A 72,089-nucleotide genomic window follows, 5' to 3' on the forward strand; every position below is an offset into this window, starting at 1 on the left:
TTACAGGTAAAAGGCATTTCTCCTTCTCCTTTGACATTTGTAATCTCAAGTAGTACATGGACTCACCATGTCATTCCATCTTTACTATTTCTCCTATTCATTCTTTTCTTCAAATTTCAAATATATCTATTTCAAGAGTTCATTTTCATAAATTTCTCAACTCTGTTACAATCACAGGGCCGATGGAAATAAGTTGAGATGTTGGAAAAGGGAGGAAAAGTCAGACTGCTAGAAAAGAGTATTATACTGCAGGTCAGCCCAGCAAAGAGATAATTAAAAAAATGACAGCTGATAAGAGGTAAGAATATTTTCCTAAACTGAGTTGAGAAATTAGTTTAAGTTAATCAGTAGAGCAAGACAGGACTTATAAGACAGTGACTCTAACCAAGAACATCAATTTTAGATGTCAGTGGGACTCAAAGCTCTGGTTAAGAACTGAACTTTTGTAGCAGCTGGTGTACCACCTCCTTAATAATCTGAGAGAATGAAAGAATAGATTGAGGCAGGCAAATGGAAATAAGCCTTCTGTGGAAAGAAATCTAGAGATATCTTGGGTAATGACTTCTACTTTTCCTTGTAACATATTAAGTATATCTGCAACCATTAAAGAAGTGAGAAGACAGACATATGGGAAAAAAGTTAGAGTTTGAGTAGAGTAAAGCTAGTTGATTTTAAAGAACAAAAACATTGCCAGTTAAAAATATTAGTAGGATTGTAGATTTTTTGTTTGTTTTTGTGATCCAACTGCATTTGACAATCATAGCATGTGGTGGTACTGATCTGCAATAATGTGTGATTTCACCAGGAGCCTGTCTGGAAATGTGAACAATAATAGATCTTGTTGTTCAATAGAGATGATGTTCTTCCATGAACATGTAAAACAAAATAGCATAAAGCAGTGATTTATGTTATTTTTTTACAAATATGATTTTAATTAGAGGAATGGATTCTAAGATTATAGAATAAGAAGAAAGTAAGAAATAACATGGATAAAGAACAGTGATCAGTCAACTCAGTAAAGATTTTCAAAGGATCAGTCATGGGTTAATGAGAAAAGATCTGCAAGGAAGTTTGAAGTGAAAACGCTTATTTTCAGGGAGTAGGAAAACTGATCTCAGAAGTAAAAGTTTCTGGGTTATGATAAAGAGTGCATATTTTTGAGTAAGAAGACTAAAATAATAGAGAGGTTTTTGAAGATAGGAAGATATGCAACTGAGAGGACAACTGTTTAATCAGATTATAACTGGGGTACTCAAGTTATATAGGTGGGAAACAACCGAGGTGGGAAGTCAGTGAGCCACATGCTCAGTTCTTCCTGAGGAAGGGGTCAGTCCACCAGTCAGATGGAGGACAAGAGAACACGTCAAGAGTCATGTAAATATGCTTCGAAGAAGCAACAGGAGTTTGCATAATATAGCAAAGTATTTGGTAAATTCTAGATGATATTAGGACAGAAGAGAAAATGTAGATGTATTCTAACACATACAAAATCCTTGGCTATAAGTGAAAGAGATGATCATATATTCTTTCACAGATGTGCTGGAAATTGACTAGAAGGCTCACCCAAGGATTAATAGACTCTCTAGGAGTACTGACCTTATTTGACTTGCTATTGCTTATTGATTTGGATATTTTATAGATCTACAAGAATTTATTAGCTTTTAGAAAAATAGAAATGATATTTTAGGATGACTGTTCAGAACAGGTGAAAATTATTTCTGATAATAATCAATATTGTATATAATTTAGCAATCCTATTTTAGTATTCTTTCAGCAATATAAATATATCTTTGTCCAATTCATTTTAAACCAGTCTTAATATTTTATAGTAAATTAATTACATGTTGAAACGGGTGTAATTGAACTTTGTTTAAAGTCAAAAGGTTTTCACTTCTTGAAATTAATACTCAATAGAATAATCTTGTGGTTGAGAAATCTAAACAGGATATGAAATCCACATCTGAAAACCTGGAAAACTGAACAGTCACAGCAGAATCTCTCTAGTCATTGTTTATATCAATAACTTCTTTCATTTTTTCTCACATAAGAGTAAGACTTGCAATATTCTAATTATATTTTAGGATGAGCATAATTATGGATACTTGTAATGATAGCATAAAAATGTCAAATGCTAAGTCTCTTAGAAAATGCCTTCATATTAAAATTGATACAAATAGCAGATATATTCCTTTATGAAAAGAAATTGCAAATAGTGATTCTATAAATCACTACTGGCTTTCCTTTCCTCTCATTTATCTGCTTCCAATAATGAAGTTTAAATATGCATAACAGTTAAAACTGTATTTACTCATTCAGTCATTAAACAAACATGCACGTGGTCTCTGATATTATTGTAGACAGGTAAGTTAATTAGATATCTTGTAGGCAGTTAGACAGGGCTCCCTCATGGCCCCAGCCTTCGAGATGCCACCCCTCCAGGAGCCAACACAGCAAGGAGCCAACATGGAGAACAATTAAGGAAGGCACATTCACTGGTTAGCATTATAGAAAAGGAAAAGTGGTACTAACTACTTCCCCTAGAGACAGATAGTAGTGATTGATATTCTAAATGGGAAACTCCTTGTATGTGACTTGTTTTCCCCTTCGATCCCCATTTAATCAATATTACCTGGGTGACTGTACTTGTAATCTTATTGGTTGGTCATGGTTTTGTCCCACCTCATGCCTGCCTTGTAAATTTCCATTGGGTCTTATTGTTTTACCCCACTTTGTACCCATCTTACCACATGGCTTTACTAGATAAAATGAGTGTGGTGGACAGGCAATCCACTTGCCAGTCCCCCTGCTTTCTTTCTTAGACAGAAGCTTTCTTTCTCTCAATAAATTTTTCCTACTCTTAACCTCTGTTGTTCCTAGAATTCATTCTTCGATTTTAGAGAGCATGAACTCAAGTTTCGGATATCTAGTAGGTTTGGGAGTTACATATCTTCCTCCTATATCAATATAAGAGGGAGTAATGAGTGCTTTGTCAATATTGGCTACTTAATTTGCAAGAGCAATTTGTTGTGATTATGTATAGAGCAGAGATATGGAAATTTTAAAGAATGAGGAAAAGAGGATAGCAATGGAAATACAGTGGTACTCTGACGTTTATTGTTAATTGGCTCTGGGAGACAAGATATGCATCAAAAATAATAAGTCCCAGATTGTTTTGGCGAGAAAGGGTAGCAAGGCATGAGACAATCAACATCAAGATGTTCTAGCTTGGTTGTGAAGTGCCAAAGATGAATACTGGTATAAAACTTCTGTCAAGATGTGTCAGTATCACGTTTGATAAGTTTAAAGCCATCAAGCACCAAGATATGACTGCGGAGGAGGTAAATAATATCAATTTTGCTGTGTTTTTCATTGGTTGTGTTTACAAAGACCCATATAGAAATAGAGTTTAAATCCACAGTATTAAGAAATACTCAAGAAAATAAAAACTATGGAATTTTTATGTTATTCTACTTGAAAGTTTTGAAAGACAAAGTATACATATACTTTCCCTGTTTTCCATTTTATAACATCTATGGTTTTCATCACAGCTAGGCCTGATATTTAGTTTTCATAAAATTCATATCAAAGATGCACTGAAATTGTCAGAAACTATTTTAATGACATGAGAAGTTAGAAAATTGCATACCAAATAGACTGAAGCAACCAAATGTTGAGTTGGTGATGTTAATTATCATGAATGGAAAAATATGACCCTGATGGTATAGCATAAATTTAAAACACAGTTCTGTGGTTCTATGAAAACCTTAGCTATCCACTACTATACTGAATTTGGTATTTCATTTGGTCTGTGGGAATAACAGTCATTCAATTGAACAAATTTTATTTGAGTTCACCTTTTCTGTCCTCCAACCTCCACTTTGCCCAATTCCTCATCTATGCATTTGTCAAAATTACCAAAAGATGCAGACCTAATTATTTAAAAACACACACACCCCTATAATTGGTTACATCATAATTTTCTAACACACCAACTAGGATGTGCTGAATGTGAAATTTAGTGATGATGATTTGTTCATTCACCAGTCATGAAGCCCCTGACATGCAGAGACTTTCGGTGCTGCTCATATATTGCCAGACAACACTGCCCAAATCCCTTCTCTAACGAAACTTCTGTTATACTAAGGGGAGAAGGAGAATAACAAAAAGTAACAAAAATAAACCAAGCAAAAATAAATCAAGGTTAACATACAGTTATAAAACATGTATATTCAGCCTTACAGGCCATAAAATATAATCTACTTGGTCTCTCAGAATCACATCTGTCCCATAAGGTTTGAAAAATGGGGCAAATAAAGTAAATTTTAAAATGACTGTCAGGCAGAACAGGGGCTGCCTTTTGTATTTCCATACACAACACTGTGCAAAATACCCACGGTATGAAAAATACAGTGAAAAATCTTTTTATTCCCCCCTTAAATTCTTTTACTGGTACATTTTAGGTATATAATACACTTACATTTATCATTGGGTGCTTGTATCTGTACATGATGTATCATAGTTCTTATTTTTCTCCCCATTACCTGTGTGGCCTTCACCCCCTCCACTCTTCCCTATTTACATAGACTTCATTTCCATTTTTTTTATTTTCTCATAACTTTTCCTTTCCTTTCTTTCCTTTCCCCTTCCCCTCCCACCACCTCTACCCCTTTGGACCTTTTCCTATTTCAAATTATCAATTATTCATTTTAATCATCTTAATCCTTATTTACACTTTCAATTTCTCACACTAGAGAAACTATTCGGTATAGACACGTGTGTCCTATTTATTTCACTTAAGAGTATGGCCTCAATATGCAATAAATGTCTCTAGTTTCTCATTCTTTATGGCTGAGTAGCACTTCATTTTGTAAAAAAACCCCAAAAAACAAACCACATCTTCTTTATCTGGAAAGTTAATGGGCACTTGGACTGTTTCCAAGCTTTAGCTATTACAAACTGTCAACCAATAACAAATGCTGGTGGGGATGTGGGGAGAAAGGAACCCTTCTCCATTGTTGGTGGGAGTGCAGACTGGTACAACTACTGTGGAAATCAGTATGGAGATACCTCAGAGAACTAGGACTAGAAGTCTCATTTGACCCAGCTATTCCCCTGCTGGGGATCTTCCCCAAAGAATTAAAAGTAACATACCACAGTGACATATGCACACCCATATTTATAGCAGTACAGTTTGCAAAACTTAACCACATAAAAATCACACAGCAATGAGTTCATGACTCAGATTTCCAATTTAAGAGTAATGAGCTACTAATTCTATCTGTACTTGATGAATCTCTTCAAGCATTATCATCTTTATAATAGAATAAGGTCATCATTAGATTTATTCCAAATGAAGAAAATCCTGAGACTCTCTTCTATTGTCCTTCCCTAACTATACCAACTGTTATGATACTTAGCAGGAACTATATTAGGATATCAAGGAATGGATTGGCAACAAAAGGATATCCTCAAAGGGCAGATAATGAACAACTACTAAAAAGTCTTTCAAAGATTAAAGCAACAGGTCCATATTCTCTTAGTGATCAAATATCCCATGATTTCAGTGGTCATTGTAAGTCACCAATATTTTCCTTTCTTATCCAGTCACTTACTATCCTCCTTGGGCCACCACTTCTCACAGAGAATGTACAAGCAGAAGACGAGAGCTTCTTTGTGCCATGAATGACTCTCAAGCACTTGCAATGTGGTTTGTCCATGTTTGTAAAACATTAGATTCTGTGGATTCAGTACAGATAAAAGAATTAAAATAAATCACAAATAATTTTATGTAGACTCTCAAAATTATAATATTTAGGATATATTGATTAAATGAATACATATTTAATTATTTTTTACAGTTATTTACTTGTTAGTGTAGCTACCAGAAAATATGTAAGTGCATATATGGCTCATATTTCTGGCTTGCATTTCTCTTGGATGGTCCTGGGTCAGAAGGTAGCAATCTGAATCTTCATAAATCTTCATCCACCTTCACTGTAATGTTATAATTATGCCTTTTGCTACCATCATTATTATATGAGCTTTGTTCACCTAAAATATTAGCTTCAGTCTACCTACTTATCACTTATGAAAGCATTCAATGCATAAAAAATCAATATACAGCTGTTAAATGAAAAAAATCATAGATCATAGAAACAAAAAGCAAAATCTTACCTATGATGTTTAGTAACAATTTTATGAAAAAAGAAAAGTGAATAGATTGGAGACAGGAAATTTTGGGGAACAATTTAATTTATCTTTATTTCTTTCTCCTTAAATGGTCTTTGACTGATTTGTGTGTTGGTAGAGACACAATTTATTTTAGGACAAAAACAGTACCCATTTTCAGCAATCCAATATTGTTTTATATTTTAGATTACATGACATATCAAAATGATGAATCAAAAATTTTAAAAGTTTGACCTTGCTTTGTCAAAATAAGTAAATTTCTTTTTCAGTTTTAGGAAATGATACTACTAAAATAGAATGACTAGGATTTTTAGCATGTAGATTCTAAGATTAAAAACCAAAAGCCAAAAACAAGTATATAGAAAAATGGATTGTATTTTACTGTTTAAGAGATATACAGTGTTGAGAGGAAAGCTTGTTTGGACCACACTAGATTTCTGGTAAAGTATGATTAGTATAGTATTATGTGCTGCTTATTTTTCTTGTTCAGTACTGTTACACACCCAAAGCAACAGGAAACAATTAATGCAGTCTAGAATAGTAGAATAAAATCTGAGCTGACAGAAGAGCAGGATTTTAGTTCTATTTTTAAAAGTATTTCTGTGAGACATGATTCTTGATCCTTAAAAATGGACATTAGGCTAAAGGATATTTCAAACACCTTCCAACACAAAAATTCCAAGAGATAGAAAAGTCTGTCTTGTCTTTGTACTGATTTAGTTTTAGATCTATAAAAGAAAGCTTATTTAACTTGAAGTCCTTTAATAAAATTGAATAAAGGGCTGGGGTTTTAGCTCAGTGGTTCTGCTGCCTGCCTCGCAAGTGCAAGGTCCTGAGTTCGATACCCGCTACCAAAAAAAAAAAATTGAGTGAAAAAAGGTACACAGTTAATTTCCAGTAGAAGGATAGGAAAAAATCTAGTAACATACAATTATCATGAAGTAGCATGAAAGTCAAATTCAGTTAATTCTATGAAATCTAGGTCGAGTCCCATATTTGAAATTTTCCTTGCTTAGGATTAAGTGCTTTAAGGACATTAAGTCCCTATATAAAGTTATAACATATTTATTTGAAATATATTATTGAAATAATATATTTATAATTATAAGTAATTCAATTTAATAAGAAACTTGTGTTGGGCTATCATCTGGGATTAATTTTTATGTTTTTCGATACTTTTTCTTAAATTTCCACAAAGCTTGAAATTGATACAAAAATAATCTAATTTTAGTATTCTCATTTTACAGGAAGTTAAATGTTCTCAATTTTGGAAGAGTCAGAGAGATTTAAGGCACAACATAGAACTAAGATGGAAAAAAACCTTCATTTAAGTTCACTGTCTACCTGACACTCATCAATTCTTTTAAAAACAAATTCTGAGAAGGATGACATTTCTCTATGGAATAAGAAATCATTCAGTTAGATATATTTAGTAGAATAAAATTCATTTTTGTAAAAAATCCAACACTAACAAATATTTTCTTCTTATTTATTTGCAAAGACAGATGTCATATATTTCATTTCTTTATTTGTTTATCATATGTCTGCCACTACAATAATTGGTAGCTCATGAGGATGAAGGTTTTTATTATCCTGTTCATTTTGGCTTATCTCTGTATCTTCAGGACTGACAATATTTTCTCGCAGAAACTAAGCACTTGATATATATTTATTGAATAAATGAATACATAACTGAATGAAACTATTTGATCCAAGTTTTGTAATAAAGAGTCATAATTGGTAACATCAAATCATGAAGATGCATGCAAGATTTTTTTTACAGAACTGAAAGCTTCATAACATTTTTATGAACTTGTTATTCAACAGATATTCACTCACCATCTTTTATGTGCAAGGCAAGAAAGATAAGAATTATGGCAAGTCATTCATCTCTTTAAATGTAACATGAGGAGATCAAACTACTTTACATATAAAGCATCTTCCCAAAATAACACTTCATCCTATTCTCCTCTCTAGTATACACAAACATTTGTGACAATAAATCTGCAAGCTATTATGATAACCTACAAGTTGATCCAGCATTTGATCTCCTTGGCAATTATAATTTAAAACTGTATTGTGGAAACTATGTCTTCTCCTTAATTTGAGAATTAGATAGCAGAGATAAATATAAAATAGCAATTCTACAATTCTGATTGATGAACACATCAGTAGAGATTGCATATAGAACACATCCCCGATCTTAACAAATTAAGGTAACATGTATGGGTAAAGCAAGGAAAGTTCTTGGTTGTTACATGATTCACCATTATGAATTGACATATATACTATCAAACTGTTTTACTATCTGATTTTGTTGTGCCTTATTATACCAAGAATCTCACAAAGTTTGCAAGAATTTTCTTTAAGAAAAAAATCACATAACAGGCATACAATTTTGGTCATAGATTGTACAGGTCCAAGGTACAAATAAGATTTTTGAAAACATAGTACACCAGAGTTAAACAGGTAAAAATTAATCAAGACTATTGCAATAGAGGCTAATAATATTTCCATGGGGTGAAAAATTGCTTTCAATTTCAATTTTTTTTCTTTAAAGCATTGGGTCAAGCATGGAGAATGTGAAGAGGGAAATTGAGTGACATGATTGGGCCATTTGTGTTTATGAATTGGCAATTACTGAAGTTAGGTTCCTCTACTTCCAAAAAGACAGAGGGACTTAGGGGAATATCTTACTTGATGATTATATTTCAGTGAGCTGGCTATCAAATCCTTAGAAAAGCATTTCTTGGATATAAATCTTGCAACTTTCTGGAAGAAGACTTGTATCTTAAATTTAGAGCAAAGAAAGAATTTGTAATTGAATTTTTTATACAGTAAGTGCTATAAGTAAAAGGTTAGGAGCCCATATATTGTAGTCAGAGTTTGCAAGGGAAATAGATTTAATACAGGACAGATAATATATAGGATTATTTTATAATAACCAAAAAGTCAAATGCAGTGGTGTGCAATAAATTTGTCCACGCATCAAAGATCCAAAGGATCTAGCTGAAAGCCTGGATCCCACAGCAATGTATACATATATATATATATATATATATATATATATATATATATATATATAATTTATATGAAAATATCTTCATCATTTAAATTTCAGCAAATTATGTATGTCAATTTTTATTATTCTACTCTCATCACTTACATTTCTATAGTTATTGATGATATCCCATATCTTGGCTTATGTCTATGGTATATTTGTTTCCTTTGTGTTAAGTATTTATGTCTCTTACCCGTTTCTCTATGAGTTACATGGACTTTTCTAATTGTAGAATTTATGAATAACTTACTGATAAAAGTCTTTTGTCAGTTATGAATACTATCAATAACATTTCTGATATTTGTTATTATTTTTCAACTTCTTCTTACCATTTCCTTAGATGAAACACTTAATTTCTGTCTTTTATTTTAATCATGAGCTTTGTATCATATTTAATAATTCTTTATGCATTCCAAGTTTTATAAGATATTAAGGTGTATTTTCTAATGAGAATTTTTTGTGTTTAGCTTGGAAAAATAAATTGATTACTGAATATGAGATCCAATTTCCAGAGATGCAAATGAAAATAACTCTGAGATTCCACCTCACCCCAGAAAGAATGGCTGCTATCAAGAAATCAACCAATAACAAATGCTGGTGGGGCTGTGGAGAAAGAGGAACCCTGCTCCACTGCTGGTGTAATTTTCGACTGGTGCAACCACTGTGGAAATCAGTATGGAGATACCTCAGAGAACTAGGACTGGAAGTCCCATTTGACCCAGCTATTCCCCTGCTGGGTATCTTCCCCAAAGAATTAAAAGGATCATACCACAGTGATATATATGCACCCATGTTCATAGCAGCACAGTTTGTAATAGTTAAAACTTGGAAACAGCCCAAATGCCCATCAACTGGAGACTAGATAAAGAAAATGTGGTTTTTTAATAAAATGGAGTACTACTCAGCCATCAAAAATGAGAAATTAGAGACATTTATTACTAAATGGATGCACATTGAGGAGGTACTCTTGAGTGTAATAAATAGGACACACATGTGTAAATACCGAATAGTTTCTCTAGTGTGAGAAACTGAAAGTATAAATTAGGACTAAAAAGTATAATAGGAAGAAAAGGGGCAAAAAGGGAAGGGGAAGTGGGAGGGGTAGGGGAAAGGAAAGAAAGGAATGGAATTAATAAGAGAAAATGAAAAAAAGGAAACAAAGTCTTCGTAAACAGGGAGGGATGGAGGGGTTGAAGGGAGGGCAGGGGGAAAAGAAAAAAGAAGAAGCAAGAGAGATTATGCAAAGGTGCAAATCTCCAATAATGAATGTCATTATACTGTATACCTAAAATGTACCAATAAAAGGAAAAAAAAGAATTTCTAATTATGTAAATGTAAAGAACCACTTTTTGGTATTTCCTTTTTCCTGAGAAAAGCATGTTGGTCTGCTGCCTTTATATACCCTCTTTGTCCATCATACCAACATTCTACCCATTTAGGTCTTGTCTGTGAACTTACCCTACTTCACTCATAACGCTGTTGATAAATACAATAATGCCACATTATCTTAGTAAATATAACTCATAATATATCTGGTATCATAAGTTTTCTTCTCTTATTCAGAATATTTGGATTTTCTTTTGCATATACATTTTAGAATCATCTTATCACATTCCAGGAAATAATTTTGGGGGTTTTATTGCAGTTATATTGAAGCTTTTTATTAATTGAGATTAAGTGTGAACTTTATAATCTGATCTTCCTATTGGCATTGTATATCTGTTTTCTAAGTATTCAATTTTGCTTACTAAATTTCTATGTTTTCTACACAGGCGTTTTGAATAACGTTATAGTCATAGATAGATTCCTAGATAACATTGAAATATACATATATATTTTTATACTAGATTTTAAGTTGACACTGAATTTTCCTGTTTAATTTTGTTTTATATATTTACATATACAACCATTTTTCTTTGGACTCTCTGCCAATTGCTTAATGTTTTTGAAATATAAAAACTCAAGTATGTGATGTTATTTAAAAGCTACAGAAAATCTAGTATCAGGTATTAAAAATTATTATATAGCACATTGCAAAGACTTTGGGCTTGATGATGAGAAAAGTTGGACAAAGACTGATTAATGATTTAATTTGCTTCTGTATGTGCTTGGCTCAAATATGCTTTCTTTCACTCAAAAATACAAAAGTGAATTATGAACATCCTTATACATTTCTTCCTCTCTTCCTATATCCTTCCTTTTCTTCCTGTTTCTTTCTTTCCTTTTTCCTTCTTTTCTTACTAATTTTTAAGAACTAAAAAAGAGCCAGAACAATTCCCGTTCAATCACTGCATAGCCTGAGAACCCAAGCTGCTTCTACCTGTCCTCATCTTCTTTTTAGTTTTCTTCTCTTCCTTCTTTTTGTTTTCTTGGGAATAATAGTATAAATAAGCAAAAAGTTCAAAGATTTCAAAAAGAGTAATATCAATTTTTATAAAATAATTTTAAAAATTAAAATATTTAATACAAGTAAATGATACATTAGTTATGTAGTCTGTATGATAAAGATAGGAGCGGACTATGTTAATTAATATACAGTGCAATAAAGGTACAACCATCTTCTTGGTATTTAGTTTTAAAGATACGTTATGAGAGCTTTTTGGAAGCAGCATTTCACTGAGAATATATGATAATGACTTTGGGAACTATCTCTAGAATCTAAATTTGAGTTCTTAAATGAATGCAACTTAGAATAAATGGTTTTTTCTTTTCCATCTTCTCCTGACAGTTGAAGGGCACAGTGTTGGCCCTACCAGGGATGATTAATACAGTTAGTGTCCTACCTGATGTCAGACCTCAGCAAATATATCTTAAAATGGAAGCAGGAAACGAGAAACTAGAGTCATTTATAGCTAAATGGATGCATATTGAGGCCATACTCTTAAGTGAAATAAATAGGACACACGTGTAAATACCGAATAGTTTCTCTAGTGTGAGAAACTGAAAGTGTAAATAAGGATGAAAATGATTAAAATGAGTAACTGATAATTTGAAATAGGAAAACGTCCAAAGGTGTAGGGGTGACGGGAGGGGAAAGGGAAAGGGAAGAAGGGAAAGGAAAAATTATGAGAAAGAAAATAAAATGGAAACAAAGTCTATGTAAATAGGGAAGGGTGGTGGGGGTGAAGGACGCACAGGTAATGGGGGGAAAAACAAGGACTAAAATACATCATGTTTAGGTACAAACACCCAAAGATAAATGTAAATGTATTGTATACCTAAAATGTACCAATAAATATGTAAGACCATGGGCCTTACCAAATGCTCCGAGGAGCTGACTACAGCGAAGATCACCCGGGAGGGAAAACACCGGACAAGTTGTAAAGCAGACCTTTATTAGTCTGGCCAGACGGCACTCTCCAAGCTCCAAGCTTAGAGAGGCACCCGGTTCAGAGCCTGAGGTCCTTTTATAGGAGATGCTAGAGGGGAGTTGGCAAGCAGAAATACAGAAGTGAAATGCAGAAGGAACTTTTACAGATTGTTCTTAAGATAATATGTTCAGATATGGAGTTGGGCAAGCATGACGGAACACTGCGCACACAACAGACCTTCCTGCCACAACAACAAGCACATCCTTGGAACTCGATGTCTACCTGGTGATCCGTAACAGAAGCAGACAAGTTGGGGCCCTATTACAAAATGGAGTAACTGTTGTTCAGTCTCACAAATATATTAAAAAAATGGAAGCGGGAAAATTTTGCTTGTTATTACAAATTGCTGGAAAAGATTAACAGTGTTCTTAGAAGTGGAAATGCCACCTCACTGGTATTCTTTTGTGTCAAGACCAGAAGTGCCCATCAAACCTGTCCAAGTTGCGTACATGCAGTGAACACAGATCTGACTGGTGAATAGAAAAATGTGAAATGACCCCTAAAGAGCACGTGTGTAATACCACAATAGCTTCCTCGCTGCAAAGGTAATTAATTTTATTGGTTTATTGGGACACACATATCCCAGGCATGACATTACACTGGAACAGCCTGTAAAAAATAAATCTTTCTTACACCAAATTTACAAAACCTCTCCTTTCTATTATTCTAGCATTATCCCAGAAGATAACTGCTTAAATTGGGTTGGATTCTAATTATTTTAGGAATAAATGCATAGGATTTAGTTTGAGTTTTTTGGGTTTTTTTTTTAAGTACTGGAGAATGAACACAGACCCTTTGCACTGAACTGTGTCCTTTCACACTCCCTTTTATTTTTCATTGTGCAGTAGGGTCTCACTAAATTTCAAAGGCTGGACTGGAACTTGGGTTCCTCTTGCCTCAGCCTCACAGAGTTCCTGGATTACAGACCTACATCAACAGAATTTGTGAGGAAAAATTTATTATGTGCACATAATCTATTTTATTAGTGGATGTTGTGTTTATAAACATTTTATTTGACTATTTTGCTTATGTAGTGAGAGAGAAACCATCTATACTTGCTCTATTGTTACTTTAATACCACTTTACTCTCTAGCTTTCTTCACTAAAACAATTCCACTGACTTTAACAATGTGATTTTGCTTTCCCAGGACATTCTTCTCAGGAAGAAACTGTACAGAGGATGCTCTAGAGATTGTTTCAGGATCTTCCTCAAAATCTCATTTAAATATGCATTAGAGCGTTCACATTTTTAATAGATATCATTAAGCAACTATTTACTCTCCAAGATTTTGAAATTTTTAAATTCTGTATCTGCAAAATTTGAATATTTATTGGCAGTATTGGATATAGAACCCAGGGGTGCTCTACCACTGAGTTACATCTCAAGGCTTTTTTTTACTCTTTTGAAACAGTGTGTCATGGAGTTGCCTAAGCTAGCCTCAAACTTGCTATTTTCATGACTCAGTCTCTTCAGTAACTATGAGTATATGCACGCACTAGGGTGCCCAACTAAATTCTGAAATATCATATCCTTAATTCTAATCAAATTTTTTTATTGAAAACCCTCTTTAAGTAGAGTTAACACATCAAAATATCCTTCACTGATATGAAGACTTTGTCAAAGTAGTTCTTTTCTTGTTTGTTTGTTTGTTTGTTTGTGTTTTGGTACTGGGGATCAAAGTCGATACCTTGCCCTTGCAAGGCAGGCACTGGAACCACTGAGCTAAATCCCGGGCCCATGTAGTTCTTTTCTCTATTGAAATACATCAAAATTTGATTTAGCAATTAGATGCTGGCATTATTTTTGAGAAGCCAGAATTTAACAAAAGTTTCTTACTTGTATTTTCTACTACCATAAGTATGAAATGTATCTGAAAATAAACAAAACTTCTTTAGCTTATATAATTCTCAGAGAATGGTTATTCACAGAATTTCAGTGAGATGCTTCTGATAATCATGTATTCAGTTCATGTCTGTAAATTATTAACATATCTTTGCATAATACATTGATATAAACATTGAGCTTGAAATCAAGGATCATTAGAGAGAAAATTTTATTACTTTATCTTTGCATTATAGTGGTGAAAGCTGTTTTTCAAGGTCACAAAGTAAGTAAAGAAAAAAATGGGGACTGAAACCCAGGTGTTTGGACAACTATATCAGCTGTTGTCTCCCTCAAGCAGGTGGTAGGTATCACTTTCCATCTGTGAAACTAGTCACCCACTAAATTACTCTATCCATTTAAAACATTTAAGCATCAAGAATATAAATTTATTTGTTACACAAGTAAAATTTAAGAATTCTCATTTATAAATTAAAATGTCTGATCCAAGAATGTTGTCATTTCTGATATTGTTTGCAGTCAGGGATATGAAATATGTCAACTTCATCTCTTCATTAAATATTTAAAATTAAGAGTAATAAATCTATACATTTGATCTATTTAACTTCCAATTTGAGGGAATTCTGCTATTTATTTTTCCATTCCACTTAATTGTAAACATATCGCAAAATGGCATTACCCTTAATCAAGCTTGACCATATCATTTGTTCACAATAGGTCATTTTGTTTAATTATTTACTGCAATTAATTTCTTAGGAAATAATTATTTCTAGTTAAAAAAAAAAGAGAGCAATCTTGTTAGGAAACAACACAAACACATCAATTATGAATTGCAGCACTGCTGCCTGACATATTTTATGAAATTTTATAGCAATGAATTATTGGTAACTATTAAAAGAAGGGGAAAGAAAACTGCTTCTAGATCATCATAATATTATCTTTTTAAAGTACTATAACCAGTGAAGAAATGGTTTACTCCTGAGAAGGGGAGCTAAGACAAAAGATGAGCATAGAGGTATACCATCTGTACACAGGAAGTGGTGGAATTAAAAAATGAACACAAAATATACTTTCAGCTTTTTAAATATTCAGTCAAGAACACTTTCTTATGTTTTAATTTCTTAAATGTGTAGTTATACAAAGGCTTTATGCAGGACTTGATAGTTATGTAAAATGTAGCTACCCAGACAAGAAAATAGCTCAATCCAAGACCTCTTTACCAAATGAATGCACTCATAAACTTAATTGAAAATAATTTATGGTGTTGAATGAAAGTCCAAGGAAATAAGGCCATCTCCAATACCCATTATTGGTACAACTTGAAAAGGGACTGAAGGTTATGACAAAGTAAAAAAATGATATATTTAGAGAAAGTATTTAGCAAAAACACCTTTCAAAGATATAAAAATAGTTAATAATAAGTCATCCTTACAGAACCAGAATGTCAACTCTATAATAAACTTCACTGTTCCAAAGAATTTCTACTAATTTTTAGAGATTTCTTCAGTGTGATCAGATTATAGAGACAAATTACCTCTGGAAGACAAAGAGCATGCTTCTTTCTTTGGACTTTTCTCATTGTGGCTACACAGTAGCACAACATAAGAAGTAGGATTTTACATTAAGATATATTTTATTCTATATTTGTTTGTCTCTTTATCTTTTTTTTCTTTTAAAACAGGCTTTTGTTGTGTTGCCTGGCTCATATTGAACTCCTATACAGGCCATTCTCCTACTTCAGACTCCTTAGTAGCTGAGCCTACTGGTGAGCAACACCACTCCCAACACAACCTTTATTTGGGTTTTCAAATCAGCTCAGATTCCAGTAATTCCCCAGGAAGGGCTGTGCCTTCCTGGAGGGATGAACAGATGACTTTCCCTTAGGCAATACTACAATATCCCTCCAAATGGGCAGCATAGACCACTCTGGTTATCTTCAAATCATAAACTACTAAAGGGTACATAGACTGTCACAGAAAGGGTAGCTGCCTGGAGGACCAAGCTTGGGAAATAATAGTTGACAAATAGTCCTAGAAAGATAAGAGATAAAAATCATTGTAATTTCCCTGTAAATGAAACATACCATTTATGCAATCCTACATAGACCCCCAAACATGCATGCACATGTGTGTGTAAAAAATTATTCCACTGTTTTCTTAAACCCAGCAGTACAGACACCTTGGCCAGGTTCTGTGTTCTGGAAGATCACCTTGTTCATTGCAGGGCCATTAGCAGCATTCTTCACACTTACCCATGAGGTGACAGTACCAGCCCCACCCAGTTGTAACAGATCAATATCTCTGGACATCTCCAAATGTCCTTGAGGGAGTAATGTTTCCCTCAGTTGAGACCTGCTAGTTCACTTAATGTAAAAAAAGTACAACAGCATTTGAAATTTTCCCTGAAAATATGAAGCTTGTTTCACTCCAAATATATAGTAGTTCAAGGTTATGAGATTTGTTAACTTTGGGAAACAGCTCATTAAGTGAAAACCTTAGAGCAAAATATCTCCCATGAAACAGGCAAATGAAAACAGAATTGGGAGCAAACCACAGTGATTTTGAACAGATTTTCATTCTCAACCTTTTTATTCTCATTTCTTTTTCTGCAAGTTAGTTGTAAAAAAGATTCAGATTTAAAAACAAATCTCATGCATGAATAATTTGAGCAACTTTGACTTGAAAGATGGCCAAATCTAAAAGATGTGTAAGCTAGGAAAGTCAGAAAACTAGTAACTCTGAAGTCTATATCACAAAAAGAATTTTAATAAAACTTAGCTCTGCATCCTGCCAAATACCTTATTTTTTCAATTCTGTTGTAAAATGGAAACTCCATACCAAAAAAATAAAAATCACACAATAAAACATCAATGAGAAAGTCTGGATTTAAAAGAAGGTGGTTTGTCACACAATTTTTTTCTTATATTTAAAAAAGATACAAAATCAATGCAAATAATATGTATATATATGCATGTATATGTCATACCTAATATATAATAAAGATAATCTTGAGATAGTCATTTCTGAATATCCTTATATTTATAATCATTTCACAAGCAATAATTTGTTGAAGGCTTAATATATTCAAAACATTATGATGAATATTATTGGGACAGAAAGAATGAGTATTCAAAAGTAAAATGAATTTCCAAGAAATTAGATGATACACTCCACTCCAGGATTCCTATATGTTGTGAAAATAATGGAAAATGTGCCTGAATATATTATTTTCTGACATTTATGATTAGATTTCTAACAAAGATCACACAAATTATCCCAAGGGAGAATGTGAATATTTCAGACCTTTTAAAAGTGAATATTGTTTGAGGATATAAATGCAATCATAAAATATGATCTACAAATTTGTATAAGAATACAAATGTTTGGTAATATTATCCCCACATCAATTGACCTGTTATGTTCCAGCCTTATTTTGTAAGTTTATTCCATGTTATAATAAATGCATACAATAAAGTAAAATTGTGTATGAATAGATATATATATTTATATATATTTCAGATTAACTGACATGTTCCTGTATCCTCACTAAATTGCTTAGTGTGTACAGTCAAGCTCCTCACAGATCCTTCATTTCATAAATTCAGAATTCAGATAAACAGCCATCTTATTTGTAATCTTTTAAACATTTTAGTTTGTGATATGTTTCTCTTTTGCTTTATTATGGAAATTTTAATATGTGCTTTAAAATTAATGAATAAGGTGCTTGTTGTTTCAGAATTTCTATTTTCTACCATTAAAGTTCTAAGTTTTATGTATTAAACATCTTTAAATGATTTAGATAAATTCTTAAATATGAAAACAGGTTTTTTTAAAATGATTTAATTATTTGAGAAAACATCAAGTAACCAAACAGTGAGATAATATAATTAAATAAAATGTTGTCTTTCCCTTCACGCTGCCGTCTGGTTTATGTAGGAGTCCTCTCTGTTAGCTTGACATCAGATTTTGTACAGGACCACATGAAAAGTGAAAACTCACATCACCAGCTTCAAGCAAAACTAGTTGTGAGCCTAGGACCACAGTTCAGCAGGATACTGTGAATGTTGTGCCTGTATTTGCACATTGATGCAAATTATCTGCCAGAAACTTGGAAATGCTTCATTTCATTTTCTTCTGTTTTCCACCTGGATTAGAAAACAATCTGAATACAAAACCACCATAGCTGTGGTATATATTTCTAGGCCAAGTGGCCTTCGAATACCAGAACACTATCATATTTCTCTCTCTCTCTATGTCTATCTCTCTTTCTCCCCCCCCCATATATACACACTGAAACTAGGAACTTGTAGGAAAGGATATGCACATATCCATCTAAAGCTGCAAAAGTATCAAAATCTGAGTAGTATAATTATTACACCTACCAAAAACCATAAGGAAAGTACATTGAGAATTGTGGTAGAAAATTAGGGTGATATTAATGATTCATTTATTTGTTAAGGGTTAAGCAATGGGAGAAATCTATATCTCAGACAAACAAATACAGTAGAGCAAAAATTACTGTAGAAATTCAGAACTCCCATAACTGCTATTATCCATTTTGATTTAATAAGGCAATTTGATCACAACCCATTGACCAGAAAGTTTTGCCATGGGCAATATTCACACTTTATTTATTAGACTGAATAATTTAGAGGGCCCTTTTTACTAAATAATGAGAAAACGGGAAAAAAAGGTCAACAGCCTAAGATTTGTGGAAAGCCAAGATAGACTGAGAAGAAAAGAATGTCACCACAAATAAATACACTAAGTAGAGGAAGATAACAAAAGCTAATTCACTATAATAACTACAAAACATTTTTAAAGTTTTTGATATAAAATCAAAGTATGTGGAACCATGACCTTTGTAAATAATCATAAAATTTTAAGAAAACAGATGAGAGGAAAATTAAACTAGATGAAATGAAAAGGAGGTAGATAAAAAGTATATAGAGGAAATTATAACCATAATGATACAAATATTAAAATATCTTTTAAATACAGATAGAGTAGAATATTTGGTAATTAAATCTTGACTTGCAGAGGAAATGTTCCAGTCTTCTGATCTCCCAATATTCAAAGTTAAAAAAAAGATAGCAAATTTGATATGGGAAAAAATAAATTGATCCAACTGAAATCATCATCATCATCATCCCTGAAAAGTTTCCTAACATTTTTGATTATATAAAACATATGTTACTCATAAGAAAAGAAAACAGTTATGAAAAAACAATAACTTGACACATCTCTATATTTTTAGGGAGTAATTATTACTAAGACAAATCAAATGCCTTTAGATATCAAGGTGATAAAAGAAGCATTCAAGTTGCCTAAAAAAAAAAGAAACTATCTCAATGGGCATAAGGCTTCTGATTATCATTTCGTGTCAGGAAGTATAAAAGGATTACAACTGAACTGTGAGGGAAGATTGTTTCTGTGCCAATATTTTTAACCTATGTTTTCTTTCACCTATGAGATGGACAGAACTCAATTTTCCAGATGGGAAACAAATTTTCCCCTCATTAAACAACTACTGACAAAATGAGATATGTATGATAACTAATGAGATATGTGTGATAACAAGATGATAATAGAGAAAGTATAAAATAATTATTGAAGGACTTCTTTTATTAATATTGGACCTATAAATTTCAGAATAGACTTGGTTCTTGGGCTGTAAACTGACTATTGTAAACTCAGTGCTGGAACATATACCTTTAATTGTTTCCTAAGCTCTTCACACCTACCCCACATGTATCTGTATCTAGGATAAGGTCTCACAGTGATAAACAAGTGGCCTCACAGTCATATTTCTTCAAACATTCCAATGATTTTCCCTTTACATCAACATTTTGCCTACTATTCTCTTACAATCTATATTAGCCAGAGTTCTCCACAGAAATTGAACCAATAAAATATATGGAGAGGGAGGGAGGGGAAGGGGGGGCTTTATTTTAGGGAATTGACTCATGATTGTGAAGGCTGGCAAGTCCAAAATTTACATCACCAGCCAGCAGGATGGAAATTTTAGCAGAAGTTCATATTTCAATCTTGAGTTCCTCCACAGTCTTGGGTCTTATTCCTTTAAGGGTCCCCCAGAATTTCCAGAATTTTCTCTTGAGAGCTTCAACTAACTAGATGAGACCTATTTACATTATGGAGAGTAAGTTACTTTATTCAGTCTATTTAAATGTCAATCATCCCTGAAAGACACCTTTCTAACAATACCTAAGTTAATGTTTGACCAAAGAGCGGAGCTTCACAGCCTGGCCAAGTTGACACATAAAATTAACCATTACACATTCATGATTTACATGGAAGTTGTAAACCTGATAAAAAGAGGCCTTGGGCTGGTTTGTTTTTACTCTCCAATTAATGTAAACAGTATCATATTCTATAAATAATTATATGTTAATTAATATATTCTCATTGTAAATGTTTAAATTAGATAAAATTTTAAAACCCTGATTCCTAGTTTTCAGACTAAGCAAAGCAGATCACATACAGTGGGGCTTATTTCTACTACTACAAGGAAAATTTAACACAAAATAAGGTTAACAATTTATTTGAGCAAAGGACAATTCATAAATCATGGAGTCCTCAGAGCCATAAGAAGTCCAGAGACTTCTAGTCTTCAACAGGGTCGTCAATATTTATAGAGAAAATATATAGCTAAAAGTACTATAAAAGCAGTTTCACTGGGCACAACCAGGTGTTTACATTATCTGGAAATATCTGTTCAGTGAGCTTGTTGTTTATTGTTGTTTAAATTTTACTTATGTTATAAAATGTAGAGTTCTAAAGAGATTTCATGTCACTATGTACTCTTAAAGACTACAAAGATACTTTTTGTTTGTTTTGTTTTGTTTTATTTAAACATAGGAACTCAAACCACAGAGATAGGCTTTAGCCAATGGCCTCTTGTGTTTTCAGTCTAACACTACACATAGAGAAGTCACATTCAGTCATATACACACACGTATCACAACAATTCGTTTTGTAATATTCATTGTCAAAGCTTCAGATCAAGGTGTTGTCATTCTGAAATATCTCATTTTGTGCTGGTGCTCCTGAAAGCAAGACTACATTGGTTTCGATGAAATGGAATTGAAAAAATGAGAAAACCTGTGTAATATTTATCTCATGCTATGGGAGGGAAGTGTTAATTTGGGAAGAAAAATAATATATTTGAGTATGAAAATAATTAAATCCTATATTTAAAAACTTATGGCAATATGATGGCAAGATTAATTTCACTGAGCTTCTTTTTTTCCATACCATTTTTAAAGAATTTAAGAGTTAAAGTTTTTCAGATAAGAACTTTTATTTTTTCATTCTTTCTTTTTGTGGTAATTGATTAAATAGTTATTTTCTAGATTAATGTTTCCCTTGGAAGGCAAAAATCAAGTATGTGTACGTGTGTGTAATGCTATGGAGACATTGATTTTCAAAATCACACAATCAGAAAAGCCAGAGTGGATTTCATTAAACTAGGAGAGAATGAGGGTTGAAATAACAATTTGTCCTCTGTTACATGAGCAGCTATAGATTAGTACTGTCCAATAGAATGTGCTGCAATGATAGAAAAGTTGTGTATGTGTGCTGTCTAATGTGGTGGCAAATAACCACACATCGCAACTGAGCACTTAGATGTGAGAGAGCCTTCACAAATGAATTTAAATTAAATCTACTTATTTCAGTGTTCAGATTTAAACAGAAACATGCTCATGAAACTGTGTGGAGGAAATAGTTCTAGGTGAAATGCAAAGAGAAATAAGCATTGTAATAAAATATGCAAGTGCATGTTATACTACAATATAAGCATTACTATCCTAACCTCATGCTAAAAAATAGAACTGATATATAAAAATTATTAAATATATAATTTTATTATATATTTCTGGCAGTAATTTCAACTTATAAAGAAGAAAAATAGATATTAAGGGAATTATGATTCCTCTAAAAACAAAATGAAGTTTTGGACATTTTCAATGTGCTATCTACATATTCTTTTAATTGATGATACTTCATTATCCACTGTATGATAATTATCAATATACCTTCCATTTACATTTGCATACAGGCTTTGGCATTGACATATTTTTAAAGCCAGATGAGTAAATACCTAGAATCTTGATTGCTAGATTATATGATAAGACTGTTCTTAGTTTTGTAGGTCCCAAACTATGTTGCAAAGTGGATGCCCAATTCTGTGACCCCACTTAAACCAAAATGTTTTGCTTTCTCTATAGCCATTGGTATTTATGGTTGTTTTCCCATGTAAGCCATTCCAACTGGGGTGTTCCAGCATCTTGATTGTTTTTTAATCTACATCTTCTGCATCTCAAATAATATTGAACATCTTGCTTCTGTTTAGCTTACATCTTTCTATTTATTTTGATGTAGTTAGTATATGTTTAATTCTTTGCCCATTTTTTATTGATGTTGTTAAGTTGTTGAGTTTTAAGAAAACTATATTTTTTGCATTCAAGCCCTTCATCAGATATTTTCTCAGACTTTTATCTTTACATTCTTTTAAATGGCCTTTGGGAAAGCAGAAGTTTTAAATTTTAATGAAGTCTTATTTATACATTTTTCATGTGAATCATAATTTTGTACCTATTTAAAAACTCATCATCAAACAAAAGGTTATATAAATTTTCTCACAAGATTTTTTTTCCTAAAAGTTTTACAGTTTTGCATTTTATATTTAGGTTTGAGTCATCTTCAGTTAATTATTGTAAGAGACATCAGATCTGTATCTAGGTCTTGTTTTATATATGAACTTCCAATCCAATTCTAACTTTTGTCAAAAAAAAATAAAAAGAACTATCCTATCTCTTCTGTGTTGCTTGTGTGTATAATCAGTTAACTAACAATATTTATGTATTTTCAGCTTAGATTTATCTATTGCCTTCTAGTCAATCATATATCCTTACATCAATAAAATAGTATAGTTATCTTGATTGCAATAGTATTATGGTTTGACTTGAAATTGTGTGTTAGAGTTTTCTAAGGTTTTTCTTTTAATTTGTTATCACATTGGTTATTCTAGATTATATTTTCAATACCTATAAAATATCTTGCTGAGATTTTAATTGAAATATATTGATTTCATAAATCGAGTTAGGAAAATTGATGTCTAGGCAATGTTGAGTCTTTCAATAGATGAACACAGATGTTCTTTCATTTTTACCTCTTTAGGTTTCTTTCATCAGTGTTACATACTGTAAATTGTCATTTCCTATTTCTGCCCTAATTTGTAGTATAATTTTTCTTCTGCTTGCCTGAAGCTTGCTTTGCTAGGATTTTTAAATTGCAATAAGTTTTGTTTGGCAAATAATGAAATAGTGATTATTTATATTAGTAATGGAAAACTTTATTTTTTTCCTTGATGGAAATTGTTTGATTCTTATACTACTAGATTTCAAATTTATATTTCAAGGTTTATATATCACAATTTTTATTGGTTATTTCAAATTATTTTGACCACTTGATCTTTCCAGCAGGTACAAAGCAAATTAGACTATTTTTCTTGCTTTTCAAAATCTAGTGCGATGTAAATAACTAGTCATTTCTTCATTGATGTATCTGTAGATTTATCTTCTTCCTCAAGTCTGTCTTCAATATTCCTGCCAAAGGTTTTTGCTAAAATTCATTTTTGATTGTGGAATGTTCTTACAGAAACTGTTCTTTGCTGTAAAAAAGGCTATCTGGACATAGTATTCCTTTACTTAGTATAGATGATATTGCTGGGTATAGTATTTATAGTATCTGTTTATAGCAGCCATGTGGCATATATGATGCTGATATATCATTATTGAGATTCATTTACAACAGATTCCAAGTATTTCACTATTTCAGGGCTGCCTTCCATCATTGTGCACCATATACTCTTCAGATACAATGAATCTGAGTTATACAAACTTGACCATTTTCATTTCTGTGAAGTTTCACACATTAGCCTTTGGGTACACAGATATCTTTTACTTTTTGCTTATACATTATTGAATTTATCACAAAAAATTAACTGAAGTATTGTCCCACATTTTCTTATTTTGAGTAAGTTGCTCCATTTTACCTGAAAACAAAGCAATATCTTGTTTCTTTTCCTCCTGACTTAGGTCATAACCTTATTGAAGGAATAGAATCTGCTTACCATTAAAATGTTGCCACTTCCTACCATTTTAGCATGTTGAGTAATTTCACTTCACACAATAATTTTGTATGTAGAAGAAAAATTTCTCCTAAACTTTGATTTGTTCTCCTTTTCAACTCTGATAAAATTTTCTCGGGTAAAATACTCTTTGGAAATCTTCAATGAAATGAAGCAAACTAGATGAAAATATCAGATTAAAAATCTGGCATTTTGGCAATGATGATTGAATTTGGAAAGCAGCCCTTTCAATAGTTTCTTTCCTTTATCATTTCTGCATCCCTTCTTACTTTCATTTCCAATGTATGGAACTATTTGAGTAATAATTTTTGTTACATGTGATCACCTGCATTTGGAGTTGAATACTCCATGTTCAATAAATATTCTGTCATTGAACAATGGAATTAATGCAATGTTGAAAGACATGATAAAAACTATTATATCTTATTTACATCGGATATAACCAGTAGTCTCAAGAAGTTTCTTCTCTCATTGAATCTTTGTTGATCAGTGCAGACTAGAAATTTATTAAGTCACAAAATATCCATTAAAGATATTACAGAGTTGAATTTACATCAGGAGAAGAAACAGGTTGAATTCATTACACACTAAGTTGGAAATTACCATTACATAATAATTTCTGACTTCAAGGACAGGGAATAGAAGTAAATACAAAACTTTGGCAAGTAGGACACTATAACAAGAAGAATTGTTAGATGACTTGTGAAAAAAGAAGTCATAGAAAAAGAATGCTACATTGTGATTTTAGTGGTATGTCATGAAATTTCAAGATAAAACAGACAATAAAAATTATTATTTCCTAACCAATTATTATCCATTTCCTACATTTATTCTTCTTTTTACAAAGTGCAAATACAAAAATTTAATTAAAAAGTGGTTAAAAAAATGAATGAAATAATCTAAAAATCTCTTATTAAAATATTAGGAACATGTCCAAAACTTTTCTTTTCTTTATACATGACAACTCATATTTCTGAGTAAAACACATGCAGAACAAGTATGTGGTCAATTGAACCTCATTAGATTATTCACTAATGCTTTAACTTCAAAGTAAAAGCCACATAAATACTTTTGCTATATAATGAATTTGAATAATATGTTAGATATTCATTATTATATTTTCTGCAAAAATCACCAGGAGTTTGACATAAGGCATTCTGTCTCATTTATCTGAGAGCACACATGTCCACATGTCTGTTAAATGGACAACTGTGGAAGTATGTACTCAAGGACCCTCTGTGTGGTCAATGAATTATTCATTGGAGTAGAAAGATTACTTTAAATAAATATTAAATCCTATGGAAAAGAGGGAAGTTTGCAAAATGCTTCAAAGATGAGATGAGACTTCCTACCATGGAACTTACATTGCCTAATTTATCAACTGGCCTATGAGATAAGAATTGCCTCTATTAATGGAAAAGCCCACCGCAGTGAAATTTCTGAAGGATCAAAAATATTTTTTCTACTTTTGCATACATATTTTTCATTACTTCTGAACTAAGTTTCCCATACTTACTATGCACATCACAAATCTCAGTGTAATAAGCTTAAAGATGCCTTTTCCATTCCCCTATTTTCCTTACCTGGTACAATACTATTGCCCCTCAAAACATAGGTCACCTCTTGACTTTCACACTTGTTCTCGTGCACATATATTATGTTGTACATTTGCTTCATTTGACTTAGGAAAAGATAGGTTTACTTGTTAATGAGCACTGACTAGGGAGGTTTCTGAATTATTCTGACTCTTGAGTTAAAGTTTTGCCATGCGATTTACTTGCCTTGATTAAATTTATACATATATGCTATGTAATGTTTCCATACAAATGCTTGGTAGTTAGTGTGCTATTCGTCTTGCTCTCAGTTTTGATCTTATGTTAACTATACTCCTTTGATAATTATAGAAGTACAAGTCAAGAGGAAACTCCACTAGGCTGGATCCCCAATGGATTGAAAAGAACAATTATTGTAAAGAATATATGTAAAACTGAGTCCTGTACACCCACTCCCCCACACTGATGTAACTTTCAAAGCAGTGGAGAGACTTTTTAAAAAAGAAAACAAACTGTAGGAAAGCTTTACGGAAGTATCATGGTAGAGTGGTTAAAACTGTCTGGTTACTTTCTCCAGGCCCTTGTGAACTTACCTTCACTGTTTCTGATTTGATCTTCTCATGTGTAAACCAGGAATAAAAGTGATACAGGGGAAGAGATTTGACTCCCAAACCTACTAGATATCTGAAATGTGGGTTCATGTTCTCAAAAATAGAAGAATGAATTCTAGGAACAACAGAGGTTAAGAGTAGAAAAAATTTATTGAGACTAAGAAAGTTTCTGTCTAAGAGAGAAAGAAGGGGAACCAGAAAGTGGATTGCCTGCCCACCCTACTTTTCAGAGATGTTTTATACAGCAAACCCATAAGATGGGTACAAAGTGGGAGAAAACTATAAGACCCAATGTAAATTTACAAGGTGGGCATGAGGTGGGACAAAATCATGACCAACCAATAAGATCACAAGTACAGTCACCCAGGTAATATTGATTAAATGGGGATAGAAGGGGAAAACAAGTAATATACAAAGAGTTTCCCATTTAGAATATCAATCACTGCTATCTATCTCTAGGGGAAGTAGTTAGTACAGCTTTTCCTTTTTTATAATGCTAACCAGTGAATGTGCCTTCCTTAATTGTTCTCCATGTTGGCTCCTTGCTGTCCTGGCTCCTGGAGGGAGGCCCTGTCTAAATGCCTACAAGATAATCTAATTAGTTTACCTATCTACAATAAAAGCAGTACTGTCAAGCACAGATTCATGAGAAGGTTAAATGAACCAAAGCATGCAAAATTTGTAATACTGAAACCAGCATCTAGGTATGAGGAAGGAGACATACTGTAGACAACACTGGAACTGTGTGAATGGTGTTGGGATAACATCACAGACAGCATGTGGTTTCCTCCATCACATATTGCAATGTGTGAGGAGAGGGAGCTTTGGAAGCTGTGTTCCCAAGGTTAACAAAACAACTGTGTTGATGAGCTCAGTAGATGACCAGATGCTGTGGGGACATCAAACTGATAATTGAGGGAGATTTGCTGTGCCCTGCTGCTGCTTTTCACATGAGAAGAATGCTACTAGACACATATTAGAATTTTGCTCAATTTGTATAAATTTTTCCAGACTAGTATATACTTCAAATAGCATCTTTAGAACCAGTTAAATTATTTATATGAATTAGTTTAAACAGAAACAGTTTTAAATAATCATCTTATACATTCTCTAAATACATGTGAACGTTTTTAATTTCAAATGTAATAAATAATTAAGAATTCTTCATTGATGTTCAGATTCAAAGCCAGATAGCATAAAAACCTAGATTTGAAGCACAATACACTATGTTAAGTAGGTATTATTCTCTCCTACCAGAGAAACTATACAATCTTCTGCAGATATTTCATTTTTCCTAGAACTGTGCGCATTCTGGAACTTATTTGCAGTTTCTTATATATAAGACATACTTAAAAATAAGTGCTACCATTAAGACTAAAATTCATGTTTAAAGAAATTAAATTTCTTCATATTTTATCTGTTGTACATATAAAGTAGAATAATATAGATAATGTAAGAATAAAATTATAATTTGGCTGCATAAAGGCTAAATTTCCTCTTGAAAAAATGTAAATTGCTTAAAGTCAAATTATTTATCATCTATCAAATATAAGGACAGAAATTATGCAGTTTGTGATGATCACTTCAGCTTCCTATATATTTGGTTTCCCAGTGTAATCATGAATAACAAATATGCCCAACAATATATGTTTATGTTCTATAATTCTTTCAAACATTTTTGATAATATCTCCATAGTATGGAGAAGTCAATAATTTAAAATTTTACATTTGTAAGCTTGGGCTAATACTAAAATTTTATGTTTCCTGTGATTCCCAACTGAATGGGTTTTGGAATAGAATTACCAATTTTATCACCCAGAGGGTAGTGAAGAAAGATTATATCTATGGTGAGGGGAAAAAAATGTAAAATACTTGCAACTTTTGTATATTCTAAAGTTTATCTTTCATATCTCTGGCAGTCCATGCAATCTTAATGAAAGGCTAGATGTTTATCAACAATATTTATACACTGCATATATTCAAATATAAGACATTACTTGTATACACTCATAATAAAGTAATGATAGGTTAAGGTGGTGAGTGTCCTAGATAAATTCTTTGAGTAGTTCTTCCACTCAGTATAGACATGAAACAAACTTAACATTTTTATATGTATAGGTATGTGTCCAAAAAAATAAAAAATCAAACTAAAAGATAATACACAGAAATTTTTATAGAGAAAAGAGAAGTTAGTTTGATAACTTAGATTTCCTGTCACACAATTTACTATTATTACAAGTGATCAGTCTCTATTTCACCGATATAAAAGTAAGTCTGAAATTAACTACTTTGCCATTAAAACATGTAAGTTTTATGCTTTAATGTGATTGATATTTTACACCCATGCTGTATGATTTATGAATGGAGTATAAATATTGAGTTATTGATAACAATAAGTGTTCTTAATGATCCCACAAATGTTCTGTTAATTGGTTTTGTAATAATAATCTATCCCCTATGAAAATTATATTTAATTTGGTATTAAAATAGGAGTTTCTAAGTTAGCTTGTTTGTGGGAAACGCAATTGTGTACAGTGTAATTCTATGTGTAAATACTGCTGCAACCCTGGAAACACTGGGCTTTAAAAAAATTTCAGGGACAATGAAGATGAATATAAAAATGTTGATGATATCTTAATAACTCATACAGCAACTGTTCAATATATATGAAAAACTTTATATATATTTGTATATATAAGTATATTAATGGCAAAATACATTTGTTTTTTAAATTTTTATAATGAAACCATTTTACTAACAATCTAGTTTTCCATTTACACTACCCATGTTTGTATTATATATTACTCACTGAAAAAAAAAGGCAAAAATTATAATATACTGCTCAAGAAAGGAAAATAAGTTACACACATTTTATTTTGCTATACTACATATTAAAGGAGAAATTGTAGTGAATACTATGACAAATATTGGAGATAAAATATTAAGCCAATTTCTTTTGTCTATAGTATTAAAACTGAAACTTATGAATATGAAATTAAGTAAAACAAGGCATTGATATTAATTAAAACAAAAGTTGAATAGGAAAACAAAGACATTTTATTAGACTCAGGTAAAAAATATTTGCATGGTTGTAGTGAAATAAATGGATTGTTATTAATCAGATATTATTATTTCTATAAAAACTGACAGAATGTGATGTGGGAGGACAGAGAACAGTTACAAGAGTCAAGAGATTCATTTGAATGGAGAAAGAATGAAATAGAAGTATGTTATTCAGAAATATTCAGGTAGAACCACAAAGAGCCAGGCATATTGAATTATGCATGAGAATATGGCTGGAAATTTAGTCATTTCTTCTTCTACAATGCTCACTTTTCTTTTGCCTGTCATTCTACTGTAAGTGTATAAACATATTCAGATTATCATTTATGACTGGATTGTGAAGGAACAAGGAATTTTTGTTTTTATTATATGCTTTTTGTCTTAACTTTTAAACAGCCTGCATATATTCTACAAACACTTCAAAACTTAACCAAATGTAAAAGTAGAATTTGCGGGTGTTAAACAGTATTGCCTATTCTTACCAGTGTGGCTGACCAGTTGTTTCTACCTCAGGCCTTTGCTGTTGCCAGCTGTTTATTCATAAGATAACTAACTAAACTGGATTTTACATTACTTTTCTGAGACATATAATTTGGATCTGTCTTTGGAGAAGACATAGCTAAAGAGAGAAAACCTGATTATACTGCCCAACTATTCATTTTTTCTTATATCTCAAGAATGTGACATCATACATTACAAATGTGTATTAAAGAAACATATGAAAAGAGAAAATATTACCAAGAAAAAAAGAAAGAGTAGCTTGCCCATTTTTAAAATTGATATGGCTGGTATTAAATTTTGTTTAACTAAGATTTTGTAGTATTTGTATCTATAAACTATTTCATGTCTTTCCATCTTTACCACCATTACAAATGCATACTGATATTATATATGATGATTACTATTCAAATTTCTTTTTCTTCCTCACAAATTTTCCCCTCATTTATGTAAATCTGTATTCCTAGACTTTAACTTTTACCTTACCGTGTCATTAGTATTTTGGACATGAAAATTTAAGTTACAGAGACTCTCCTTAAATACTCAAATCATATGAATGAGTAATGTGTACAGTTTTTACTTTTTTTGAATCTCAAATCATGAATTCACATTCACAGTTTCTAGTTAGAAACTTCCATTATTCCTTTTTACCGTGTGTGCTCCTCTGCTTCGTGACTTACTCTACTTTGGCAAAAAAATGGACATGACTGATTTAATTCTACCTAATATGAAACTTACTGTGATATGGAAAGTTTAGATTCAAATTATATGTTTTAAAATTTTAATTATCTAAAGTTAATTATGTAAAGTTAATTCAAAATTTTAAAATAGTATGCATTTTAATATCTATAACCCTCATAACTTCCCTACTCTACTTGCTAACTTTTCACCACTTGTAAACACTTACAATGCTGAGTATAAATTTATTTCTTTAAAAAAAAAACACCCTGAGATTTGAAACAGCTACTGTCTTGCAAAATATATTTCTAACAAGTGAATGGATTTTTGGGGAAAGTTAAATCCTTTCTGAGGAACTGCATTTTGTCACATGCAATGATTTATTCTGTCAGGAAAATAGATTCTATGAAGTACTGTAAGTCCCTTTGGCAAGAAAATTCATTTAGTCAAAAACTTTAATCTATCCTGGTGACAAACTTTTCTCCTAAGTTTATTGCCTAAAAAATGAATTTTATAACTTTCATACATTTTTTCGCAAAGAAAGGTCTCATTTTATCATGATTTTATGATAATCTTAGGTCACATAAAATTGATCACTATTTGGAATTGAAATTTTTATATGTAAAATGGATGGTTTTGGTGTAAATATATATCTTTACCTAAAATATGTGAACATTTTCCTTTTTTCCTTATCAAGAATCTTACTTTAAGGCTTTAGGTCTTTCTTGAAATAATTACAACATTCTCAAGTAGCAAAAAAGTCTTTTCATACCAAAACTGAGTTTCCTTATTCTCTTAAACAATGAAAAAAACAGTTACATTCTTTAAGTCATTTTTCAGCTTCATGTCATAGTATTTTTATTCATAGGATAAATTTTAAACATCTGTTTGGTATTCTAAATCAGGTAGTGTGTGAAATATTTGAGAAGTTTTAGTTGGTCCTTCATTTCTCTACCTATTTCTGTGTTGATTTATCAAGTTCATAGTTCTTAACATGGAGATAAATATAACATAATTGGTTTAATTAATAATCGTGTATAATTGATTTAAAGTGCTTATGACATTTTTTTCTAGAAGTCTGTCCATTGACAACTTAAAAATGGCCAACAGGTACATGAAAATCTGTTACTACCATTAATCATCATGAAAATAAAAATGCAAATCATCATGATACCTTTCACAGGAGTTACAGCAGCTATTATCAAAAAGATGAGAAATAAGTGTTCATGAGGGTATGAAGAAAAGAGCATCCTTACAGACACTGTAGAAATAAGATTGCTGCAGTCATTATGGAAAACAATATTGAGGTTCCAAAAGAAATTAAAAATAGAATTACTATATGACTCAGCCATTCTTCCTCTTAGTATATACCCAAAGGAAATGAAATCTGCACTCCCATCTTCATTGAAGAATTTTTCACAGTAGCTCACATAGAGAAACAGCCTAAGTGTCTGTCAATGCACAACAGGATAAACACATCATGGTATTTACTTACACATACAATAAAATATTATACAACTCAAAAAAGGACATCTTGACAATTGCCACAACATGAAGAGATCTAGGGAATATTTAAGTGAATCAAGATACAGAAAGAAAGACATAGGTTACATGATCTCACTAATGTGTGGAATCTAAATAAATACAAATTTAAAATGCCAAATACAGAAAGATACAGGGAAAAAAAGTGTTGGGTGGATGAAAGAAAATAGGGAGATAGAAATCAAAGATACACAGTAGCCAAATATATAAGATGAACAGATTGAAAGATCTAATGTAAAAATGAGAACCATAATTAATACTAGTCTACTGCATTAAGAATTTTTGTTAAATGAATAAATTATATCTGCTCTTTCTACACAGGAGGAAATTAGTACATGCAATGATGGACATATTGATTTGTTGCACTATAGTAACATTTTATTTTCTATGTATATCTTACATACACCATGAGCATTCACAAGAAAATTTATTTCAAAAAACATTATTCTGAGTAGGAGTCTACAGGTTTCATCTGACTTCTAAAAAGGCCTTTGGAAGAAACAAAGAAGATTAGAAACTCCTGCTAGGGATAAGAGCATAGTGGACATGGCTATAATCCAGCACTCTGGAAGCTGAGGAAGGAGGATCACAAGTTTTAGCCCAGCCTGGATATCTTAGTGATTCAGCAAGACTCTGTGTTAAAAAAAAATTAAAAAAAAAAACAGATATAAAAATATCTGGGGAGGTACCTTAGTGTGAATGCCCAAGGGATTAACACTCAGTAACCCCCCATCCCCCCCCAAACACATAACTTGCCAGGGAATATTTATTTCTTGTGCTATATGGTTACTGTACACCTTCTCCTATGGATTTCAAAGCCATTTACATCTTGTGCTGAGTTTAGTCTTTGATCTTGGCTCACTGAAGAACATACTTTTATATGTGCTTGATGAACAATTTTTCCCCTCATTACATGTATCAATGAGTCCCCCAGCGTACATAGCTATACCTCAGAGAGCTCTTGACTTTGGATTAAAATTAGGCAGTTATGTCTTGAGTTTAATCATTCAGGCCAGAACTGTCTGTGCCTCTCAGATCTGGCCATCTCATTCATATGTAAAGGCACATCCCGTCTTGATATGTGGCCTGGTATGCCTAGGACCATTAGTTTTACTCCTCTAGCTATGTAATTCCACTGACTCATTTCTCGAGGAGCTACAAGTGATCATTAATGAAGAAGAACTGGAGATGATAGGATCAAACACATCATTTTAAGGAAGATGACTCTTTTTACAGCATCATGTTTTGTGTTCCCTAATATAAGCCTGTCTGGTAAAAGGATAATGGGTTATCTCTGGGACAGGAAATTGCTTTGAAGGAAAGAATAGAGTCCAGAGCAGTGTTTTTAAAAAAACACATTACAACTTCTCTGGCTGAGGAGGCACACATTCCACTGGAAGTTCCTATTAGACTTTTGGACGTTTTGATAGGGTGTTATTGCAGAACTCATCTCCAGCAAAGAAGAATGCAACAAATTCTCTGTTGACCTTGCAATCTGCTGTTTAAAGACTGACTGGATCTCAAAGCTGCTCTGCATCCTGCATCCCATGTTTGTTGATTCCAACTTCTACAGAGTCTCTGCTATTACTGTCTGTAGACTTGGGTAGATGGCAATTCAATTACGTGGTATTCCTGGTAAGAAATTCTGGTAATTTACCCAAGAATTGAAATAGAATACTGATTTTTTTACAAGTGGGGAAATACACAGAAGCCTTTTTCAAGATGAGCTGAGAGAGGCACTTATGCAAGTACATTCTTCTACTTTTTAAATTTTGAAGTTAGATTGCTAGGTGATCTTGGAGCTATCAAAGTTCATATTATAAGGTCTGATCACAAAATATGGAGAATTTTAAAATAAAAATTATAAAAATGTATCACAGTTAAATATACATTTGCATTATTACCCCTAACAATACCTCCCCTTGCTTCAAACATACTTGTTCTACCATTCTTGCTGTTTTGTGTCTTTTCATGGCTGCCTTGATGTCCTGAAATGATTCAAAACATTTACAGCAGTTTCTGTCAAGTAAAAATACTGTGGTGTACGCTTATTTACCTTATTCTCTGGACTTATCCTCATGGAAATTCAGATACTTTTCAAAGTTAAAATGATCATGAAAGGTAAGGGGAAATATTCTGAGGGCCATTGTGGTGGTTGTGATACATTAGTTTGATATGAGTAAGAACTGCCTAACAGACTAGTATATTCTGTGTGTTTCTGTGGACAATGGACATATAAGCCAGCAAACTGAAGTGGGGGGATTATCCACCCGCCATGTGGGTGGCACCAGCCCATAGAGTTGGACAGATTAAAAGGGCAAAGAAGGAGCAAGTGCTTCTTTTATAAAGGAGTGCCAGTCTTCCCCATTTCCTTCGCATATTGGTCTGTAGCTCTTCTGGTGCATACTCTTTGGCCATTCAACACAAACTCTTGACATCTTTGGAGCAGTGAATCTACAATGAGTTTCCAGGCTTTCAAGCATTGAGTACTACTGCATTCTCTACCTCTCCAGGATGCAGACGGTCATCATTTGGGATTCTTCTGTTTCTTATCCCAGACTACCATGAGGACCCTTCTACTTCCGATCCCATAAGGCTACCTAATAAATCTCTTTGTATCATTACACATATTTTTTGTTGATTTGGTTCCTGCAGAGCACCCTAATACAGCCATTATTGGCAGTAAATCCTTTATTGTAATATCTTTTTAAACTTGAACATTCATTTTATTTTGTGATCACAGCTCATATGTATATTCTGATACTACTTATGTTACCTGAGACATTGACCTGGCTGGAACTCTCTCACTGAGCAAGCTACTAAAGAAATATACACTTCCATTTACATCTCTCGAATGACCAGTGACGTTGAACATTTTTTCATGTATTTATTTGCTATTTCTACTTCTTTGTCTGAGAAATGTCTGTTCATTTCAGATGCCCATTTTTGGATTGGGTCTTTAAATTTGGGAGGTCTGATCTTTTTATAGATTCGAGATAGTAGACCTTTGTCTGAGGAAGAGCAGGTGAAGATTTTTTCCCACATTGTGGATTGTCTCTTCACACTGCTGGTGGTTTCTGTTGCTGTGCAGAAGCTTTTTAATAAGAAGAGATCCCATTTGTTGATTGTTTGTGCTAGTTCACGGGTAACTGAGGTTTTGTTCATAAAATCTTTTCCATTCGAGAGATGCAAATGAAAACAACGCTGAGATTCCACTTCACTCCAGAAAGAATGGCTGCTATCATGAAATCAACCAATAACAAATGCTGGCGGAGCTGTGGGGAAAGAGGAACCCTGCTCCACTGCTGGTGGGAGTGTAGACTGGTGCAAGCACTGTGGAAATCAGTATGGAGATACCTCAAAGAACTAGGACTGGAAATCCCATTTGACCCTGCTATTCCACTGCTGGGGATCTTTCCCCAAGAATTAAAAGAATCATACCACTGTGATATATGTGCACCCATGTTCATAGCAGTGCAGTTTGTAATAGCTAAAACTTGGAAACAGCCCAAATGCCCATCAACTGGAGACTGGATAAAGAAAATGTGGGGTTTTTTATAAAATGGAGTACTACTCAGCTATAAAAAATGAGAAATTAGAGACATTTATAGCTAAGTGGGTGCACATTGAGGCAATACTCTTAAGTGAAATAAATAGGACACACATGTGTAAATACCGAATAGTTTCTCTGGTGTGAGAAACTGAAAGTGTAAATAAGGACTAAATGTATAATAGGTCATGTGAAATAGGAAGAAACGGGACAAAGGGGAAGGAAGTGGGAGGGCTAAGGGAAAGGATAGAAGGGAATGGGATTAATATGAGAAAATGGAAAAATGGGAACAAAATTTTTGTAAATAGGGAGGGCTGGAGGGGTTGAAGGGAGGGCTGGGCAAGGGTGAAAAATAAGAACCAAGAGAGACTATGTAAAGGTGCAAATTTCCAATGATGAATGTCATTATATTGTATACCTAAAATGTACCAATTATTGGAATGAATAATCGATAATGTAAAATAGGAAGAAAAGGTCCAAAGAGGTAGGGGTAGTGGGAAGCACAGGGGAAAGGAAAGAAGGGAAAGGAAAAATGATGAGAAATGGAAAAAATGGAAATACAGTCTTTGTAAATAGGGAAGGGTGGAGGGCGTGAAGGGAGGGCTAGGAATGGGGAAAAAATAAGAACCAAGATGTATTATATAAAGGTACAATTCCCAATGAGAAATGTAATTGTGTTGTATACCTACAATGTACCAATAAAAGAATTTAATATATATATAAAAAAAGAAATATACACTTCCATCATATTGTTCTTCTACCACCATGTTTCCAATTTCCCCTTTGGAATAACTCACACTTGCCATCTCTTTGGCTAGTAGTTAAAAAGTTGCATTTATGCTACAGTAAGAGATTTCACCCCTAGGAACTATTTTCCTACCAAGATGAGTAGAACTACAAGACTTGAAAGTATATGTCCTTTAATATTCAAAGAAAACTTCCAGGGGCTGGGGATTTAGCTCAGTGGCACCTCACTTGCCTGGCGAGTCCAAGGTCCTGAGTTCTATCCTCCATACCAAAAAACAAAAAAAAGGGGAGAAACTTCCAGTAGTTAAAGATTCCATTGCTTTGCTCAAAGACGAAAATTGACAATTTTAATTCTGTTACAATTACCGATCTGATGCACCATGCTTCAGTTTCTTTTCTGAATTTTGATAATAGCACCTCTTCTGCTGGTTTGCTCTAAACAATAAACTAATTATCTGTAGTGTTTTCAGAAAAGAGACTGAGACATAGTAGAGGCTTTGAATGTGTTCATCTTATTTGAGTTATTTGATTGTTATAATTTGTTATTGTTTATTCCTACTGATACCGAATATGATCTATCAGTGTCATAGATTCTGGATGCTATTAATTTAGCTCTCTAGATTATTATAATCCTGCCAGTACAAGGGAAGGTAATAAGTGATGACTGTTGCTTTTCAGAGAGACCATAGTGAGAGCAAGACAGCAGGGGTGTGGCTTTTGACTTAAGCAATGTCCTGATGGTTTACCAGCTATGATTATGCTTTACACAGCATTTTAGTTACATTTTACAGTCTATTGAAAACCTCAGTGTGACCTACTTCCCAAATAAAACTCATAATTCTTGATTTTAATAGTTTATATTCCATAACATTCATGTCATGATAATGAATTCAGAAAAGTTGACAGAAGATTTGAGGAAGAGATGCACTGGGACCCGAGGTCAATATAAATAATACAATACAGGGCTGGGGATTTATCTCAGTGGTTCCGCTGCTTGCCTAGCAAGCACAAGGACCCAAATTCAATCTCTGGTGCCAAAAAAAAAATAATAATAATAATACATCTTGCTCTTTAGACAACAGTGTTCCTTGTCCAGGAAAATCCTGGCTTATACTTAAGGTTTTTTTGATTAACTCTGGGATTTTAATTATTTAAAGAGCTAAAGCTTCTGTTTAAATTTATAAATGTGTATTTTATTTTCACATGCTTCATCATTCCTATATAATTCTGATAATTTTTACCTTTATAACATGTTCAGTACTTGCCTAGATTTTTCCATACCATTAATGTAGATGTTTTAACTCAGAAGGCATTTTGTCTTTATTATTGCTAATACAATTCCAAGCTTTATATAATAAAAGTAAATCCACATATTTACTTTAAAGTACCTCAACAGAAGACTGGTGATATTTTTTATAACTTTAATATACAGTCGTGAGTCATGTGTCATTCAACTATTAGGATGTGTTCTGAGACATGTATCTTTACATTGTCATCATTGTGCAAACATCACAGAGGAGGGTCCATCACTGAAACTGGCCTCTTAAGAGAATCAGTAAGTGCAAGATGTATGAGGCTGTTGGTGCAATATGGCATTAAGTTTTATATCAAATTTTTAATAAATACAATGAGTACACTCTAAAATAAGGATAGTAAGTATAATATAGATAAACCAATAACATAGTCCTTTATTATCATTATAAAGCATTATGTGCATAATTGTTCTGTACTTTTGTACAACTGGCAGCATACCAATCTTGTTAACATTAGCAGCACCACAAATAAATGCATACTGAATTGTACCATTTGTACAATTGTTTGTTAATTGTACATTGTTAACCTCACTAGGCAATAGGAATTTTTCATTTCTACTATAATCTGTGAGACCACTGTTCTATAAGTAAAAGCTTATTCATTTAGTTAGAAAAAATACAATTTCATTCCAATTTTTATTTTTAATTTTCTTATGGAGGAAAACTGATGCTGTTTTATAGCTGCAAATATATATCTTGTATTTGTGAAAAATTCTTGTATGTATATTTTTCATAAGTAATTCTATCATTCAATATTTGAAACTCAGCCTATATTTTCTATGACATCAATATATCAATAAAGACAGACCATAAATTCTTACCAAGTTATGTATATAATAATCTGACAAAATTCAGTATTTATTCATGACTAACAACTCCCAGGAAAATATCAGTACAAAGGAAGTTCCTCAAATAGATAAAGAGTAACAAAATTTACACGTATTGAAATTAATAAATAACAACTAAATGTTTAAAAAATAATATTAGTAATAAAGTCTATTAGCAACATACTCTTCTAGTTGTCTTTAACTTGAAATGTCTTGAATTGCCCTTCATTTTTAAGTAACATTTTCGTTCAATATAGAATTCTAGGTTGATAGTTCTTCCAGCACATGAAAAATTTTAATTCCATTTTATTCCAGCCTTAATGGTTTCTATGGGGACTTGAATTTTGAATTGTTGTTCTCCTCTGAATCATGTGTCAGTTCTTTCCACCTGCTTTCAAGATTTTTATTTTGACTTTTAGTTTTTCACAAATTTAACTGTGATGTTTGTTAACATAGATTTGCTACAATTTATCCTATGTGAAGTTTATTCAGATACTTGAGTCTATAACTATATATCTTTGCCTCATTTTAGAAATTTTCAACCATTATTTCTTTGAGCACTTTCTCAGTTTTACCTTTTCTTTTGAGACTCCAATGATACGAGCATTAGATATTTGTCATAGTATAATTCAACATTTTCAAAAAACCACATTAAAAATTTCTAGTCTCATTTTCTTTTAAGATTGGTCAGTTTCTATTATCCTATCTTCAATGCAACGGATATCTTCCTCCACATTCTCCATTCTGCTGATGAAGCATTCATTGATGTTATTGGTTTTTGGTTTTTATATTTTTCAGTTCTAAATTGTTCCTTTCTGTCATGTTTACATCTCCTATTGATTTCCTGAGACTTGAACTTTTTAATTTTTTTTCTCATTAAACTTCATTTTAATGAGTCTTAAAATTCTGTGACAGATTTCTGGTCAAGTTATTTCCATTAAAAAGTGTTGATTTTTAAAACTGGTAACTTAAAACTGCCACTACTCCCTGAAACATTTTTATGTGAACTACTTGAAAATCCTTTCCAGACAATTGTAACATATGTGCCATTTCCAAGTTGGCCTCTGTGGTAGCCTCCTCTCATTGGATTTGAGGTCTTCATTTTTATTTGTGTGATAAATGAATTTTGGTTGAGTTCTGTTATGGGAATGTGGATTATATTTAAATGTATTTTAACTGCATTTGGACACTACTCTTGCAGGAGAAGCCGGTGTTGCTTAGCTATGGCCATGTGAGAAAGAAATTTTAGGTTCTCCCCTTGACTTCCTTGATAACTGATAGGGGAGAGAAAAAAGGGGATCAGAATTTAGACTCCCCACAGAGCCTCCATGATTACTTACCTGGCTGGGATGGTAAAGACCGGCCCATTACTAACTTGTGTGTGGCCTTGCTAGGAGAACAGTCATAGAAATCCTGATATTTCACCAGGGCTTGTCTGTAATCATCCCAGTGAAGACAGGAGGGAGGGAGGGAGGGAGGAAGAGAGAGAGAAAGAGAGAGAGGGAGATTGTGTGATCTGTGCATGGGGGACTAAGTACAGGCTCCCCATATGACTCCTACTAGCACTGCATGGAGGGCTTACTAATTGCTGGGTGGACCATTCAGTCTTCTCCGGTATCACTCCTGAGCAGGAGTTTTGAGTACAAACTTACTGCCTGGTGAATGTGGAAGTTCCTCTACTTTATTTAGTTTGGCTACTTGGTGGTTTATTGACTTCTCCAGTATCCTGACAGAGATATGAAAGACAAAATCAAGACTCAAGTGCCACACCACTCTTTTGTTCCAAAGTTGCCTAACACGTAACTATATATCACTTCATTTGTTTAAATCTGTTTATATTTGTCTGATACATAACATCCTGAGCTGTTGGCTCCATTTTGTGGAAGGAATAGGAAAAGTATGTCCACTTCATGTCTTCATAAATACAATTTGAAAGAATATTATTGTGTATAAACTTTTTCACTCATAAAAGCTACCCATTGTCTTTCATTGAATGCAAATAGTTTTATAGTAATAGTAAAAAAAAACATGCATTCATTGGAAGAAAGTGTAGGTTTGCAGCACTATTTACAACTAATTGAGAAGACTGATTCTAATTTAATATTTAAGAAAATATTGTGTCAATTTGGAAATAATGACGAATACAGAACCTGGTGGTTCAATAGACAGAGGAAGGTTATAGTGGGGAGTTAACATGAAGTGTGAGAATCATGAGAAATAATACAGTGAGACTTCATGAAAACAAAAAGGGAAAACTCCTTGGTAATTTTGAATTACTACTTCTGTTTGAAAGTGTGTTAAATGAAGTTGGACTGATCATTTGCAAAACTGATATTTCTATTCAGCTATCCCTAATATTATTTGGGATACATGAGATCAGAATTAAAAATAAATTGTGGAAACATATTTCAACATAAGGACCTAATGCCTTAATATAAACATTAATTAACTGCTATAGTTTCATTTGTATGTATATTTCTATTGAGAAAAAAGTGAAAAATAATGAGCTTGTCATTTTAGAATCAGTATACAAATTATAATTTTAAGCCATTATGGTTTGATATAGCAGAATTAATTGAAATTGCTCTCAGAACACACTGATTTACCTATATTATAGTATAGACCTAAAGAATGCATTACAATACTTCACATTATGAAATGATCTTACTGGACACTATCAAGTAAAGAAAATTGTATTTCTTAAAAAGATGACACAATTTGTTTTTAATTAGATTTTACATTAGGCACACTACTTCTATCTGAAATATTGTTCAAATGTCATCATGTTGGATAACATGCAAATGAAAAAATCCCATTCCTTCAATGAATTATGCTTTACGAAGTGTTTCAACATCAAGATTATTATACATATTCTATGAATAATTATAGATAAACATTTTATAGAACCCAAATCAAGTTGCTTTTCCAAATACTGTAGAAATATAAATTGAATCCTGGCTGAAATGTGCCTAGAAAGTTTATTTTTATCTGTAAAGTTGTTATGATCCCAGAATATAAAATTTTAAAATCATATTAATATATGCCCAGAAACAAACCATGAAAAAAGTTGACCTTTGCAACATTTAAACTTACCCTTAATAAGAGAAGCTGAGCCAGTCCCAGCACCCAGAAGGAAGCTCCCCCGCCGCCATTCCACTCTCCTAGGGCAGAGAAGGTGAGCCATGTGGATGCCAGAAGCACCCCCCCCCCCGCCCCGTGGAAATGAGAAGACACATAAACAAGCCTCAAAAACAGACTTCTGGATCACCTACAGCAACCTCAAAGGGAAACGAGATGGAATGATTTGATACTCAACCACCTGGACTCTCTGAACTGGCAACAACGAAAGAGGATCTGGGAAAAATGAGATCAGAAATAATTACTCAGATAACAGCAAAGATTGTGCTCATAGTGCAAGACATGATTAATAAATCTAGAGAGGACACAGATTAAAAAATAGAGGATCTGAGGAACATGATGGAATCCCAACATAGGAAACAAATGGAATCCATAAAACAGGTGCAAACAGATTTCCAGTAGATTAAAAACTTTCTTGAAAGTCTGCACAGCAGAATGAACCAATGTGAAAATAGAATTTCAGATATAGAAGAAAAGATTGCAATTAGTGAGGAGGAAAAGAAAAATTGCTTTAGAATTGTAAAGGAACATGAGAAGTCAATCCAGCAGCTGCTAGATGATACAAAGAAGAATAACATAAGACTGATTGGAGTCAATGAAGAAAGAGGAGAGAGTGCAGATGACATAAAAAAAACTCTTCACAGAAGTGATGGGAGAAAATGTCCCAAGCAGGGAAAAAGAACTTGGCATTCAGATAAGTGAGGCATATAGGACTCCAGCTAGCCTTGATCAAAAAAAACTACACATAGCCATATAATAATTAGGGTTCCAGAAATCCAACAGAAGAACAAAATTCTACAAGCAGTGAGAGAAAAGAAACAAATCACATACAAAGGAAAGCCCATCAGAATCACAGCAGACTTCTCAATGCAAACCCTCAAGGCAAGAAGAGCTTGGAGTGGTGTATTTCAAGCCCTAAAGGAAAACAGCCTCCAACCCAGATTGATGTACCCTGCAAAACTATCTTTCAAAATTGATGGAGAAATAAAATACTTTCATGATAAAGAGCACCTCAGGAACTTCATGAATACCAAACCAGCACTCAAAAAAATTTTAGACAATACCCTAGGAAAAGACAATGAGGATCATGACCCCAGGAAGCCCAGCAGAATGAATCCATTGGGTGTGACAAATTAAATGCAAAGGGGGAGAATCCAACAAAAAGAAACAGTCATGACAAGGCTTTTAAAACTTTTAACTTCATCTCCCTAATGCGTGTATACTTCAATCTTGTTATTGTACTGATTAGTATTTTTCTGATTCTAGAGTTGCACACCTTTCCTTGTGCTGTACTGCCTATTTATCATCTTCTTATGTCTACTTTTTAATTCGGTTGTCTATTAATGAGCTGTAAGAGTTCTTTATATTTTCTGGTCATAGGTTATATGCATTGTAAATATGGTCTCTTTAAGGACTACTTTTCATTTTAATGATGTCATTTCAAGTTGTAAATTTTGATGGAATCTCATTTATCAATTTTTTTCTTTTATACATCATGTTTTTTGTATCCTAGGTAGTTCTTGCCTACCCTAAATTCATAAACATTTTCCCTTATAATTTCTTCTTAAAGTTTTATATTTTTAGGCTTTCCTATTTAGGTTCATAGATCCCTTCAAGTTATTTTTATGTATGGAAATAAAGGGTTGAGGGTAATTTTTTATATACGGATACAAGGTGTTCTAGTGCTGTTTGCTGAAAACACTATCTTTTCCTCGGCTCTCGAATTGAGTTTATATTCTATAAAATGCTAATGTTAAATAATCTTTCAAAACTCAGTGGACCATATATGTGTGGTTCTATTTCTAGATTCTGTTTTATTCCAATGGTCTATGTGTCTTTCCTTGCACTAACACTGCCTTGATTACTGTAGCTTTAGAAGAAGTCTTAAAATTAGTCACTAAATGTCTTTCAACGTTGGTGGTCTCTCTAGAGGGAGACCTGAGACCCTAGAAAGCACCGACATTTAAAGAAAGATGAGACAGTCTGGGGGACGAACAACAGTTTATTTCTCCGACACTGTTCAACAATCACAAAGGAAAGAAGCAAGGCTTTTATACATGTAGGAAAGCAGCTTAGTTATTCTGGCTATTGTCTTTCTGATTTTTACATCTGATGAAAACCAGTGACTTTAAGTGACTTATAAAAGCTACAAGCAAATTTACAAGTCCCCTGTTTCTGTTCACCAATCCCGTATGTATATCAAAGAGCACACCACAGCCCTCTTCTTATCAGATAGTATCAAGAGAACAGGGTGACATCAGCCAAAATCTAGCCCACCAGCCCACCACAAACATCACAGATATGCATAGTGAGTCCTATCTCTCTCGCCACCCATAGAGTCACTGGGTCCTGGTTCTCTGATCCCAGGAAATGGTAAATAAGAAAACTAGGAAAACCTGTTTTTCTCCAGTGAAACTTTTACAATTTCTCTTAAAGTTTTCTGGCATTCTTTTAACAAACAGACTTGTGGAATTTCCCAGAAACGATTTAATTTTCTCAGTTAACAAACTTCTTGTGATCAATTCTTACAACTAGATAGCTGAATTCTACAATTTCCCACATTCCAACACTGATTTGTTTGTTTTTTTTAACTTTTCTAGGTCCTTTGTACTCCTACATAACTTTTAAATTTCAAAATCCCATTCTTCATTTATAGCAAGTATACACAGACCTGAATTTTTATATATACCTTGTGTTTTCTAATCCTGCTAAATGCAAATACAAGTTCTAGGGGCTCCTAGAGATTTCTTAGTATTTTCTTTGTAGATGATCATTTCATCTATATATAAGGATTTTGCTTCTACCTTGCCAATCCTATCCTAATTGTGTCATTTTATTGCCAGACTATTTTGGTTGGGCCTAGGTTCCAAAGTTTAATGGACAGATAAAGAGTAAGCATATCTGCCCTTGTTCCCCACCTTAAGGAGAAAGCATTGTATCTTCTCCATTCATATAAGGTGTCCTCACTGGAAGTATGGAGTACATGTCTTTAATCTGTTGAGAAGGTTCTGTTCTACTTCTAGTCTTCTGATAGCTTTTACCATGAACAGCTGTAGAATTTAGTCCAATACTTTTTCTCCAACTAGTGACAAGATCATACGGCTTTTTCCTTTCTTCTGTTAAAATGATGACTTTTGGGGGTGGATCTTCCAATGCTGAACCAACACTGCCATCCTTATAACAAAATCACTTTCTACATACTACCAGATCTGACTTCCAATAGTTTGTTTTATTAAACAAATTTCTATCTATGTTCATACTTTTTTCTTCTATTATCTTTATCCAGTTTTAGGATTAGCACAATGTTGATTTCCTAAAATGAGGGGAGAAGTGTTCCTTCTTTTTTCTGCTTTAATTGTTTGATATAATTTATCAGTTAAAATATTTATGAGCCTGCTGTTGTCATATAGGTAGGTTTTCAAGCTAGGAATACACTTTCTTGAATAGGTGCTATTCAAATTTTATATTTCTTCCAGAGTTAGTTTCATAAATTTGTCTTCCAAGGTACTTCTTAGAAGTTGTCAAATTTATTTCAAAACAGTTTTTTGAAATATGCTTTCTATATCCTTTTAAATTCTGTAAAATCTGTGGTAATGTCTCCTAGGTCTTCATATTTTAATTTTAAAAATGTATAATTGATATTGCATAGTAGGAAGTAAAGGTCTAAAGGAGCAGGGGAAGTGGGAAAGGTAGGGGAAAGGAAAGAAGGGAAAAAATATATATGATAAAAGGAAAAAATTGGAAACAAAATCTTTGCAAGTAAGGAAGGGTGGAGGGGGTGAAGGGAGGGCAGGGGAAGGGGAAAAAAAAAGAACCAAGATACTCATGTAATAGTACAAGATCCCAATGATGTATGTAAATGCATTTTATACCTAAAATGTACCAATAAACTTAATAGGGGAAAAAAAACCTACCCTTAATGATTGACAGTAGTGATGAAAATGATATCTCAATGGTTGGTAAGCAAAAGATAAAAGTCTTCAGAGATAACATCATTTTAAAATGGGCAAAGAATATTTGCTAGGGAGTTTTCATAATACAAAATTTTGTAACAAAGAGCCTATTTCTTTTACTTGGATGACAGTGTAGAATTCACTCTAGATTTCTTATTTTTCCTTTACCCTCTTACCTACCATTCTCTTGTTCTATGTGGTTGATCATGGACTTCCCCTTAACTTACATTCTCCTGCTTCTCCCACCAAATTCATGTGGTAAAGTTTTAAACACTAATATATTTATAGTTGGAGTTAGATCTTTTAATTACTTAAAATAGGAAATTTAATGATATAACAGCTTAGTCCTTTAATCAACATGACTAATGTTCTCATAGGAAGAGATGCTAAGGGTTCATATTGCAGAGAAAGGCTATATGAGACACAGACAGAAAGTGGCCATAAACAAGCCGAAAAGAGTAGTCTCTTAAGTAAATAAACCTGCCAACAGTGTCATCTTGGGAGTCTAACTTGCAGAACAATAAAAAAATATACATTTCTCTTGCTTAAGTCACTCAGACTGGAGTATTTCGTTATGACAGTCAGGAATGAAAATAACAGATCTGGGTAGCAAATAATTAAAAATGTGAAAGCGACTCTAGAACTTGGTAACAGGTAGAAACTGAAAGACTTTTGATGTGTATGTTAAAAAAGAGCCTAGTTTACCTCAAAAGGACTCAGTAGGAATATGGACATTGTAAGCATTAGTTATGATATGTTGACTTGGCTTAAGTAAGTCACCTAGAAAGTTAGTAAATTTCTCAATGTATTTGTAGGTGATTGACATGTAGGCCAGCACACTGAGCAGAAAGGACCTACCCCAGATGTGAGTGACACCAACCAATCAGCTTGTCACATGAATGGTATAAAAAGGGAAAGAAATAGGAAGTGTTACTGGTTTGAAGTTGCTCCAGTCTTTGCAATCGCCTTTGGATATCAGTCTCCAGTTTCTTCACCTTCCCAATTAAGACTCATATCGGTGACTCTACAGAGAGCTTTCAGGTTTTTGACCTTTCACTGGTGCTCTTTGATCCTTACTGTTCTGTGGCTTCCATCTTCTTGGGCTCAGCAGCTACTGGACCCTCTGGCTCTCCAGTGCATGAATGACCATTGTGGATTCCTCTGTCTCTGATCCCATAAACTTACTTAGTAAATCCATATTTATTTTGGGTTGATTTCTATTAAAATCAGTTGCTATTGACTCTTTTTCTAGAAACCTTAATGAATGCAAGTATTAAAGTTAATATTGATGAAGTCTCAGCATGACATAAAGAGCATATTACTTGAAATTATAGAGAAAATGATCCTTAAAAACTGGTGGAGAAATTCTCTTAATTAATGTCTAGTGTTTTGTAGAAAGTATAAGTTAAAAGTCATGAACTTGGATATTTAACTGAGAAAAAAGTAAGTATAACAGTTTCCAAACAACCCCAAAACCTAGCAAAGCAAATCCCTCTAAAATTTAAGCTGGAAAAAAATTCTGTCTTTGCATATTTTACCTCCAGGCCCACTGGGTTGGCACTGACTCTGCAGGGAAGATCAGCAGACACCTCTGACGTTGGCTGTTTGCCTCTGTCCTGCTCTTTGAAACAGAAGTGAACACAGCCTTGGTCCTTAGGCACTGAGTACCTGGGGTAGAAACAGCAACTCTGATTATTATGGAATGATTTTGACATCTTTTATTTCTTTTCTTGAGATATAGCATAAGTTTATAGCCAAATAGCCCTATGATTTTGTCTAATAAAATTAAAAAAACAACATCCTTTCTTCATTCTTTCCCACTGTCTTCATCCTTTCTAGATCAAGCTGGCAGTGTCTCTGCTGGCATAATCCCACCTCTATTCCTGATTCTGTTGAAATGCACTCATAATCTCCTTATAAAATGGTTTGTCTGGCACACCCTCAGTGTCTCTTCAGAACATATTATCATATTTTTCTTTTTTTAAAAATATGGAATGCTTAACAAATTTATGTGTCATCCTTGCACAGGGGCCATGCTAATCTTCTCTGTATAGTTCCAATTTTAGTATATGTGCTGCCGAAGCAAGCACTATTCTCATATTTTTCAAAAGAGATACACTCCTTAGAATTTTTCAAATCTTTGAGATATGATTTCTTTCTGTTTAACATTTCCTTCTTCAATTCACTTTTCTGCTCTCACATTTTGGTATAAGAAATCAAAGGGAATCAAGAGATCTTCCACATATTGGCTAGAAATATGTTGATGTAATATTAAATTTTGAGATTTGAAATTACCACCTTTCATGGGGCAGGTAATACACATCTGTAATCTCAGATTACAGCCTCTGGGAGCTGAGGCAGGAGGATCTCAATTTTAAGCCCAGTCTGGGCAACCAAGGGATTTAGCAAGGCTACGTCTCTAAACAATTTTTTTCTATCTTCCACAAAACATTAGAACACAGTTCAACCAAGTCTTTTGCCACTTTATAACATGGCCCACTTTTCCTTCATTTTCCAGTAACTTATTTCTTATGCCTACCTGAACTCTCACTAAATAATCCATATAGATAGATAGATAGATAGATAGATAGATAGATAGATAGATAGATGGATGGATATCTAAGCCCAGTGTGCCTGTTAAACTGGATTGTTAATCTGATTGACTTAGTAAAGCATACTTCTGTGTATGTCTGGTGGGTCATAGATATTTGGCCTTTGGTTCTGTATATAGGCTCTGGGCTCTTTCCCTCTGGCACAGTTCAGTTCTGCTTTCAGGCCACCATGCATTGAAGGGCTGTGCTAAATCATGCCCTTCAACATGATGTTCCTGCCTTGGAGACAGCTGACTATAGATGGAAACTTTTGAAACTGTGAGCCAAATTCAATCTCTCTTTTAAGTTGCAAATGTTGGGTATTTTGAATTGGCAATGGAAAAGCTGACTAATACAGCTGCATTTTGTTACCACACCAAAAATGTGAATCATTTAAGCTGCCATAAGAAAATACTATAGGTTACACAGGTTGAAGAAAAGAAATTATTTTCTCAGAGTTCTTGAGGATAGACATCTAAGATCAAGGTGACAGCTACTTAAATTCCTGATGGTGGCTCCATTCTTGGCTTGAAGACAATGGTCTTCTCACTCTCTTCTCATGAGGAAGATAAATTAATAAAAACAGAACTCTATGTCTCTTTTTATAAGGACATGAATCATAACAAAACTGGGTTCCATTCCTATGAACTCATTTAATGTTTTTTGTTTTTTTTTTCTTGGTACCAGGGATTGAACTCAGGACCTTGTGCTTGCAAGGCAGGCGAGGTGCCACTGAGCTAAATCCCTGGCCCCATGAACTCTTTTAATCTTAATTGCCTCCTTATACCTCCAAATACAATCATAATGGCTTTGGGATTCCAACATGTCAATATCGCATGAGTTACCACTTCCATGCTTTAGAGGAGAATCCATTTTCTTACTAACTTCTCGATGCCACTGGCATTCCTCATTAATACTTTACTTCTTCTACCTTCAAATTCAGGCTATAGAGTTCTCACATTAATTTTTTGCCTTAATATTCCACGGGCAAATATATTTGTGAGTCCATGTGACCATTTCAATTGATTGCAAACTCAATTTTATCTTTAATTTTGATTGTCTTTGTCTTGTTTTCTAGTATAGTCATGGATTCCAAGCATTAGGATGGGAACTTCTTTAGGAGAACACTTTTCTGCCTATCAAAACCCTGACCCAAGAAACTTCAAGAAATATAAGCAGTATAGTATAATTATACCTTAATTGTACAAATGTAGATAGATTGTTTTTACCTTCTCAGCTACTGATTCATCACATTTTTGGGAGCAAAAAGACAAATGGGATGATCCAATTTCAGAACAGCATAAGGAAAAGGTAATGGTATCTTAAATTTTTCATATAACATCTAATGCCCAAATGGATCAGAGTATTCATTATAGTTATTATAAAAAACTGGAGCATTGGAAAATCACTGATTTACTTTTCAACCTTGGGCAAGTCAATAACAATTCAGAGCAGCCAGTTTTGCACGTGTAAAAGGAAAATAATAAATGCTATTTACATAGGTCCAGGACTTCATGGAAAGAAAAAGATGTATGGGGAAGAACCACAAAATATGCAAACATGAATACCAGACATGGCCAAATAGTGATATTGGTATAGTGCCTTAAGTCCTTGAGGATTACTGCAGAAATGATATACTTCAAGTTTTTTACTTTCATATACTTTTGCATAGAATGTGTCTATTTAAAATTGACTCCAGTTTGGAGTTAGTAAAATCTGTATTGTATCAAGTCCAGTGCATCCAGCAGATTAAAATAATGTTATGAGCTAAATTATGTCTCCTCAGAATTCATATGTTATCACCCTAACCCCCATACTTTGTAATGTGACCATAATTATAACTTAATTTGCAGAGGCAATCAAGTTAAAAGGAGCCCATTAGGAGTTAAAAAGTTAAAAGACTCATAATCCAGCATGATTGTTGCTCTGCTATTAAATGGAAATTTGCACATAGTCATGTACAAAGGAAAAATGCACAAGAAGTCAGCCAATGCCAAGCCCAGGAGAGTAGCCTGAAACACAGCATTCCCCCAAGGTGTTTAAAAGGCACACACACTGCTAACAACTGGATCATATAATTGTAGTATCTAAAATTATGGAAAATTAGTTTTCTGTTGTTTAAGCCACCCATTACAAGGTAGTTTATTATGGTACATTCTTAACAAACTAATACAGATAAGAACTGGATTCCGTGAAAATCTATGATAGACTGTGCATCCACACAGCACACAAACAATGATTATTTTCCTCATAGGCTACTCAAGCAGTAGTGCCCAAACAGTGGTTTATTTTATGTAAAATTCTATAGTATGTTTTTTATTCATTTTTTTTTTGGTACCGGGAATCGAACTTGGGACCTTGTACTTACGAGGCAGGCGGCGGCACCACTGAGCTAAATCCCCGGCCCTCTATAGTATGTATTGAAGGGGTATAGACTAAATTCATGATCAGTTTCTACATTGAAGATGTTTATAATCTAGTACATAGAAGCAATGTATTTTCCTATCACAAAACAACAAAAAAAGAGTATTTGATCACATAATTGTTCAAAAAGTCATTTCACACAACTCAAAACTAATGAAACCTGAATTATGTGGATATACTGTAGTTTGTACCACTGATTGCTACTCACTTACCTCCAATACAATAATTAAAAAGATCTCATTGGTGTGTCGGACATTAGCCACACTATTAACAAGGTACTATGCCTTCTTTCAAGCCCTATTTGTAAAGATGCTTTTAAATATCTCACATATTAATGAAATGGAGCAAGTCTTCTGTTTTAGCATACGTTAAACATACAAGATAGTGTATTTTAAGTAGAATATATGTACATGTAATATGACTTACAATTACAAAATGCATTTGCTTACTAAGAAGTGATTTAAAAAAACCTGTAGGCTAAAGCAATTTATCTGTTTTGTTTTTGTTTTTCTTCTTTCTCTTCTTAAGTGTTTGGGATGGACTAAAATTGTATAGTACCTATACTTGTACAGTACCTATACTTGTACCTTCAAAAGAATAAAATAAAAGCCAAGGAGAAGTGATAGAGAAGGGAGGAATTTAACAATTTCAATCAAGACGATTAAGATGCTTCAAAAATAATATCAGATAGGAGCTGTATGTTGCTGCCTGAAAAAAATAATAAAGAATAAAAATTAAGCATGTAGCCCAAGGAAAAGATGATTAGGATTTTGAAGAATGAGAAAAATAAGTACAGCAAGAATCTGACCAATAAAAATAGAACATCATATAATAAAAGTTTGAGTTACTTATACATTGTTGACTCTCTCCTTTTCTACTAATATAAAATTTAAATTATCCACACAAAACTATAGGAATATTCATAGCAACATTATGTTATAGCACAAAAGTGAAAACAAGTGGATTGTCCATCAATAGTAAATAGAAAAAGAAAATTCTGTATATCCATACAACGGAAATACTATTCAGTGGTAAAAAGAAATGAAGTAATATACGTGTCATGAATGAACATTAAAAATAATGTAACTTAAAAGAAGCCAGTCACAAAAACACCTAGCACAAAAACCCAAGTTCAATCCCCAGCACCAAAAGAACAAAAAACAAAAAAAACAAAAAAACACCTAATGTGTAACTCCATACACAGAAAATGCCCAGAGTAAGCAATCTATAGAAAAACGTAGATTGGTGGCTAAAGTTTTAGGGGAAGGGACATGGTTGGTTGTGGCTAAGGTACGGGGTTTCCTTCATTATTAAAGAAAATTTCCTAAAATTAATTGTGATGAGGGATGGAAAACTCCACCAATATATTAAGTCATAAAAGTACACATTTTGAATTAGTGAATTTTATGATATATGTATATTGTGAGCCACATCTCTTCTAAGTGCTTGAAAAATATTAACTTTTTTAGTGTTTTTTACAACATTTTGGGATACATTGTTGCTATCCCTTATGTTTAAAAAATGTCAAAAACAAAAAGCACACACAAAAACTGCAGAAGCATAGAGAAATTAAATGACTTACTGTTTGGGCACACAATTAGGAACTGATGTAATCTGCAAATGAACCCATGCAGTCAGCCTAGAGAAGCAATGCGTTTAATTTTTACACTAGGATACTTCTACCAGGCAAAAAATTAATTCAGCCATTTATGTAATAGCAGCAACCATCTGGATATTCAACACTCTGTGAAAAATTGTAACTTTATTTTTAGTTTTTTGTCCAGAGGGCCAACAGCATTATATATACCATGTCTTCCTCTGGTCACATTGCAAATCCAAAAAAGCTCTAACTTTGAAAATAAAACATTGCTTCCCCATTATTGCAGGTTGCTCTTTTAATCAGAGTTTTACTATGTGTGTCACTGACCTAAAACCATCAGCAATCAGCAATCATGCCTCCAGTTGTCATACCCTAGGTTGGGTGGTAGCTCTAGGTGGTGCTGGTGGTGTGGTGGTGGTGGTGCTGGTGGTGGTGGGGTGTGTGTGTGTGTGTGTGTGAGCGTGTGTCTGTTGACACATATTGCTTAGTTTCTGGCATGGTAAGTAGATTTCTCACTGAAGCTCCACTAAAACACTATTAATTTGGGCTGGATAGTGAAAAAAGAGACACTATCTTGTTTTTACCTTCCTTGTGTCAGCCTGGGGACTTCTGCTATACTTTGGCAAATTTCCAACCTAGGCATAACATAATTAAGGGCTCAAATTTTATATATTTGTAAAAGTGAAAAAGATAAATACTGCATTTTTCTTTTACTATTTTCTTAATCTAGCAATTTATTTTAATACAATAAATAAAATAAAATGGGAAGCTTTGTTCTTGGGTGTACTTCATCATGGTGAGTTATTCAATTTCCTGATAAAGCATTTCTTAGCTGTACAAATTTCCATTCTGGCCAAAGTGGAGGAAATTCTACTGAAATATAAGTGGATATTTTCAGAAAGTCAGTGAGAGACATTGTAAATACATATAGTGCTTGCACTCTCACATTATCAATATCCTTTACTAGACTTAATACATTTGCTAACATTGGCCATCTACACTGATGCATCATAATCACCCGAAGTCAGTAATTCACATTACAGTTCACTCCCAATGTTGTACATTCTATGGGTCTAAACAATTTTATGATGATATGTGTCTATCATTACTGCATCACATGAAGCAGTTTCACTGCCCTAAAATATTCTATCCTCTACCTCTTCATCTCTTCCATTAATTAACCTCTGGAAATCACTGATCTTTTATTATTGTATTCATAGCTTGCTTTTCTCTGACTGGCTTAATGTCATAACTTGATATGGTGTGTAGCATCTTCAAATTGGCTTATTTCACTTATTAACATGCATTTAAGTTTTCTCCATGTCTTTAATGGCTTGACAACTCATTTCATTTTTACTAAATAATACGTCATTGTTTGGTTGCACCCATTCACCTATGGAAGGTCATTCAGATTGTTTCCAAGTTTTGGTAATTATGAGTAAAACTGAAATAAATACTCATGTACAACTTTTGTGTAAATATATGCATTTTCAAATCTTTTGGCCAAGGATGAAGGAGTATGACTTTTAGATAATGTGCTAGAAGGATGTATAATTTCGTAGTAAACTGCCAAACTGTTGCTGATAGTTAATTTTGGATGTCAATTTAGATTGAAGAATGCCTGGAGAACTGATAAAGCATAATTTTCTCTCTCTGTGTGAAGTTATTTCTAGAAGTGATTGGCCTGTGGATCAGTAAACTGAGTGAGGGAAACTCCTTGAAAGTGCCAACCTATAGACTGTGACCCGGATGTTATAAGAAAGTATAATGGGAAACTTGTACCCATCCCCCACTTCCCTCTTCCCCTTCTTCCTTCTCCAAGTGGATGTGTTTTCTGCTGCTGCTGGTGCCTGCTCTTGGACATCAGGTTCTTGGTTATTTCTTTTGGACTAGCATTTGTAGCAGTGGCCCTGTATGGGGGGTCTCTCGTGCTTTTGGCCTCAGACTGGGGAAATGTATCACTATTATCTCTCATTCTGAGGCTTCTGGATTCTTGGACTCAGGTGTTACTAAATCCTCTATTCTCCAGCTCATGGATTATCGTAATGGACATTTTGGCCTCTGTGATGCAGTCAGCCAATCCAATGAATCCCACATTAAATAAATATTCCATTGGTTCTTTTCCTCTAGCAAATTCAGACTCCATTTTGTATGCATATCAACAACGAATGAGACTGATTCTGTTGTTTAACAATCTCACCAGAATTGGTGTAGCCTGTGTTCAGTATTATGGCCATTCTAAGAGGTGTGAATTAGTATAACATTACTTTTTAAATAATCTGCATTTACTTGATACTGTTATGTGGAACATTTTTCATGTTTATTTTTGCCATCTATATATCTTCTTTGACTAGATGTCTATTAAAGCCTTTGGAGTATGTTTAAATAGGCTGGGGTTTTTTTTTTTTGAGATATCTATCAATCTATCTGTCTATCTATCTATCTATCTATCTATCTTCTGTCTCTACACAGTTCTTTATCAGCTGTGCCTTTTGCAACTATTTTCTCAGAGCAGTTTTTAATTTAATGAATTTTACTTATCTATTACATTTTTTTTCATGTATCATACTTGAAATTGAATCTGAAAAATCATCACCATGCTAAAAGTCATTTAGTTTTTCTCTTGTGTTATCCTCTAGGCATTGTACAGTTTTGCATTTTATGTTGAGTGTATGATTTGAGATAATTTTTAGTCACAGATGCAATAATTATTCTAGATTTTATGTCTTTGTTTTTTGTGGTGTGTATAAATCCAGTTGTTCTGACCACATTGTTGAAAAGACTTTCTTTACTCTACTATATTGTCATGGTTTCTTTGTCAAGAACAAAGAACAGCTGACAATATTTAGCTGGGTCTATATCTAAATTTTTCATTCTATTCTATTAATCTATTTATCAATTTTTTCACCAGGTAGTACCAGTCTCCATATTCTCATCCAATATTGTTAGCTATATGCCTTTAAATTTATCATCTAAATTTCAGAACTCATTTGTTCATATCCACAAAGTAACTCTCTCAAATTTCTTTTTGGTTCAGTTTATTGGTACATTTTAGGTATAAAATACAGTTACATTCATCACTGAGATCTTGTGCCTTTACATGGTGGATCTTGGTTCTTGTTTTTTTCCCCCTTCCCCTGCCCTCCCTCCACCTCCCCACCCTTCCCTATTTACAAAGACTTTGTTTCCATGTTTTTCCTTTTCTCATATTTTTCTTATCCCCTCTTTCCTTTCCCCAACCCCTCCCACTTCCTCTACTCTTTCAGACCTTTTCAGGATTAGAGGTCCCATTTGACCCAGCTATTCCTCTGCTGGATATCTTCCCAAAAGAATTAAAAGAATCATACCACAGCAATATAGGAGCACCCATGTTTATAGAGGCACAGTTTGTTGAAAACAGCCCAATTGCCCATCAACTGGAGACTGTATAAAAAAGATGTGGATAAAATGGAGTATTACTCAGCCATAAAGAACAAGAAATTGGAGACATTTATAGCTAAATGGATGTACATTGAGGTCATACTCCTAAGTGAAATAAATAGGACAAACATGTAAATACGGAATAGTTTCTCTGGTGTGAAAAACTAAAAGTATAAATTAGGTTCAAAATGTATAATTGATAATGTGAAATAGGAAGAAAAGGTCTCTCAAATTTTTATTGAGATTGCATTGAATCTGTAGGCCAAGTTGTGAAAAACTAACACCCTGACAATACTGCATCTTCCCCTACCCATGAATATGAGATATCTCTTTGTGTTTAGTTATTTTGATGTCCTTTATCAGAAATTTGCATTTTTTATCACATAACACACATAAGTTGTTAAGATTTATATCAAAGCGTTTCATTTTGGGGAATACTAATTAAAATAATATCATGTTTTTAATTTAAAATTCTGCTTGTTCATTGCTAGTATATGCAAAAGTGATTGATTTATCTTTATTAATTTTATATTTTGTAACCCTACCATAATTGTGGCATAATTTTGCAATATTTTGATGTTTTTAATTTTTTTACATAGATTATCATATCACCTGCAATCATCTTCCCAATCTATATATATATCAGAGACCCTTACAGTCTATAACTAAATTTGCCATTATCATAGTGGGAATTCATGGTTGTGGCAGCTATATGGTTGTGGTGATATTGTGTTTCCTTCCTTGAGAAACCATACAATATACGTCTTCTAAATATGACTTTTATTCTATTATCAGTTATCCCACATATCAACTGAAGACCGGAAATACAAGGGAAAACATGGCAGACAAAGCAGCTGCTGAAATTATTGCTATTGGTACAACAGCAGATATCATTTATCATTCCTTCCCACCTGAAATCATTTTAAGTATCCATTTGCAGTTTTCCTCCAGAAATACAACGGATGAATTTTATTAACTTCATCTTGCAACTGAAAAAACAACTAATGCTTTCCGATTTTTAAAGAGCATGTTTTTCATTCCACAGGAGATATATTCTGAAATTGAAGCAAAATCTGATTCCATTTTTAGAGTGCCTAAACATGGTGATACAATCCATTTGCATTCTCAAAAGTTCAGTTTTTCTATCCTTAAAATATAAGGGTTCATTATTTGGTGACATTTAAGGCAGACTTCTAGTAAACCAAACAGTAAAACCAATGAAAATAAGAAAAGAATCCTAAAATACAAAACAATGTAGGGTGAAAAAGAAGAGCAAATGATGGTGAGAATATGAATTCTTTATGCCACATTTTTCAGAGCACTAAGTGGCTATATTTAATACAGAGACTGATTTACAAAAAACAGAAAATTTGACTCAGTAGCATCAAATATTTCCATATAACTTTTTAAATAAATATCTTTTGAAGGACACTATTAATTGTTCAAGATTAACACATGAATTGAGCATGAATTGCTCTCTGTGGAGTGGTAATTCTAAAATAATTGACCAGCATAGCAACTAATCTAAAGCCTATTATCCACTCATTGAAGGAGTAGAAAACTGAGCCCAAAAGTGCAGCTTTGTTCTTTTTATTAACTCTTTTATTCAGGATTTATTAAAAGAGAGCTTTGTCTATTTGACTGGAAGCATTTTTTTCTGTTATCAGGTCAAAAAACAATGAGTAAGTGTAAGATAAAATGTGGTTTCTCTAACACATATTGCTACCTCATACTTAGTACACTTTGTAGTATTACTATTCTATGCTTCAGACCATGCTATACATTTGTAACTATTGAAAGGAAATACAAAAATATATTTAAATATATTTTTATATTTTGTGATTTCAAATTATATTTTATCAGCAAAGTACTGAAAAGGAATCTGGTAAGAATGAGATTATGATATGCAAAAGGGTGACAGAAAATAAAAAAGATTTTAGTATATAAAATAGAACAAGGCAAAAATTAAATAGAATACTGGTAATAAAATCAGTAAGGGAGTAACTTAGTTGGCATATGCAAGGTAACAAATAATGATGAAAGGACTAGGTGACATAAGGTTGTAGAAAGTATTTCTAACATTTATACATATAACTGTTAACAAGAGATAGATGATGGCATTTTACTCATAAAAATGCACCTGTTAATCTCATTAAAAACAGCAAGACTGATTGGGATTTTGAATCTCAATGAATCTTTGTTTTAACAGGAAAGACTTGGGGCAATTTATAGCAGATCAAAGGAGGGAAAAGAAAACCACTGTTACTGTTTCTAACAATTCATTCTTCCATTTCCATAGTCATTTGGTAATTTGTTTTGGTTAATCAACTTAGCTTGAGGTCCATCATATTTAATGGCTGGGTTGTTTGAGAAAAGTATTAGAAGTGATTAGAAATGGCAAAGGATAATTTTCATATTTAGAATTTTTTACCAACAGTAATTTAGCTATGGCAAAGTTCATTTTTTCCTACATATAAAATGACCTTGTACTTGAATTAATACTTATAAAGCATATATCTGAGTTTTTTGCTAAGTAGTGTTGAAAGCAAAAAAAAATTAAACCTTTTTAATAGCACACTTACACCATTAATACACATCCTAATGATCATTATCTGATATATACAGTGGTACTTCAGTTCACAAATGCCTTCATTTGTGAACAATTTCATCAAACACAAGCATTTGGCAAAATTGTGTTTTCATTTGCAAATTCTGCATCAGGTGATGAACATGACCATGGCAATCCTTTCCAGAATCGTGGAATGAATTAGGTTTGTGATCCAAAGTACCATTGTATTTACTATTAGGCATAATATCTATAATTAGAGAGTTAAATAAATATGAAATTTAAAAATGGATAAAAACTGAAAAATACTAAGATAAATAACAGATTATCAATATAAAGTTTAAAAAATCAAGCCAGTATGACAATTCTATTGTTATATGCAATTGGCAATGAAGTATTATATAGATAAATAAATAGAAAAAGGGATACTTTTAAACAATATGATGCTGGAATGATTGGGTATCAGTATTGAAATGAGTAACCATTAGTCATTATTCTGCCACTCTGGACAAAAATAGTGGAAGAAAACTATGAAAACTAATGGCTAATCTGCAAGGGAAAAATAGATAAGTTCATTACCACAGTAAGAGAATTCAACACTCCAATTTCTGTAATTGAAACATAAAGAAGACAGAAAATCAGAAAAATTATGTTTCAGCTGAATAATATTATTAATTAATTTGTTTAATTGACATAAAATATCCATCAATAGCTGGAATCACAATTTTTTGAAGTCACAGAAATTCATTCACCGAGATAGATCACATTCAGGCCCATGGAAACAACCTGAAGAGTTTTTCAAATGAAAAAAATCTATCAAAATATATTCTTAGACCACAAGGGAATTTAGTTTGAACTCAGTAACAGAATGATAACCATAAACCCCTAAATATTTGGAGAATAAGAGCACACTGTTAAATATCATATGTGTCAAAGAAGCCAAAGTAAAAATTAAAAGAAATGTTTTGAACAAAATGAAAATGAACATTCATACAAAGTTGAGAGGTAATGGAATAGCAGTGAACGCGTGCAATCAAAATGAAAAAAGTGTAAAGTCAATAATCTAAGTGTTTGCCCCAAGAATCTAGAGAAAATAAAAGGAGTATAAACGTAAATTATACAAAATATAATTAATATAAAAGAATTCATAAATCAAATGTAACTTAGAAGAGAAAAATACTGTAGAGAAAATCAATAAAACCAAAATCTGAATTTTTAAATGATAAATAAGATTGCTGAATATTTAAGCAGGCCAACTGGAAAAAAAGAGAGAATCAATCATCAATATGAAAAATAAAAAAGAATAATCACTACAGATTCAAGGACATGAAATTACACTAAAAAGAATATTATGTGTCCACAAATGTGATAACTTAGATGAAATTTTCCAGTTCCTGAAAGATACAAACTAGAAAAAAATACTTGAGTATTTATGTATCAAGAACAGAAATTTAATTAATGATTAATAATATTCCAGTAAACAAAGCACCAGCCTCATATAATTTGATGGTAAAAACCACCAAAATACCAAAATCTATGTTTTATAGAAAATAGAAATAGAAAAGACATTTTCTTACACACTCTATGAAGCCAGCTGTATTCTAATAACAAAATCAGAAAAACACATTCCTGCCGTCCAATATGTTTCCATAATAACTTGAAAACCTTCAAGCCAACCAAATTCATCACTGTATATAAAAATACACATTACAATTATGTACAGTTTAAGTATAGAATCTACATGCAATTGAGAAAATCAGTATCAATATATTAAGAACCAAGGAAGATAGGTCATATGAGCATATGATTAGAGTTAGCAAAATAGTTGGCAACAACCCAGCACTAATTCAGGTTTAAAAATGCTTCATAATCTAGAATCACAGGAGAAACTTAGGGGAATGTTCTGAACTTAATAAAGAACACCAAACACTTAATCTCACACCATAGTTGATGGTGAGGTATCACAATAAAAAATAATGCAAGGAAATGTTTTCTCACTACCTATTTCATGCTGTACAGAAGTTCTTAGTTAAGAAAAGAAAATAATATATAGCTATAAATGAAAAGGTAGAAAATGAAATAAAATTGGCTTTGTTCAAAGATGTCATGATTTTCTATGTAAAAGTTCACAAAGAATTGACAAAATTCTATCACTAGCAAGATCATAGGATAGAAAGTTATACAAAAATCAAACACATTTCTTACGTGAACTTTGAAATTTAAACAGAAAAGCATTTGCAGTAGCAACAAAATAAAATTTGTATAAAATTATCAAAATATGTATAAGATCTATATGTAGATAATCTAAAACTGATGAAAGAAATCAATGATGCTCTAAATAAATGGAAAGACAGTCTACGTTCATAAAATAGCAAATTCAATATCAGTAAGACATTAGTTCTTTAGTTAATATATAGATTCAAGGTAATACTAATAAAAATCTCAGAAATCTGTTTCTGTGGATGTGAAAAGAGTGATTCTAAAATATATATGGAGAGGCAAAATCCCGTAAAAATCAACCCAATACTAAGAAAGTTGGAGGCAAGACACTGTCAACTTCAAATCTTACTAGAATGACACTGTACTCAAGATAGTATGATATTGTCAAAAGAACAGACACTGAATTTAAGATGAAGGGAAAGGAAAGCCCAGAAGTAGATCACACTCTATAAAACAGTGAACTGTTTTTTACAAAAACACAAAAGCTGTGTAATAGAGAAATCATAACCATTTCCACAAATGTGGCCAGGAAAATGAGAAAATTACATGCAGAAAAAAATATATCTAGTCAAAAATCCCACATCTTTCACAAAATAAACTCAAATGGATCATAGAACTAAATATATATACAATACAATAATATTTCTAGAATAAAAAAGAGGTAATTTTCACAAAGAGATTTTAGAATGCTATGAAGAGTACAATCAATGAAATTAAACATTTAACACATTAGATCTTATTAATATTACTGAGATAGGTACTACTAAGAGAATCAAAAGAAAAGCCACAAACTGGGAGAATATTTTAAACACATGTCTGATAAATAACTTACTTTCTAAGCACAGCAATAACTCTTATCAGTCAATAAGAAAAAATCAAACAACGTACCTAATAAAGAACAAATAGCTGGAACAGGAAACTCACTAAAGAAGATATACAGCAACCAAAAGACATGCGCAGTGATGTTTATAATTTGTCACCAGGAAACAATTCAAAAAATAATGGGAAAAAAAATTACATATCCATTAGAATAGCAACCTTTTCCTCAACTCTAAATGGCAAAGCCAAATGTTGGTGAGAATTAAGAATTACAGAAACTCACTATTATTGCTGGTTGGAATTAAAAAATTTTACAACCACTTCTAAATAGTCCATCAGGTTGTTACTATACTAAAGATAGCATTTACATCTGATTCAAAAATTACAAATGCAAATGAGTTGACAACTTATGTTCATGAAAATTCTGAATGCATTTTTCTTTATTAGTTTTATTTATAATCAACAATATTTGGAAGTAATCAAAATGTTCTTTACTTGAATAGACAAGTAAATGCACATCTATACAATGAAATATTACATAGTAATTAAAAGAAATGAGATGTAAAGAGATAAGATGACATGGAATAACTAAATATATCTTGATAATTGAAAGAAGAAATCCTGAAAAGCCATACAATGTTTGATTCTTATTATAGTATGTTCTGAAAAATGCAAAAACCTCAAGACTGTTAAAAAAAAAAAAAAAGAAAGAAAAACCAATGGTTTCCAGGGATTCGGGAAGATGGGCAGGGAAAACAGCTGAAGCACAAGGGGTTATTTACATAGTAAACTCATTACATATGGTATTATAATAGTGGAAACAAGGCATATTACATTGATCAATACTCATAAAATGGAACAACATAAACAGAGACCCTTAATATATGCAAATTTAAAAAGTAATTTAGAGCTGGGTGAACCCAGGAAGGTATGTACATGTGTTACAAATGTAAAAAAAAAATTACTCAATAGGATGGAAGAAATATGCTAAGTATCTTTTAAAGTGAGCAAGAGCCAAATATTTAAAGATAAAATGAATGAAAGTGCTCCAGTTGATAAAATTGCTTCTTGTGGTGATATTAACAATTCTGATTCTATTACCTATGTACACTACTATGAAAAGTAAGGTGACTGAACAGCAGATGAAGGATGGCAGGCCTCTCATTGGTGGGAATAAAAATGTACAGGTAAACAAGAAAGAAAGCAAAAATGATCCTTTTGTTAATGAATTAAAGATGAAGATAGTGGTATGAACTTACATTTAACTTAATTTAGATATACATTATTTGAAGACATATTTACATACATGGGTTAGTAGAAATATTAATTGTTTTCCTCTATTGGCAGAGAGATAGTAAAGAAATGATACACTGGTAGCAATAACAATGTCTAGCACCCACATCTTGGTTTTACTTCAGTACTTAAATAAAAAGAACCAGGGCTCCTTGGAGAAATGGCTGGTTCTAGGAATAGTCAAAAAATTTACAAGGTATGCCTGAAACATCACAAGAGCCAGAATGTAAAGAAATGTATAAAATCAACAAAAGTGACATAGAGACACATACACATTGATAGAGTATGTTAAAAGAGCATGAGATTCAAGTAAAATAGTTTCCAATATCTGAGCCAATTCAAGGATTAAAAACAATATTATTGGACTGTAGCCAACTAATATGTATGTGTTCAATCTAAATAAATAAGTGTAGAAATTAATAGAGAAAAGAAAAAGTTCCCATGAAGAATTTCAAATAACATTGAGGAGAATAGTATGACTTTTTTTGAAAGTATACAGAATGCAAACAAAGAAAAAGGTAATGGTGCAAGTGCCTGACAAACACTAACTCAGACATGGGATCAAACCTAACACCAACACTCATAAATCATGTTGATTATATGTACATCCACCTTTACATGGTCAAAATGACAGTTTACCACTTGATCTTCTTCCTAGTACCTCATAACCCCAGGCTTATCATGAGAAAAACATTCAATAAATTCTGATAGTAGGCCATCCTACGAAACACTTGAGCAGTATTCTTTAAAATTGTCAGAGTCATGAAAACAAAGTCAGAGATATTTTCATAGTCAAACTTAGTTTAAGAGATAAGAAAAATAAATGTGATATATAAGTAGAATCCTGGAATAATAAAAAAAGAACATTAACTAAAAACTGAACTAATCGAAAACTGCTGAGAAATTATTGTTCCTAATAAGAAGAAAAAGTTGAACTTCATACAATTTAAAAGTCTTTTTTTCAAAGCAATATCAAAAAAATTAAAATTAAATACCCAAATAAGGAGCAAATATTTGTAATATCGTACAACTATCCGACTAAGGACTTGTTTTCAGATCACAATTGTTATGGCTTGTACCTAGATGTTCCCCCTAAAGCCTCATGCAGTCATACGTGGGACTTTTCAGAGGTGACTGGATCTAGAGTGTCTGATGCTGGGATTGATTCATGGTACAATGTTAGGATTAAGGATGCTGGGATTAATGTGAAATAGGAAGAAAAGGGGCAAAGGGGAAGGGGAAGTGGGAGGGGTAGGGGAAAGGAAAGAAGGGAATGGAATTAATATGAGAAAATGAAAAAAGGAAACAAAGTCTTTGTAAATAGGGAGGGATGGAGAGGTTGAAGGGAGGGCAGGGGAAGGGAGAAAAATATAAGAACCAAGAGAGATTATATAAAGGTGCAAATCTCCAATGATGAATGTCATTATATTGTATACCTAAAATGTACCAATAAAAGGATATTTTTTTTAAAAAAGGATGCTGGGATTAAGGATGTGTGTTAACTAAATTTGTCCACTGATTGGCTCGGCACCCACCCTAAACCAGGTAGTCTAGATAGACTATTAAAGGAGCAGAGAGAAACTTCTACTGTTGTTTTGTCATTTGCTTTCTATATCATTGCCTTGATACTTTCGGCCCACCATGTACTGTTTTTCCTCTGTGACGCCCATCCTGTGATGGAGCCAGCTGATTATGGGTGGAAACATCTACTAACTGTGAGCTAAATAAACCTTTCCTCACTTGACTTGAGGGTGTTGGATATTTTGTCTCAACAATGACAGAAAAGTAACATATGATATTTTTTTAATTACACTTAAATTTTAGCCCTAACAAAATCAACACAACAAAAAAGGTTGATATTTTAACAGATATTTTCAACAGAATGCATGTAAGTAGCTAATGAGATTCTTAATGTGATCACTCCTCAGGAAAATACAGATGAATAAAATGCAGAATTTGCCATTGAAATATTTGACACAGACACAAAGAAATAAGTGTGTGGTTTAGAAATAGTTCCTTTTCAGTTGATCTCTCCATTTTTATATCAAAACATACATATCAGAGATTTAGGTTCCTCTCCTCATCTAACAAAACTGAACAGACTTATCTCTGAAATCATTTTCAATTCTAATTTCAATGAATTCATTTTAAGCAAGAAAGATAAAATTGTGTGTTTTTATTTCATTTTTTTCTCGACACCTGCATTAATTCAGCTACGTTGGATAATTTTTGATAAGTGATTAAAGGTTATCAGAATAAAGCAGCTCATTAAAAATGTGAGAGCTTTGATTTGAAATTTGTGATGTAATCAAAAATGCTTTAAAATAATTTCATCAATAAGCAACAGGACTAAAGACTTTAATTTTCTAAGGTGGAATGTCCTAATGCCTTTGCTATGAATCTAAGCCTTTCAAACTTGAAAATGTATACCATACATATTATAACTTTAAAAGTTTGCTTAATAAAATTCCTAACAAATAAATTCATGCCTGAACTGGGCTTTGGGGCAATGTTTGATCTAACTATAAATTTTACAGCTAAGATATAAACCTTAGAAATTGCTAGTTTGTAATAGAAACACTGACAGAACTTTTAAAGTTCATTTCTCTATCCATGTTTCGGTGCTATTATGCTATTATAAGTTCTAGTCAATATTTGAAAGTTTTGGAAACAAAAAGAACTTTATAAGATTATATTAATGACCAACACATATTAGTAATACAGATTGATTTTTATTTCTGTGCAGCCAATTTGCCCCCCCCCAAAAGCTGCAAATAGTAAAGTTGTTCCTGAATAGATGAGAAGGAATGAAAAAGTCTCTTCACATTCAATTGTTCAATGACATCCACTCTATTCACATTAAGCACGAACAAATACGTAGCTACACAAAAATAGCCCTCAGCAAACCTATTAATGAAAGTATACAATGGCTGAGATTGAGAAACTATTGTGGTCCTGTGTTTTTATTCGTTCTTGTTGTTGCATAAGGAGACTGTGTCACATTGTTATGATGCGCTCTATTGACTTTCTAATGAGCATGCCTTTGCTGTTTCAAGTTCATGGTGTTTCACAAAAGAGGCTGTGGGTCATGTGAGCAATTAAGATATAGAAATCAGCTAAACTTGGAAATACCAGGAATATGAAATATAGAGAAACTTAGGTAGGCTCAGTAGATTAATGCTGGGAAACCCATCTCCTGACAGCAAGTAAGCTATAACACCCTGTAATCCCACCATCCTTCAGACACCCCAACTTTGTGCTCATGGGGCTTTGAAGGGACATCCAGATACAAACCATACCATTCCACCTCTAGACCCGAAAAGACTCATGCATATATCTTTATGTAAATTGCATTTAGTCCATTTCTAAGAGCTGCCAATGTCCTAAAAGTTTCAGCATTGCTGAAAAGCCCAGGTCCAAAGTGTCCTTTGATACTTAAGGCAAACTCTTAGCTGTGAGCCCTTAAAAAAATTAAAAAGATAGTTGAACACAGCTGACAGGGCTCCAGATAAATTTTTCCATTCCAAAAGAGAGAAATAGGGGTCTAGAAACAAATGAGACTTAAAGTAAGATCAAAACTCATCAGGGCAAACATTAAATTCTATAATTCCAAGTCCCGCAGCCAGGGAAAGCTGTGGCAAGATGTTGTTCTCAATGTTTTTCGTGAACCAATCTCTATGACATTGCCAGTGACTGCAAGTTCTCAGGACTTCTCTCTTGGGTAGAGTTTCCTCACTCCTTGTAGCTTTCCTTAGACATTCTACTTTCCTGGCTTCTTCAACTTCCTGGGGTCTTCATTGCACTTTCAGTTTTACTTTTAGAGCTTCATTGATTGCCCTCACAGGAGCACACTGCCTGTCTTTCAGGTCTTCTTAAATCTGGGTGGAAGCTTAACAATTCCTGTGTTCAATCTGTCTGTAAAACAATCATCATAGGGATAGGAATAAGGTATGTTGACAGCTCCAACTATAGCCAGGTCTCCTTAAATCATGGCTTCCAAGTACGTGGATGGCTGAGCACTGTGAACTAAATTCTGGGGAACAAATATCCTAGGTGGCCATTTTGAACATGGTGTCCTAGGGTTCTTATCTCACAGAAAAGTATTCTACTTTTATAGTCCAATGGGCATGGTCTTCCTGTTACACCTGGTGCCTTGCTACTATTGTCCTGGCTCCTTTTTAATGGTAATCTTTCCAGCAATGAATCTCTTCTGTACTCCATCTCTGCAGGTACCTTTTTCCTCTGACAAAACTGAAAATTTTTCAAATGGGCTTTTTGCTTTCAGTTTTTAGTATAAGTTTGGTTAACAGCAGCAATTTATATACCTCAAACACTGGACTACTTTGAAATTTTTTGCACCAGATTGATTAGTCTACTACCCTTAATCTGAGTCTCTCGCAGAGTCCCAAGATATGAGGAAAATGTAGACAAAATTTCTAGAGTACTGTGGAATACTACTGCCAGTGCAGTCCTCCTTCCCAACTGAAACTTCTTGAGCCTAGAATTTATCTGCTACATTACTGTCAGCATTCTGGTCTTCTGAGCTTTTACCAGAATTTCCCATCAAGCTTGGCTTACAGCATCCGAGGGCTGCTTCTCTAGCCAGCATCTCCAAATCTTTCCAAACTCCTTCTGTGAACTAATTCCAAAGACTTCAGAAACACACAGTCAGGTACCATCACAGCAACAACCCCACTTCTCTGGTTCCAAAATCTGTCTTTGTTATTTTCTGCATTGCCAAGGCACAATATTCCACATCTACAACTTAAGGAAGGAAAGGTTTATTTTGGTTCTAAATTTGTAGTTTTCAGTCAATAATGGGGTGACTCTAAGGCAGGATGACATGGTACAGGGGCATTGCAGAGGAGAGCTCTTCATTTCATGGCAGCCAGGAAACAGAATCAAGTGAAGAGCCAGGGAGGATGACATTACTTCCTCGTCATGCCCACAGTTACTCTCTTCTCTAACCAGATCCCACCTTCTAACAGTAAGTCAGCTAAAAAGCCCTCATAAATCAATCACCTTTCAAAAGCCCCACTTATGAGCTCATGAGGCTTTGGGAGGACATCCAGGTATGTCATAGCAGCAATTGACTAATAATCATAGATTATTCAGTAAGCAAAAGATGAATTTGAAAACAAATAACAGGATGTTGGAATTAATAGTGGATACAGATATTGGTATTATCTATGTCAATGTAAGGTAACATTGATTTTTGAAAAGATAACCATAGTAATAGGTGGTAAGACTAAAATACATTTTAAGAGGGCAATACTGAGATATTCTTTAATGTAAGGCACTTTTAAGTATTTATACAGAAATTTCCATGGTTACATAGGAGAGAGATGAGAAAGAGAGAAAGAGAGAGAGAGAGAGAGGAGAAAGAGAGAACTGACTTACATAAATACCACTCTCTGACAACCAGAATCATGATAATATTTGGAAAAGTATCAGATTCTGAGTCTAGAGCAAGAAATGTACCAGACAAGCCTGGTATGACTTTCACTGACAGAAAGGAAAATAGTAATATAGCAACAACAACAGTGAAGCAGATGGATGAATGTCAAAGGGACACATGATTTAATTTAAAGCTCTTAGCACCCTAACCTGAAATAATTCGAACAATAACAAAAGTATTAAATTTAATATTCACTGTATAGAATAGAAATAAAACAATATAAATAAATTATTGAATAAAGAAATAAGACATAAATCTCCCAAATAATTTGTGTAGAGATCCTGATCTCAACCAAGCGAAGCATGCTATCCTTCAGTGTGGGCTCTGTATAGTTTCTTCCTTCCATGGAGTACAGTATTCATAGGAAGTGCCAACTTTACTGTAAAGAAATGAGACAACACCAACCCAGCCAGGCAAGTGACGGCAACATCAGCAGAGATGTCAAGTTGATATTTTGCACTCTTGATATAATGTGATAATAATGGTACTTCATTTATGAGATATTCCACGCAAAAGACCATAAGGCAGTGTACACATGAGAAAAATAAAATTCCAGTGGAATAACATTTTACAAAATATCTGAACAATTTCTTTCAAAACTCTCTGGGTAATCAAAAACAAGGAAACTCTCAGAAATTGTCATAGTTAAGATTACCCTAAGGAGAGAGGGCAAATAAATGTAAGGTTTTATCCTGAATAAGATCCTAGAAGAAAAACAGATAAAACAAATAAGTAAATCTAAGTGAAGTATTCATTTTAGTTAATACTAAATTATTGAAGTATAACTAGAGTTGGCAATATTAATTGTATATAAAATAGAATTTATGGCAGGGAGCCTTATTAGGTGAAAGAGTTATATCTAAAATTACAAAAGGAACAATTCACCAGAAATTGTAAAATTTTTAATATTTATATCCTTGATATATTGCATCTAGAAAGATAAATTGACACGTAATTTTTGAAATTGATATGATTAAAGAATAGTTGTCACTTCAGTAAATAAGATCTAGAAATCAGTAATCAGTATGAAAATTAATCATTACAATAGTCGATAATAAATTGAAATATAATCCTGACATACTTGGGTAGAGAAGCACTGTTCCAGGAAGAATAAAATGCTTTTCTTTTTGCTTTTTTTTTTTTTAAATGCTCAGATGCCAACAGTTGTATTAAGGTAGCAAGACGCCTACAAAAAAAAAAAAAAAAAAAAAGTCAGAACTACCTAAAGTAGCTTGAACTCACCAATCTCTCCATTAAAATTGTCATGGCTCTCTTGAGATTTGCATATTTCCCAAATAGTGGGCTAGATATATGCTATTTGAGTTCATTAGTATTAAAGGAACCCACACAGAACGCAAAGTAGGGAGGGGAACAAATGCTTTAACTGTAGAGAGTCCCCTCTTATCTTTCTCATTTTAAGCAGTTTCTAAGGGCGGAGCCCTGAAAGTAATGTTTCCCAGGGTGAATCTGTCACATCTCAAGTAGAAAATAGAAAGTCTAACATACCTTCCTTCTACCTTGCTGCTTTCAAGTCTATTTTTCCTCATTAATCTTTTGAATTGCATAATTTTTCTGTTATTCAGAGTTATGTTGTATAGAATCAAATTAACAAATACCCCCCTAGGATTGCATGAGAAAATGAAGATGCTATCTCTCTGAATTTGGTTTGTATTTCCAATCAACTTGACATAAGGGAAATTATTGCCTCCTCTTTTCCTCCCTTTATCTCAACCCAGTACCTAGGAATACACCCAAACACAGTGAATATTCCTATCTATAGATGGATTGTCTCAATATGGAAGAACTAATATTGTTGTGGCAAAGCAGAACAGCTCAGTGCTACAGCCAAGTGTTACAGCTCTGTGTCAGAGCCAAGTGCCACAGCTCTGAGGCACAGCTGAGTGTTACTACAGTTCAGTGTTACAGCTCTGGGTCGTGGCTATTGCAATTTGAAGACTAGAGATTCCAATGGTCACTTGAAGAGGTGGAGAAAAACCTATATTATGCTAGCAGTCTCAGAGGATTTCATACTCTGAAGTCTGAGTACCCTACCAGAAGTGAGACCCTCTTTATACAGGGAGCTACAGGGTAGGTGAGCATGCTCAATGAAGCATGGTGGAGTTACAGAACATTCCTGAAACACATGCCATGTAAGCATTGCTCACTGAAGCAGAGGAATGGAGTCACAGAACATTCTTACAGGGGCCAGAGTTAATAGAACATTCTTATAAGGGCCAGAGCCTAACAGAACATTCTTGAAAGGTGGCAGAGTTTATCAGAACATTCCTGAAAGGTCACAGGGTTCAAATAGTCACAAAACATTTTGATACATTGGGCAGGAGTGCCACCCAGCAGCACAGACTCTTATATTTCTGGAACAAAACATTTTATGGAGAAAAAAAATCATGGAGGCAAGGCAACGGCCTGTCCTATTGTATAGTATTGCTCTATCAATATAATATCCAACCATAATTCTAAACTGGATAACGCATTGCTGCAACAAGTAAATAAATGTTATTGTTCTTATGGTACTTGACAAAGCTTATTGTTTATATGTTGCTTTGATTTCAATAGTAGGACAAACATATCAGTTTCTCATGTATCTGCAGTGATTTGGCATCTAAGATACCATTCACAGTCAAAGCACTACTGATATCATAAGTGAATATAGTTTAATATTATAAAGCATTGTAAAAATCCTGTGCTCATGAAGTTGAGAAAGAGTCATTTTATTAAACAATCAAAGTCATTTTTTCTTCGTTAACCAGGTGAAGGAGAAGTTCAGGTCTGGCTGGGTCAAGTACGCTGCACTCCGGTCTCTAGAGCATGCTCAGAGACAAAAAACAGAGTTGAGCAAGCTCACTCCAGTGTGTAGAAACTAGATCAAGTCGACCATACCTCCTTACTCTTTGGGTCGTGACTCCTTCGCCTCGCCCAGAGGATAACCCCATACGGTTTAAAATAAATTTAATTATGTTCTCCATTGTGTATAATTATATCCCTTTCCATCCAATCAAATTGTGCCAAGGCTAAAGCTGTTATAACCCCGCCTATGTAATCGCCCTTTTATTTCGCTATATAAGCTTGTGTAGTTCCTCAATAAAGCGGAAGCGTTCCTGATACCTCCCCGGAGTCGGCTGGTGACTCTGCGCCTTACCCTCCCGGTCCGGGCTCCCGAACCTAGGTCTGCTTGCGGGCTTCCGGACGACAACAACCAGGATTTTAGGGTATTTAATGTCAAACACAATGGTTTTCAGCTTGTATTCCTACCCAAGAGCCCTTCAGAAAAGCTGTGTAATACACAATTGTAATGATGCATGAATGCTTGAGAATTAGAAAACCAATGAAACGTTGATTTCAAGGTAATATTCCTTTTAAATTTCAGAATTACACTGAAGTTTCCTGCCTCTCCTGATTCTAACCAAACATCACAAAAATAAACTTTAGTTTTCTTAGTTTCCATTTACTATAGATGAATTATCTTAAAACTTGCAAATAATTCTTTTCACATAAAAAATAACATTCACAATACTATATTCCAGATATGAAGTAATAGTCCATAATGAATCAATATTAATGGATGTAGTG

The 72,089-nt window shown here is 33.2% G+C and overlaps 1 non-coding gene across 1 annotated transcript; it reads right to left on the reverse strand.

The window, feature by feature from the left end:
- Nucleotides 1-48,093: 48,093 nt before the first annotated feature.
- LOC147829802 (U6 spliceosomal RNA) lies at nucleotides 48,094-48,200 on the reverse strand. The gene has a single exon (XR_015448581.1). It is a non-coding gene; the product is annotated as a U6 spliceosomal RNA (small nuclear RNA).
- Between the last annotated feature and the right edge of the window lie 23,889 nt (nucleotides 48,201-72,089).

This window comes from Heterocephalus glaber, unplaced genomic scaffold, assembly GCF_053883595.1.
Source record: "Heterocephalus glaber isolate CG9 unplaced genomic scaffold, H.glaber_assembly_v1.0 deba00000470, whole genome shotgun sequence".
NCBI lineage: Eukaryota > Metazoa > Chordata > Mammalia > Rodentia > Bathyergidae > Heterocephalus > Heterocephalus glaber.